Raw genomic sequence first — 72,089 nt, forward strand, 5'->3', positions numbered from 1 at the left:
CTAAATTGGGCACAATAAAATATTAGAACAACAATCCTGGCAAGAATAGAGAGCCAGACAATGCAACTTTATAATTGGGAAACTATTCTTACCTGACAAAGGTATCTTAGAATGCAGAGACCAAGATCATTGGGGATCTTGTGCCATCCAATCCCTCAGCTGAGAAAGACTTGGTGCTTTAGAGACCATCTGCATTTGGGCTTCTGGATGGGTGGGATGGGATTCTACAGCATCCCTAACTGCCCCATAAATAAACTAATCTCCCTAGTGTTGAATGGTTGTCAAATACTTCTGACAAAAATGCTGCTCCTCCAGGGCATCTGGGACATCTTGAGAGTCCATTCATTTTAATGCATGCTCTATAGAACTTCAGTCAGAACGGCTCTGCTCTTCACTGGCAGTGAGGGTATAATAGACTTGAATGGAACAACTACGGTCTGCAGCTGCAGTAGAGCCCTCAACAACAAAGATATGTAAAATAATCATGGCAATCACATAACAGAGAGGGACATCATCCACACTCACACTGTTGGGAGAGCCCAGTCCAGTGAATACAGATCTCTCCTGGGCTTCTTTGTGAATGTCTGAATTTTCTTCTGCAGCACAGTGACTGTACAGGACATTCAGGAGCACCTGTCCCAAGGTCATGTAGCCATTGTCCTGGTGAATGCAGTCTTGTTGCTGTGTGAACTTTGCTCAAGTCCCGTCAAATATTGCTGTTTCCTCCCTATTGGCCAGAAGTGCTTCTGCAGGAATCCTGACTACCAGGGCCATTTCATTGTGTTGTGTGGCTACAACAAAGCCTCAGGGAGTGTCTACTATAACAACCCTGCCTATGCTGACCGTGAGTAGCTCTGAACTTTGCTTCATTCTGTGTGGATTCTCCATCTCCTCATTACTAACATGTGCATAATGCAAAACCAGCTGGAGTTTCCCTGATACCAGGCATCTGAGTCAGGCAGCACCAGCTGATTGGTCCATGATTGTTCTTACAGAATTCAATGATTTCATTTTCTGAGCTACGATTCAGATGAAGCATTGGAAATACATTCTAACAGGTTCTTCTATGGCTTCCGTACCTCTGATTGCAGAAGCCTTATGATTATTAAGAGGGACACAGTTTAGGAGAGCTAAACTATACACATTTAGTATCTTGAAGAAAGAACAACATGGTGTGTAATTATACAGAGCCCACTTCTGCAGTTGTTATGCAAATAAGCATTCCCCTTGACATCAGTGGGACTACTCAAGCGAGTAAGGGCTGCAAGATCAAGCCCATGAGATCTAGTTCTCTGTTTACCCAAAGGCAGACTAAGAGCTGTTCATGAGCAAATTCTTCCCTGGCTCAGCTTGACTAACACTCTGCTCCTGTCCCACAGGAACATGCAGCACCAGTATCAGTAACTTTGAGGAAGCCAGGACAAGTTATGGCACAGATGAGGATATCCTGTTTATCTACACGGACAGCTGACATCCAAGCTTGCTGCTTTGTCATTTCTGGCGCAGTCTGCCTAGCACCTGCATGGCAGCTGGCTGCTTGTCTCAGGACTCTTACTGCAGAGACTTAGCTCCTGAATTGCAGTGGGATCTTAAACAAGGGATGATTTATAGACACTCATACATTTATACTGCAGTGTTGTCTTCATCTTTTTTTTCCTGATGATGAAATATCTGATGTTGCAATATCTAACATAACACATTTTAATTTGAACGTTGCACATTTGAGAGCAGTTTCAAAATGCAATCCCCTCAGAGTCCAACTATTACAGTTGGCTGTGAGGTTGTTTCTGAATTAAAGACTTGAAATAAAACACACCAAGTACACAAATTTAGTCTACACTTGGGAATTTGTGCACAGGTTCAGCTACATGAAGCAAGAAAAGAAAAAGAGGAAATACACGTTGGTATGCCTTCAAAACTGCCAGAGCTGATCTTCACTCTAGATTTAGTTATGTAATGGTCAGAAAGGTGTAGATAGGATAAATGATTAACTTGGCCCAGGATTTTTTTTTTTTCAAGGAAAAAAATGACTTGTCAGCTGTTGACATACTGTGGCAGATTCTATCAGCGTTGCCTGCATAATGGGAATGAAATACCATTTACAAAGCAAGCTTCTTGTGTAAATCCAGCTTGACTGCTCTCACCACTTGTACCTGGGAGCTGAGTTTACAGTTTGATCTTATTGTCAGCGGAGGACCAGTCTTCCTGCTAAGGGCTATAGGCTACTCCTTCCAAGTAGTAAGCACCTAGTGTCATTTTGCCTACAGAGTTATCTTGCATGAGTTAAAACGTCTCTAGGAATGGCTTGACCAAAGTTCAGTGGTGCCCCAAAAGGCTGACTGGTGACATTTTATTTGGGCCTAAGAAATTTTTAAGTCTGTGTGCAAAGGCTTGGAAACATCTTTCTACCCACTACATCACACACAACATTCTGAAGTATCTGGGGATCGAGTCTAGGTACAGTTTTTAAACTGTTGATTAAAAAAATGCACTAAGTAGCCACCTAAGCACTGAGGGTTTATGCCTTGTGTGCAGGGGGTTGTTTTAAATGTCTGGCAGGAGAGAGAGAACAGATTTTGCGCAAAGCCTGTATTGTAATTTGAGGTTAAACATTTGTTGTTGAGATTTAATGAGGGATTTCCCAGGAACAGATACTGCCAGTAGCCTGACTCTGAACTCTGCTTCTAATTGAAGAGGCAGGGAGAACAATCTACTCTTGGCTGAAGTCCAAAGATGTTATACAAGGAGCCCAGACTTTCTACCTCTTCTCACTCTACAGCTGTGTTTTGGAATAAGCAGCAGGGTCCTCACTGCATTCTGATGCTTTAAGCTAAACTGTAAGATTGCAGCAGGCTGCGTGCAGCCCCTTTAACATATTATCTGGGATCACCTGCCTGGCAGAGAAGCACTGAAGTGCAGGACATAATTCAGCTTTGACCGTACACTTCCTACAAATTTTGACTCCCAGTTTCATCGCCTCTTGAAATTTAGCTTTATGACTTTAACTACAATATAAATGTGCTTGGTTTTATACTTAGCCTTTTCAGCTGAGGATTCAGATAATGTACAGTTGACTTAAAGACATGCTGGCAAATACTTTGGGCCCAAAATCTGGTCTACTCTAAAATTATAACAGGCTGGAATTCACCTCCAAATTCTAAATGATTTTAAAAACAAAAGAAAAAATGTTGCTATTGATGTAAGCACTATAACATATGTTTTGTACCTAGACAACCAGCTGAGGAGACACATCTTAAACCCATTGCCTAAAGCTGTAATCCCTGATGGTGCAGATAGTAAAGAAAAGGCACCCTTTCTGGTGAAAACAGTGTACAAGGAGTCAGTGTTTAGCAACACGCTAAAGGATAAAAGTTGTAAGGAAAAACATTTTCTAATCTAGGTGGCTTGCAAACACTGGAGAGTACCCAAAAAGTACTTGATCTAGAGTGCTCCTTTCTTCAGTGCCTGAAATACAGTGGCAGGTGAGTAGAAATGCAGTTCCTTTGCAAAATCTGAAAAACGAGTTTGATGGAAACATGTTTTCAATCAGAACTCATTTACAGCAGGTGTGGCTGGAATGCACTTGGGCACCTGCTGCATGTGAAGATGACTGGGAATTAGGATACAAGTTATTGGCTGACAGAACAGAAACATCAGCAGTTCCATTACAATCACTGCAGAGGCCCTGTGGACAAAACCAGTAACAGGTTTTGCCTTATAATGCCTACAAAACTGGCTAAGCTACCAGCTGGCCACTGACTTAAAGAATTGTATGTCCAAGACCATTTGTGTGTAATGCTTCACTGTGAAGGATTTTTAGGTATGTTACTAATAACACGTCTGTAAACTAACTATTCAGTATCTTTTGTTAATCTGTGCTTTTTCCCCCCCATCATATAACTCCTCCAATATAATTTAAGCACCATGGAATTTATTTTCTGAAAGGGGTGTGTTCAGTCCAATGAAAATCGTTCTTACAGCGGGGTTAAGAGTAATGATATGTTGCCATATAGCTGGTTTGAGCTGGACTGTATTTGGTTCTGGTGTTCAGATCCTGGTCTTGAACCAACTTGAAAGCAGATATTAGACTGCATGTATTCAACTCAAAGGCAAAATGGAATCTTGTCTCATTGTGAGAATACCTAATGTAAATGATGGAAGCAGATATATGGGTGTAATCATTTTTACTGCTGTTGGGTTAATAAGTATTTGGGTGGCTGGGTTTTAAATAGTTAAATGGAATGTAAAGATTAAATTACAGCTGATTAAATGACAAAGAAGAAAACAGGAGCCCCTCACTGCCACAGGATCTCCTACAGGCAGGGAAAACAAGTGAAGACTGCCCTGGAAGATGAGCCTAGAGAGAAGAGGTGAAGGCCATATTTGAGTAGAGCTGATATTGAGTAGGCACGAGTCAAACTTTAGGTTAAGAAAGCAGTTAATTGGGCAAAAATAAAGAATGTCCATCATTTTTCTGTTAGAAGTTTGCTTATCAAAAAGCTCACCCTGAAAATGTTTCTGTGTAATACCTTGTTTTATTCATATTGTCCACAGCAAAGAAAGGGATATTTTACATGCAGAGAAATTTTATACATAAATATATTTTGTCTGTAATTGAGCCATTCTCAATAAAGGTTTTAAGTGAACCCTATAGCATAGTGTAGCAGCTGTATTTGTCAACCAGTTTATTATGCAAAAAAGTGTGAAGATCTTTAAAAGCAGTATGTATTAAACTAGAAATGATACAATTAGCTGAAACTGCCATTTTGAAACTCTTAAGAGACAAATATTTACTTCGGCTGTGGGTACGCTGTCATTAGGATTTAGGTTCGTACTTTTCCCAGACAAATCACTACATGTGATCACTACATTTGTTTGCCCAGACTATACTGGGCAAACAAAAAGGGATGCAAAACTGGTTACATTCCAAGCTCAAAGCATTCCATGTACCATTGCTATCCGCACACTACAGTTGTCTTAGGCATCACACAACCAGTGGGTATCCTAGCTGACTGCAACTCTTTGGTTGAGATCTTCAGCGCTGCACTGGTGCAATCTACACCAATTTCTCTGCATTGTTTGAAAAAAGCCACAAGAATGGCAACTGCTGCACCAATTCAGCTGCTCTTTCTAATTCCATTTCACGTCATGCTGGGCTTTTGGAGGTTCCTTAAAAGCCTCTGTACCTCTAGCCCCATTACTGGGTACTGCAGGAGTACCCAAAGGCATTTGTTCAACTATGGTGGTATGGTATGGGGTGGGTATATGTGTTAAACTGCTGGAAGGTCAAACTAAGTGATAAACTGTAACATCCTGTCAATCATCCTTGCAATAGTTTCCTTTGTTAGTGTTTACATACTTTTAATGGGATCAATACACAGAAGCCTTATCTGCACCAATGATTCCCAACTAATAGGTCACGTCCTGTTTGGGGGCCACTATCTGGTTCTAGGAAGGCTGTATTAAATGCTTTATAATACAAAACAATAGAGGAAAGGAATTAAATCCCAGACTCTACAGTTAAATTGTATAAAAAATAAATATGGCTAAATCTCAACCTGGAGGTGGTGGTATACAGAGAGATAACAGAAGATAGGCAAAAATACCCCCCTGGAGAGAGAGAACCAGTCCTGCTGCTTACAAGCATTTGAGGCAGTTTGTTTTGTCACAGAGCTGAGGTTCCCTGTTTTCTTGTGCTGCTTGGATTAAGTGCTTAATGTGGGTGTGACATGGGTAGAGATAGGAAAGTAAAAGTGAGCAGACAGATCCAATGCATGTCCGAACAAAGCTTAAAAATATTACATTTCTTTCTCTGTACTGACCCCCCCCCCCTTTTTCCCCACTCACATCACATGGTCTGTTCCTGCATGTGATACTGAATGAATTCCACTATCATTTGTTATACCCAATGGGTCATGCAATGGTTGTATTTCCGGTGGGACAGTCACCAGACTGAAGGTTGGAAGCTACTCGCCTGTACTACAGAAAAAGCTTCCTAGGCCACCTTCTTAATTTTTGTTGTTGTTGTTGATGTAATTTGGGGCCCTGCTTAGAAGCTTTAGTTTCCTGTATTTAAAAACTGGCTACAGGACAATAACACAACAAAATCCTGAAGTGCTATGAAAGTCTGCAATAGTAATACATCCCATTACCAAGTACTGAACACAATTAGAGTTCTTTTTGGCTTGGCTGTAATTTAAAAAGATGTCTCGCTACAAAGCTGTCTGTCCTTCACAGCCAAACTAATCAATGCTCTAGAAGGCAACATTCATAATAGCTTTATGGAGTTTAAATTAAAGCCCTAATAGAATGTGTAGCATTTAATCCTGCTTGACTGAGGTTTTTTTAAATTGTAGAGCTTTAAGATGATTAAGATACAAACTGGATATTAGGGTTAGATTCTGAACTAAAATTTATTAGTATAAAACAGAATAATGCCTTTGATTTCAATGGAGTTACTCTGGCATTACAGACAAGTTTGGTTTTAGCACTGGAAAAGGTCTACAAAGTACCCAGTGCTACCCCCTGCTGTTGTAGGATTACTTTCGCACACTGTTTACTGATCACTTGTCATAAGTGTCCCAAACAAGGGAACTTCCACCAATTCTCTTAAGAAAATTCTACCATTAAATTTTTTTATTGGGAATTCTACAAACAAATCTTTTCCTTATTTTTATTCCATCCTATATACTTTTAGACCCTTGGCTCACTTTAAACAATTATCCTTCAAAGGTTTTTCAATATCCCCCAGGCCCCTTTCATCTTCACTAAGTCAAGCCAAACCATACACATTTCATTTTAAATCTTTTTTCACAAGACAGAGGCCAAGACTTTTAAAAATGGTTGCCAAAAATTAGGCTCCTAAATTCTTATTTGAGCACCGACATAAGAACCTAACTTCAGCCACTCCGTTTTTGGCCAGACCTTTTCCTTCTGTATTTTCCCCTGTAAAACTAGTACATGGGACATGCAGTTCATTTTTTTAAACTACCAATTTAGATACACGAATGCTCTTAAGGCAGTGGTGCCCAACCTTATTATACTAGAAGGCCAAATAAACCTAAGCACAACCTAGTGTGGGCCAAACAGATTCTACATATTTTAATAAGATTTCAGCTGACAGCAGGAGTCCCGAAACCCAGGGCTGACAACCCAAGCCCTGCTGCGGGCCTTATGAATGCTCTGGTGGGCTGTGTAGGATTACGGGCCATATGCTGCACTCCAGCTCTAAGGATTCAGATGGCGGAACAGCAATGCTAAGGGCATTACCTCTCCGGCAAGATAAATAACCTAAGAGGTACAATGTCCACAAGCTGAAATATGTAGTGTGGCAGCATCCATATAGTAAGATTCTAGGAATGGCACTCTGAAGCCTAAGATGTCTGTTGAGTCAGTGTGAAGCAATGGAAACAGGTCCAAGCATGGCTTGAAAGCTCTGTTTGTTTAGAATATCATCAGGTTCCATCATCACTGGGCTTCATTGCCTACTACCATCCAATTTTTAAGTTCTCAGCCATTTTGACCTTATGTATTACATCTATAGTAAGGCATGCATCTCTATGCTATGCCAAGAGTTCTAGACCATTGTGAGATCAGAGGTAACGACTACCAACCAACCTTACTCTACAGCTAATTTGCATGCAATAATTTCATTGGTTGTACTAGGGAAACTGCACAGATGCTGGATTACCTGGCCCAACTGCCACAGCCACAAAAATCAACATAAATCTCCCAGCACAACATAACCCCCACACACAGTCCCTCACTGTAGCCACCCTCCTCATTCCCAACCTGGAGAAATCTACACAGCTCTCCCAGCACAACACCACCCACGCACAAATAGACACAACCAGCACACACCACTAACCACAAACACCACTCTGAAGCTTAGAACGTCTGCGTCAATGTGAAGCAATGGAAACAGCTACAAGAATAGCTGATGACAGTTTTTGTTTAGAGACATTTTTGGCTTTTTCATAAACATGACTTAACAAATTACACCCGCGTGACAGCACGGGCGTTCAGCTACTTGTGACAACATAAAGTTATCATGTGAAGTGAGAGGAAATACAGTCAGTTCCTTATCTAGCACTTCCTTTTGGGAAGTACCAAGAGTCAATGCTTGTATTCCTGATACTCTTCTGAACCATATGACTGATTCGGCATCCAAAGAAAAGGAGACTACATGTGTCAAAAGGTCTCAGACAAAGCCTTTAAGTGTTGACATTTTTATCCCACTGAAACAAAGCATATAGGGAAAGCGCATTAGCATTTCCTCAGGGCCAGATTGGTTTTGTATATGCTATATCACCTTTTCACCAACACTCATACAGTATAATGCACATTTCAGAATTTAAGCTAAATCTGACCAGGTGAGTTCCTCACCCAGCCCTCTATCATTTGCTCATCACTTTGTAGTAAGTGCTTTATAAAAATGTATAGTAAGTTTTGACTCACTGCCAAGTTTCAGTTGCAGTATCAACTGTCAGATGATAGAAGATGGAGACTTTTGCAGACTAACATACATAGATCACTTTTGTTTTGTAAAGGGGATGCTATTACCTTGGTGTGAGAGCTCTCCTACCAGAGGACACCGCCACAGCTACTCTTTAATAATATTGGGTGCAAAGTTAAGCTGGACAGCCTTCATGAGTTCCTCTGCATACATCTCGTATCTACCAGTCATCTGGAAAAGGAAAGCAGAGCTGTAGTCTATTTCAGTAACTTCCCATTAGCTGCTCCTTCTCCTCCCCACTGCCAGGGAGGATTACAGATGAACAGTTGAAGGAATTTTAATAGAAAATATTGATTTACATCACTTTTTAAAAAAGAAACATTAACTACCAAGAATGGTAAGGTCTTAATTCCATCAATCTTCAAAAAATTACCAATGCCCTGGCATAAGCAGTCTCTTGCAAAAGCTAAACTCTCATTTAAAAACAAATTACAAATGGAGTTCTATGCTGCAAAGTGATTATGTAAAATTGGCACCGTCTTGCTCAGCACATGTACTCCGTGTTTGTGTGTTCAGAGTCACATTTGCTGATGAGTGACAAAAATAAATTCTTACAGCTTTTTTTTAAACCTGTGTTACCTTTTCAGGCCTAACACAGGTAAGTGTGAGAGCTGGAGTCTCTTTGCTGTGCACTGACAGAATTATATACTGAATTCCAGTTACACCAACGTATACCCAGTGAAGGCAGTGGAACTACACAAGTGAGAAGTCTTCACACGATGCTCCCAGTAACACCTGAAAACCCCACTGCTTTCAATGGGTTTGCACAGGTGTCACTGTAGCATTTGGTCTGCAGAACCTGTATCTATGTAGGAACTTATACAGCTCCCATTGTGGTAGCATGATCACCTGGTGATGATGCACAGTAAGGGAAGAACCCGTCTTGACTTTCAGATCCCAGGCAGAATTTTCAGGGATGATAGTTAGAAAGAACATTATTATTATATTGTTATGTGTGTGTGAAAAAAATATCCATATAAAACATGAATTCCATGCTGCTCTTTCTACAGTCACTTTTCACACTAAGTTTATAGCCATTATACTTGTGAAGAAAGCTTTCTAAATGTGACTTGATACTGCTGTCTTCCTGAGTGTGCAAGAAGCCTGAAACATTAGCTTTGAGGGGAGTGAACTTGCTCCTCTCACAGCAATAGAGTGAATTCTGAAATGTAATGAGGACAATGGTTAATTATTTCACTGCTGATAATTTTAGAAGAAACATACAGTTAATGTCCTTATCCGTTGCTTCTGGATGCAGTGGCAGATCCTGGAGCAAGTTATGGGATATGTGGTTGCTGTCAAGGGTTGTCTGGGTGGGGAGCAAGAAGGTCATGCCCATCACCCCCAAATGTCAAGCCACCTCTGGCTGCTCACAAGTAGGAAGGGGATATTGAATCTCCATCAAATTACAAAAATTTAAACTACTTCCTACTCCTTTCTGGTTGTCAAAAGCCCCAGCTGTCCTCTACTCAGCTTCCAAAACTTCCAGCAATGCCAGTTTGCACTGACAATACAAAACTGCAGCACACTGGAAACAGAAGACATGGGGGCAGCACAAAATAAACAACCAAATAAAAAACAGCACAAGGGATATTGTACTACTCATTTTCATACAGCAATAAAAATGTCCATATTTGAATGCATCTAAAATGTGCCGTTACAGTTGAGGGGCCCTTGTGTATTCTCTGATTACCAAGATCTACGTTCTGCTGAAAAGACCCCTCATTTTACTGAGGATGTAAAATTCAGTACCAGTATACCACAGCCACCAAGAGTTCTTTCCACAGATGTTAGGTCCAGTGTTTCACAGAATACATAAGACCATATGGCACAGGCGTATGCAAGAGCAAAACGCAAGGAAGCTGGATGTATTTTTGTACAGATAAAGACCTAAAATTCTATGTTACCATGTCTGAGTTTAGACACTGGAATACAGTATCACTGAAGAACTCAAGCAGGAGGAGGATGACAGATTGTAAAGGTCACTAGCTAGAGGATTTATCCCACTTGTTGCCAGGAGTCAAAGTGCATATTGGATTCAGGAGGAAAGGTTGATCGAAATTCCACACCTATAGTGGTTCTGAGGACTAAAACGAAGTGCTTGACTACATGTGGACTTTCTGGGTATGTCTACACAGCGAAAAAACCCATGGCTGGCCCCGGTCAGCTGACTTGGACTCACGGGGCTTGAGCTCCAGGGCTGAAAAATTGCTGTGTAGACATTCAGGCTCAGGCTAGAGCCCGGGCTCTAGGACTCTGTGAGGTGGGAGGGTCCCAGAGCTTGGGCTGCAGCCTGAGACCGAACATCTACACTGCAATTAAACAGATCCTTAGCCTGAGCCCCATGAGCCCAAGTCAGCTGGCATGGGCCACCTGCGAGTTTTTAATGGCAGTAGAGCCATACCCTCAGGAAAGTTCATCTAAATTAACTAAAGGTGTGTTAGATTAGTTAAACCACAGTAAACCCCTGTGTGGATGCTCTCATTCAGAATTAAAGTGGCCTAAATTCCATTTAGCTTACTTCACTTCCAAAGTGAAACAGAACAAGAGGCTTCAGAGGTGAATGGAGGCAGTTTTCATGTCTGGCTTCAGGCTGTCTGCAGGCTCAGGAAGTGAGCAATCCATCACTTAACCTTCTGAGTGTGATCTTCAGAATCATAAGGACAAGAAGGTTTCATTTTTTAGCAATAGCTTAAATTCCACAAAAACTAACATGTAAGGCCCATTCAATGTCATATAAAAGTTAGCAGACTGTTCTTAGAGAACTGGCCAGGTTTCTTTAGGGAATAAGGACTTACCTTAAAACTCCATTTGTCACCGACTTGCCTGCAAAGGTTTAGATCCACCTCAGCCACCAAAAGCCCATCCTGTGTGCGGGACAGTCCAGGTGTCCGACTGCCATCTGGCGCAGCCACATAACTCGAGCCATAAAAATATCCCAAGTCATGGTGGGCTTAATAAATAAAAAATATAATAAATAATAATAATAATAATCAACATAGAATGCCATGGGCAAATAAGTATGCAACCGCACATGTTGTTTCCTGTGAGAAACTCAGGATAACTTCCTCTATTTTTTCACCCAGCTGTGCTCTCATTTAACTCAATAAGCCACAGTGAAGCCGCAGGAAAACTGTAGTTCTAACCATTAGTTACCTTTCCCACAGAGGAGAGCTTTCACATAGACAAACAGGAATCCATGCAACTTTCATAGGCTTTTCATAATGGACTATTGTGCTTGCTAATTATTAAAACTATTTGCATTTAAATAAGGGCTTTGTTTCCTTCTCCCATCTAGCCTACAATCAAGTAAATGCTAACTGTGACATCGCAATGTGTTTCAAAGCAACTGACAGAGTTCACAGCATTAGCTCTTCAGTACAGGACCAAAGTATAAAACATTGAGATAGGAGGAAGAAAAATCGTATTAAAAATGCAAATATCTTCAACAGGATCAAATGATTGGCCACAAGATCAAGAGCACCAGACACCTAGGAAGTTCTGCACTGCTCAGGGGGGACAATCAAAGTGAGTGATGGCAACCACTGGCTACCTTCATGCAGCAGCTGCTAATACTGAGCTCCAATGTCAGGCCAACACAAGGATCTGTAGCAAATGAGTTGGCTGAGACTCAGACTGAGGCCAGAAAATAAACAGAGAAGATGGTGGTTCCCATAGGACAAATGCTGAGGTTACAATTGAATATTTGGTGGGTTACATCTACCCCAAGAGAAAGCAGTTCAGAATCTCAGACTTCTTTTGGATTTCTGAATAGATGATCAGGGAATCTGACAGAGTACAAGTTTATTTGATTTTTATAACTTATCCTTTTGTTCAAGCCTGTAGTGAACATGACAATGCATTAGGTTATTCTTTTCTTTCTTTTCTTATTTCTGAATTATGATTAGTGTTTGCTTTTGCCTGTCATGTTCTCACCATTTATAATGATATAAATTAAAGAACAGAATAAAACTGGCCAAGTATATTTTGGTTTGCTCCTGTGAAACCCCTCTAAGGTATGTCTTCACTGCAGTTAATTTGGGCTCTTACTCAGGTGTTGCCCCTCACCCCATTTCCATTCACACAAAAGCCTCTCCCCTGGGTCTGGTGGTGCTTTACATTCAGGCTGGCTGGCTGTTTAGGCAAGAGCTCTTGTGCTGCTTCCACTTGGGCTGGCAACTCATCCACTTTGCAGTAAAGATGCAGGCTAAATCACTCATGCACTGACACACCCCCAATGGTTTCCCACAATTTCTCCCATGTGCCCAAGACAGACAAGTTCTATCACGATTCACTGGGAAAGAATCATAGGATGTCTCAGCTTACTGCAGCACAAAGAACGATGGGATATACCCTCAAAAGTCATAGCAAAATAGTGAATGCAGCATCAGTGAGGATACAGTCACACAGGTATTGCACTCCCCCTGCTGGGGCTAGATTAATCCAGGTGCTGATCACTCATCTTAACTCTGCAGTGAAGACATATCTGTTGGGAATTGCACATTTGTCTATTTATAGAATAGGCATTACAACAGGAGTAATCTGACAGCCTAAAGGAAGGTTCTAGGAGTCTGCTATAACCACATCAGACTCAGACAATTGTTATAAGGAGGAAATGTTTTATAAAGCAGTAAAATGGAGAAGTCCAGTGAGAGAGTCTCCTGTATGTCTTAGCTCTGCACTCCATCTTCAGCATCATGTGGCTCGGCATGCCAGAACCTATAACTTTATGTAAACCATTCATGAGACTCAATAGATCACCTGTGTGTCTGGATATGGACTATATGAAGCTAATCATTTTTCACATTAACTTGTGTATGTAGCAACAGTACTTGGTAAGAGAAGTCCTGGCTTTTACGGATTTAAAGTCAGAACATGAAGGTTAATGCATCATCATAAACCACACTGACAACATAGGGCAAATTTATGGGGTTTTGCCTTGCAAGCTTCCAGGGATCAGACAGACTGGAGTCCTTAGGAAGGATATAGCAGCCCTATATAAGCACCTCCAATGACCATATGCCACTGTACTTTGGATATCTTTCCTACTAGTTGCCTGTAGGTTCTAAGACTGTGTCATTTCTGGGAAATAAAGCTGCTCTTAGATACTACCATTGTCATGGAAACTACAGACAGATAGCCGGAAAGATAACTCTTCATGATTCAAAATCAACTATTAGCAACCCATGAAGGTATTTGCTGAACGTACCTTTCCCACCATCTCCAGATGTAAATGCATTCACGTAGTATTCCTGTGAAACAAAGGCCAGTTTGAAATGAGGCTGTAGATGGCACTGTAATCTCATTTCATGCAAGAGAATCTTGCTGCAATACAATGTTTGATATACTAACATTAATTAAAACTTGGCATACATCTGTTAAGACGTGTCTGGCTTACCGTCAACACTGCCTGTAGAAGAGAATCTTCAGTGTCACCTCGTTTCTAGATTCAAGGTAGTGACTGTCTTGCTAGAATTTTAGGATGGACTAGCCTGGAAGACAGGCATTTGCTTGGGTGACAGCCTTGTATTCACAGCACTTTGGGGAATATGAGTAGTAATACTAGGGTGTCACAACTCTGGTCATGGCAGAGGCCTATGCGTGAAATCTTTTAATGTGGGGGAGCTGGTGCGCAGGCAGCAACCTCATGAAATTTGACAGGAAGGAGCCCTGGACCTGGTGGCAGGGGAGTCTGAGACAACTGGAGGTTTCCGTCCTGCTGCAGCCCTCATCCGCCCTCACAGCCGCAGAGAACTGACAAGTCCTCAAATACACCTGTTCCACCACTGGGCTTTTGAGAAGTCTGGACCGTGCTTCATCTGGAACCTCACCTCAGAACTGTTTGCAAGGGTGATCCTACCAGGAGTACAAGACTCCAGACGACATAGTTCTGAGGGTCATTGGGACACACAAGCCCCTGCAACACAACAAGTTAACGATCCAAGGAGAGGACAGCTCTGGTATGGAGGTGGGAGAAGAGAGATTTAAATGAGGTAGTCTTTGCAAATAATAGAAAGGAAGAACATATGGTCTAACCAGGTGGACACAAAGCCAGATTAATGGAGAGCAGCTTACAAAAATATACACACTAAGGTGCCCAGCAAAGAATCTGTATGTGCATTAGCTCTGAATGTTGCAGTGTTGATGTTGTCATGTTGGTCCCAGGATAATAGAGAAACAACTTTGGTGAGGTATAATCTTTAATTGGACCAACTTCTGTTGGTGAAAGAGACCAGCTTTTGAGCTACACAGAGCTCTTCTTCAGGTCTGGGAAAGGTACTCAGAGTGTTGCAGCTAAATACAAGATTGTTTAGTAACTAACACATGTTTTAAGGAACCATTCACGTTGAAGTGGCCCATTAACACTCCTCCAGTCACAGGACAAAAAAGGGGGTTAATGGGTTGCAGATTATTGTAATAAACCATAAATCCACTGTCTTTATTAAAACCATGATTTTTAATGTCCAGCAAAATTATGAATTTAAACTCCTAGGCTCATCTTTTGAAGGAATTGTGCTAGTTTCCTTGAGGATGAGGACTGATAGGTCAGATATAGAGTGGAGTGATCGTTTTGTGAAAAGTATTTGCCCATGGATGATATGGTATTTTTGTCTTTTATCATTTTTCTGTGAGTTCATTCAAGAACATAATGACTAACTGGCTTCAGCCACACAGTTGTTACTGGAGCATTTAGTGCACTGGAGGAGGTACATCACATGTTGTGATAGGCATACGTAGGACCCATACATCTTGAAACGTGTGTTGTGGGAGATATTGACCATTGTAGCGGTAGCAATACGTCGGCAGGTTTTGCATCTGTTTTTATGGCTGGGTCTCGATGGGTACTGGTCTGTGGGGAGCTTGCTTCTGACAATAAGCCTGGAGACATTAGTGGGTTGTTTGAAGGCCAGAAGAGGAGGGTTGGATAGACTTCTTCAGGAGGTGCTCCCCATTGAGTATGGGTTGTAACTGTTTAAAGATACCCCATACTGGTTCCAGTATGGCGTGGTAGGTGACAACTTGGGGGGTGTGGTCGGAGGATTCCCCCCCCTCCCCGTAGTGAAGTAGGGTCTCTTAGGATTTTGGGGTGGCTCATTCCATGATGTGATCTACTTCTCTGGTGGAGTATCCTTGTCTGGTAAAGGTGGTTTTACATGTGTTAAAGTGTGTATCCCAGACTTTCTCCTAGGAGCATATTCTGTGGTAGCTGAGGGCCTCGCTGTAGATAACAGATTTCTTGGGGTGGTTACTAGATCTGTGAAGGTAAGTGCGGTCATCCATGGGGTTTCTTGTATACAGTTGTCTGTAAGGTTCCACTGTTGAAGCTAATCATGGCCAGGAAGTTGTTGCTGCTGTGAGAGTGTTCTTGGGAGAGTTTGATGGATGGGTGGTGGGTTGTTGAAGTAGTGGTGGAAATCCAGAAGGAAGTTAGGTCATCTGTCCAGAGGATGAATATAATATCAATGTATCTTAGGTACATTGGTTTCATGGTGCATTTGTCCAGAAATTCTTCCTCAAGGTGGCCCACAAAGAGGTTGATATTGGTATTATTTTCATCCTGTGGACAAATGATCGAAACCTCCCTACAGGTTTCCACCACAACTTCCCTTAAATGGTCCCTTAAAATATGTGTTAACTACTTATGCTAAGTAGTTCCACCTTGTATTTAGTTGCACCACTCTGAGTACCTTTCCCAGATCTGAAGAAGAGCTTGGCATAGCTCAAAAGCTTTTCACCATCACCAACAGAAATTGGTTCAATACAATATATTATACCTCATCCACCTTGTGTCACTAGGTCTGAAGACAGGCCTCACCTACTGCACATGACAGTAGAATTGGTTCCATGATCTCAACTGTTAAGGACAGAAGGTGTCTGACTAGTAGGAACTAGCTCTGTTACAGAAGTGCAAGGATACATTTCATTTTCAATAATCCTAGTGAAGGAGACACTGAGTTCTACATAGGAGCTAGGAGAATTAGCAAGAAGGGGAGGAGCATTCATCTTAGGCCCTGTCTACACTAAAGGGAAAAGTCGATCTAAGCTACGCAATTTGAGTTACGTGAATAGCGTAACTCAAATCGACATCGCTTAGATCTACTTACCGCAGGGTCCACACTATGCGATGTCGACGAGAGACGCTCTCCTATTGACTCCCCTTACTCTTCTCAATCCGGTGGAGCACAGGAGTCGACAGGAGAGCAATCTACGGTTGATTTAGTGGGTCTTCACTAGACCCGCTAAATCAACGCCGATGCATGTATTGCCACTCGTTGATCCCCCAGTAAGGATAAACAAGCCCTTAGTTAAATCCTTCACCACAGAGAAAGAACAAGTCAAGAATAGGAAGGAGCCGCAGCAGAATGCAGGCTGCCAGCAGCAGGGCAGGTGGCTCACACTCTCCCTGCTTACTAGGTATCATAGCAACACTTTCAATCTTCAAAGCACATTGCAAATGTTCATGAGAGAGGAGGTCTCATGCTATACAGAGGCAGGGCCGCCCAGAGGGGGGGGCAAAGGGGGCAATTTGCCCCGGGCCCCGGGCTCCGCAGGGGCCCCCAAGAGAAGAGCGGAGGCTCCCGCCTCCGCCCCTCTCCTGGAGCCTCAGCGCATCAAGCGCCGAGTCTCCGGCCGAGCCCCTGAGCCCCGCCCCGATCCGAGCCGCGTGGTGAGGGGGCGGGGCAGCTGCCTCCGCTCGGCGTGGAGCTCCCAGCCCCGCCCCCTCACCACGCGGCTCTGAGCGGGACGGAGCTCAGGCCCCGCCGGAGACGCGCTCGGGTAAGAGGCTGAGGCCGGGGCGGGGGGGGGGGAAGCGGGACCTGCCGCCGCCGCCGAAGCGCAGCCCGGGGTCTTTGGCGGCGGGGGGCCCCTTCTGTTCCGGGACCCGCCGCCGAAGTGCCCCGAAGGCCCGCGGCGGGGACCCCCCCCCGCCACCGAATTACCGCCGAAGACCGGGCTGCGCTTCGGCGGCGGGTCCCACTTCGGCGGTAATTCGGCGGCGGGGGGCTCCCGCCGCGGGTCTTCGGGGCACTTTGGCGGTGGGTCCCGGAACAGAAGGGCCCTCCGCCGCCGAAGACCCCGGGCCCCCGGAATCCTCTGGGCGGCCCTGTACAGAGGAATACAGGAGTTAGCACTATACAATTCATTAGCTAGGATTAAAGTGTGCTCAAATGCATAGATTCTGAAACTCAGGCTACAAAGCAAAGTGTTCAAATACTTACCGTTCCAACTCGGTTTATGGCACATGTAAAACAGTGATTAGCAATAGCTGCATTTCTTGCTTCAATTGGCCACAGTGACTCGCTGCAAAATAGTAACAAAAAGGTGGTGATTATTGTTTATTTGCATGGCTCATAGATAAATTTGGATATTTCATGGGCTATGGACACCTGTAATTTTGAGCCTCTCGATCAGGGAAACCAAAGCTAACTACAGCCAACTGCTGTCAATTATCTTGGATCACAAAGAGTGGCCACCATTAATAGTCAGCATTTTACACCAGATTCAGCATAGTTACCAACATTATTTCCATTCCACATATAGGGAGAGGCTATTTTATCTGGTAACTTGACAAAGCTGACTTTTAATGGTGACCACCATGATGAGAGTTTTAAATGCCTGGCTTGAGATTTCCAAGCAGTCCAGGGAATTTAGATATGCACCTTCCATTAAAGTTATTGGGAGAAAAAATTTTCAACACAGTCTGGAAGACTTATACGTTAATTTTCAGGAATCCAAATAATATTTTGCAGCGGTGTAGAAAGTTTCTCGCTCTCATTGCCCCCCTCCCCCTTTCTCCAGGAGCAGTTTCTGAGGCAGGCAATGGGAAACCAGATTGTCTGAAAGCTAGAAAAAAATTCCACCCCTTTTGCTCACCTTGTTCTACTTGCAGGTTTCATAGAAATTTTCAACCAGTCATTCCCCTATGTTGGGCTGACAGAACAAAAGAGCAAGCTTGACAAAAGCAGCCCTGTAACATTTCGATCATTATCCGTTAAACCAGTCTCCACACTGTATAGAAAACCAAGAACCGAGAAATGGGAAAGAATTCCTTCTCCTCCACCTTAACCCCTCAGTCTTTTTCCAAACTGGGATTCAATTTTGGAGACACTGAAAACTCAGTGTAGTTTTAGCCATGTCAGTCCCAGGATATTAGAGAGACAAGGTGTGTGAGGTAATATCTTTTATTAGACTAACTTTTGAAGAAGAGCTCTGTGTGGCTCGAAAACCTCTCTCTCTCATCAACAGCAGTTGGGCCCATAAAAGATATTACTTCACTCCCCTTGTCTCACTGAAAACACAGGAAGCCTTCCTTTCATTAAGCATATTGAGACACAGGGATCAGATCAGTCGAGAAGATATGGTTTGACAGTACCTACAGCACTGAAAAACAAGAGTGACTGGGTGTACACTCCTCTACAAAATCACCCTCATAACAGCAGGTAGCTGCCCAATATTGAGCTCCAAGGGGAGAGTGTGGGTGGATGACTGTCATAAGTAAATCTCAAGAAGACTCAGGCACCTACAAGATGCTCATTGGTTTGATTGAAAGGACTTGGTTTATTATTCCCCCTCTTCCGCCCCCACCCTCATCCCCAACTGCTGAGCCAACCTGCCAGCACTTCTAAGAAAAAAGGGACTTCGTTGAAAGGCTCCTGCAAATTACAATTTCACAGAAGGAAAGAGAAATACTGAGGGAAAAGAGACTATAGCCAAGAGGTTACTACAGAACAGCGTTCTTCCATTTTCCTAGAGACTCTTTTCTGCATGGGACTCAAGAGTCCTCTTCCTGCAATAAAAATTATACCCTCAAAAAGCAACCAAGAGAAGAAAGCCAATAATCAGGAGAGCCTGGAGCACCCAGAAAAGCAATGAAGTGCCTCAGGAAGGCAGTGTAATTTCTGTTTGCTCTCCTCCTAATGGGCTGTAAATGGACCAACATCACAAACATTATTTTAATGGTGATATTTGTAAAGCCCACTACACGTGACTCTGTATTTACTAAACTCTTTTCTAAGGACATTTTCCAATATTAAACAACCTAAATCAGCAGCTATCAGCTCTTATCGGGAAACAGAATTGCCTTAGGCAGTCTGAGTGACAGGATGCTGTACACTTACTGATTCAAAATTATAGTTCCCTTCCACACCACTCCAAATATACAATTCCCTGTACTGGGCTTGGTTGTGGGTGCGTGATTTATGTATTCACTATGCACTTATTTATCCATAATCACACTTCTCTGGCTACTGCAATCTCCCTACTCTGAGCAGCTCACGTATTCAGAATGTTCAAGCTGTTTGCCAGCAACAAAGATTGGCCTCACTGCTTCAATCCCTTCGGCTGATGCAGAAAAATTCCAAATGTACATGAAAGAGAAGAGGAGCCATGGGAGAACACAGAAAATGGGGCTGTCAAAACTTTTTAAAAAATCAATCCCTTCTCCATGATTTAAAACTTTTCTGTTCTCTCCTGTTCCGTTCAGCAGGGCTCTTGTTCCCAGAATAACTCATACATTTATGTTTACACAGTTTACACTGGGAAAGGCCCCTCCCATCTCTTTGTTTTTAAAGACAATGAAAGCGAAGATATATTGCAATTATTCTGGACAGACAAGCCCTGCTGAGTCAAAGGAAGGGAAAGCAGGGGCCTAAAGGGGGTGCAGTTAGTTTGGAGAGGTTGATTCCTTTTGTAAGATTTTCTTCCTTCACTTTCAATTTGAATATTACATTTAAAATTTCAATAGCTTAAAACAACAGAACGGGCTTCCTGTTACCGTGATAAAAGCCATATCTTGGGGCTGACTGACTCAAAGGCAGAGTTTATTCAGCCCAGGAAGTGGTTATTACCTCAAATAGGAAGCACTATGGTCTCAGTTCTGCCAGGAGCTCTGAACCCCTATAGAGTTCCTTGCATTACTGGGGCCTAAGTTATTAGAGTCCTCTAACACTACCTACAAATGTTCTATTGAACAGCTCCTCACCTAGGGAAGGAGTGAGCGTCTGAAACAGGCTTAGCATTACTAAATATATTAATATCATTGTTATGCTGGAGGTTGGGCAATCACCCCACTTTGATGAAGTTGTTATGCATGTTATACTAGTTGCCTTCCATTCAGGCTAACTGAGGGGAAAACTAAATGGCCCTTTGTTGGTGATGGCTGAAGCAATGGAAACCACTGCCCAAGGACTAGACCCCGGGCCAAGGGGTTTCATGGGGGTCTTATGAACACAAACACAGGAATGGGATACTGATTTGATTGCAGGGTGTGGGAAGGGGGCAGAGAGGCAGTACAAACAACAGAAGCACACAGGAAAGGTAGCAAGGAAGCCTACCAGCCAGCCAGAGAAGCACTTGTAGTGTGACTCTGAGAAAAAGCTGAGAAAGAGCACATTTGGGTAGAGTGCTGGCTGGAAAGAGGCTTGGAACTGTGAGTAAATAACTGCCTCCTGCTGTTTGATTCCCAGTGCATTCAGGAAAAAAGTATTTTATGTACGTTCTTTGTAAATAAACAGGATTGCACCTGACTCCATCATCAGTTTCTCCTAACGGAAACAAGTGCTTAGGCCAACAAGGGTAATGTTATTATTTCTTATTGGTACTACATTAGCACCTAGATACCAAGTGAAATTGGGGCCCCACTATGCAAGACACTCTATAAACAAAGTGTGAGAGACAGTTCCTGCCCCAGAAATATATATGTTTGAACTCAGCTTTTACTTAGCTTAACCCATTTGACTCCTAGCATCAAAACAGAGCTAATTAAGAACCTGATGTAGGGCAGGGAAGATGACTCAAGGAATCCACTAACGCTATTTGTCTACGTTATGTCAAAATAACTAATTTATATAACTTCCTCCTTGATAACTTGACTCCTGCTATAAAACTTAGTGAATTTCTCACTCAGAGGAGCATCTTTATAAAGAGAGCAACATTAAGGGAACAGAGAAAAGATAATATGGTATAAAATCCTAAAAAAATGCACATTTGAATACCTGCATTTATACCACAGAGCATAAAACAGTATCACAGCATCTGTAGCCAATAGATAAGGCATAGGTCTAAGTTAAGATAGTATTGCAATGAGCCCACAAACCTCAAGGCCTGTAAGAGAAAAGCTTAGTTAAACTAATCAACGTACAAGGCTCAAAAAGCCTTAGCACAAGCAGCTAACCAAGAGTATCCCTAGATCACAAGATATCCCAAGATAGAATGCTGTAATATGCAAGAATGACTAAACTGCTGACAAGCTAACCACAAGATGCTAATTTATACCAGCCTGGAATATTTAAAATTTAAAAATTACGAACATCAACAGATGGCTGACCACCAAAGTGCCACAGTAATTAACTGATGTATATGCTAATAAACTTGAGGTAAAAGGATTAGTAACTATAGGAGAAGGGCACCCCAACATTAGTAGGGTGAGGAAATACAAATAAGGAAAAGAGAATGAAACCCCTACTGAATATACTTTTGGCATAGTGGTTTCAGTGTAACACATTATCAAAGTTGTATCCCAGCCTACATACCGTGGGGAGATGTGACTCTTGGGAGATGCCAGGATGGTAACCACTGGTGATAGTGAATCTGACGGTAAGGATGATGAGTAACATTTTGGATCCTTTTGCAAAGAATGGTGCGAGTATATGGATGTTCAGACGCACGTTCTGTATTCTCTCTATCTACCTTGCTGGGTTGGAGTGTTTGTGATTTTACTAATTGTGTTAATAAAACTATTACATATACAAAAGGTTTTCCTAAGTGAGAGTGTTGGAACCATGCATGTCGGGGCTCCCAACTGGATAGTAATTTTAATAAAACTGGGCCTGATCTTGGGATGAGAACCTACTAATCCTCTGAGTGTAAGCAATATAATTAATACATAATCAACAGGTCAGGCAACACTGCTTACTAGTAGAGGAGTGTACATCCTACAGAACTGGATTTCTTTCAGACTCCACTGTCATTTGGATAAATGAAAAAGTACATGTACTATACTGCGTGTCAAGATGATACATTAACACTTTCTGGAATACTGGACCTTAGCTAATAGATGCACTTGTGATACTGGCAGACTATGTGCCAGCTCATGCCAATGCCCAGGCCTCAATGAATGCTTACAAATGCATAGCTGGAAGCCAGGCCAATTCACTTGTGTAGCAGTATAGAGCAAAGTGACTGCTAAATGTATGAGAGTGTATTTGGTGTTTAAACATCATAAAAAGTAATGGGATGTTACATGCACTATTTTAACTTATCTGTATCCCATTGTAATAGCAAATATTTACATTGTTTATACCCCTGTGACTAAATAACCCATCAATCTGAGAAAGAAGCCTTATGGAATGCAAATGAAGAACTTTAACAGCAAAGTGCTAATTTCAAATCAAGTGGTCATTTTGTGTGGTGATTGGAGAGCAATGACTCTAAATGCATTCCTCACTCTCCGTCCCCAAAGAGCCCACGTGGGTAGTGACCCTGTCAGCTTGTTTCCTATGAGAAGAAGCTAGAAGTATGGATTCAGGGAAAGATCCCTCATCTCTGGAGTGTTTGGACTCTTACAGGGAAGGATACCAGACGCAAAGTGGAGATCCCTAGAGACAATCTGGGTACCTTGAAAAGACTTTTGGGAAACTGGAAATTTATTACATTACTACCACCATTTGGAATTACAAACTGTCTCTCACCTGTACATATATTTTACTTGCTTTAACCTCTCAATAACTCTTACTTCCTTTTCTTAGCTAATAAGACTTTAGTTAGTTTACTCTAGAATTGGCCACCAGTGTTGCCTTTCGTGTAAGATCTAGGATACCAATTGATTTGGGGTAAGTGATGGTTCTCTTGGGACTGGGAGCAACCTGAATCTGGTGTGATTTTGGGGTAAGTGACTTTTTATCAGAAAGTCCAGTTTGTCTGGGTGGCAAAATAGGCTAGAGAGTCTAAGGGGACTGTCTGTGACTCTATGGTAAGACTGATATGGTGATCCAGGAGTTCACATTTGTTACTGGGTTGGTGAAATCTAATTATAGAACACACCACCAGTTTGGGGTGTCTGCCCTGCTTTTGACAGTCTGCCGTGTTGTAGGCACTCACAGTTGTGAACCACTCCAAACTGATATCACCCCCTCCCAAAAAAATTAAGTGTAATTCAAAACATTTTTAAAATGTTGCTGTCCAAAAGAAACATTTAGGAAAAACAAGTATGGTTTTCCTCTTTCAGGAAACATGGGACGTGCAGGTATTTCACTCCACAATACAGCTCATCCCAAGCAATGGACAGCCTACAAGTTGTTTGTACTTTACCTGAGTTCTCCAGTAGTAGCTGAAGGGTTAAAGATAATCTCTGCTCCATTTAGATTGTACATGAGCCAGTTCAGGGGGTGATGGCGCCCAAAACAGATATTCACAGCAATCCTTCCAAACTGAGTCTGGAACACAGGATGCCCTGTGTTGCCCTCCATATAGTAAGTAGACTAGGAAAAGAAAAACACAAAGAGGTGTCTTCAGGTATTTTTCCAAGTTCACCCACGCCCCAGTACCATCCTTTAAAATCCACTAGATCTCTGAGGCACAACGGTATGTGAAAAGACAACACTCCTCAGCCTCTAAATACCTGCACTGTATGTACAGATCCAACAGAAATGACTCTCTTTAGCTGTAGAGATCAAATTCCAGTTCCATTTCTACTTCTCTTTACTCACTGCTGGACATAAGTGCTGTGCCACCTGGCTTTTTCACATGTTCCTGTAGCAATACTGCATTCTCTACGGATTTTATAACCTGGTCACCCTACCCTCCATGCCAAAATGGTAAGAGCAAAAATTACAGCTGCTGCAATTGAAAGCAAGTTGTGACACATGGCCAGAAAGGGTTAAACATCCTGCAAAATAAATAACCCTCAAAAGGTGGGGAGATAATGTTTGTGTTTTTGTGTATTTACGTATGTATGAGTAGGGTCAACAATGTAATCAATAGTCCCTGTCTATGCTGTATTCCGAAAATGCAGAGATCAGAAGGAGAGAGCTGGGCAGTACAAGACATACAATTCTGGGGGAAGGTCTGAGACTGGGAAATTGCTGGTGTCACCCTAACTGTAATTCGTAAGTGGCTGACCAGAGTATTCATGTAATTCAGCTGCAATTGATTTTGCATGCTAGAGCCTGTGTGAGAGCAGGACCAGGAATGGTTCCTCTCACAGCAAGGTAGTGTAAAAGGCACCCTAGGTTGGAGATTTAAGGGGGCACAGCTGTTCAGCAGTCCAGATTTTACCATAGGGAGTGTCACAGAAGGGCCTGGAATTACTTTGTATTAATCTATGAATACTGATGTGTAATAGTTTTGACTGCGACCTGGTCAGTGAGGTAAAATTACTGTATAATTATGGTGGGTTACTAGAATTTCCTATAAGACTGTATTTCTCTAACTTAATATGGAGCTGTGGGAAGAGCAAACAGGAAAGCCACACAATAGATCTAGTTAAGAATACCCAAGCACACACTTGAAAAACTGAGAGCTTCAGTGTCTGCAGCAAGCTGCAAACCTTGTTTTGCAAGAGCTGGGAGATACCAGATCAAAAGACTATGAACAGTTTAAAAGTGTTTTGATTCCTGCGGGGAGGAGGTCACCTGTCAGCAGCTGTCTATGGAGACAGGCTGAGACAGAAAGAGATGGACTCTGTGGAGGGAGTCTAAAGAAGCAAGCCATCCCACATCCAGGGAATGGTATGTCTTAAGGAAAAATCAGATATGCATACAGTGTGTTTTATTGTTTTTAAGATAAACATTTAAGAGAAAAGCCTTGTTCTAAATAAATAAAATTTTGCTTTAAGGAGGCTGTTTGATCACTGCATTTACCTCTGTCATTGCTCTCAGAGGGAACAGAACAGTATGGTCTGAGCCTTGGCCAGACCAGCTGAGATAATCATTGGTAGCACCTGGTCTGAGAGTGGAAGAATTACACAATCCCACCTCAAGTGTGATCCTAAGAGCCCCTCAGTGCCAACTGGCAGAAGGCCCAGTGTTCTGCCCACCAGTCATTAATGTCATTGTGTGATGTATGTACAGATGATGTGTATAGAGTTGTGTGTGTGCTGGAAATATGGAATACAAAGGTCATAATTCTTTGCATCTATGAACAGCGGGTCCCAACTATATGGGTTGGTGATTCTGAGAAGCAGCTGTGAGAAAACCACTTTAGACAAAGGTTGGAGCCTACTGAGGTTGTGTGTAATCTCTTAGAAGTGTATTATACTTTTGTTTTCGTTGTAACCATTTTCTGTTTTATTTCTTGGTATCACTTAAATCTCTGTTTTTTATTAATAAAAATACTCTTGTTTTATTATAAACTCCCTTCAAAGGTGTTATAGTGAGGTGTTCATTCTCATGCTCAGAGATACCAGGAGGGGTTACAGGTGCAGGTCCCAGTAACTGTGGCAATCTCCTGTCTAATCTGTACTGTCAATGTCTTCTTAAATTGCGAACTCCCATGGCAATTGACCATATCTCCTCCTTTTATGTCTATACAGCGCGTACCACACTGAGGCTTAGGGTGACCAGATGTCCCAGTTTTTATAGGGACAGTCCCAATTGTTAGGTCTTTTTCTTGTATAGGCTCCTATTACCCCCCACCCCCATCCCGATTTTTCACACTTGCTGTCTGGTCACCCTACTGAGGCTGCTCAATTAAGAATCTGAGAAGCAACTTATTGTTAGTTTGTGTGTCTCTAGCAAGACATTTTTTAAGTCCATCAGAAGCAGGATGCCTGCCAAACAAGAAGTAGGGCCATTAGATGACCAAGATGTTAAAAAGGGAACTCAAGGATGACAAGGCCATTGCAGAGAAGCTAAATTAATTCTTTGCATTGGTCTTCACTGTAGAGGATGTACGGGAGATACCCACATCAGAGCTATTATTTTTGGTCGACAAATCTGAAGTACAGTCCCACACTGATGTGTAAACAGAGGACGTGCTAAAACAAATTGGTAAATTAAACAGTAATAAGTCACCAGGACCAAATGGAATTCACCCAGGAGTTCTGAAAGAACTCAAATATGAAACTCCAGAACTACTAACTGCAGTATTTAACCTATTGCTGAAATCAGCCTCTGTACCAGATGACTGGAAGGTAACTAAGGTAACACGGATATTTAAAAAGGGCTCCAGAGGCAACCTTGGCAACTACAGGCCACTGAGCCTAATTTCAGTACCAGGCAAATTGTACAGAACAGAATTATCAGACACATAGTAAACACGATTTGTGGGGGAAGAGTCAACATGGCTTTTGTTAAGGAAAATCAGGCCTCAGCAATCCATCAGAATTCTTTGTGGGTGTGTGGATAAGGTGATCCAGTCCATATAGCATACCTGGATCTTCAGAAAGCCTTTGACCAGGTTCCTCACCATAGGCTCGTAAGGAAACGAATTAGTAAGGCTACAATTTAGGCATGGGTATTTTTAGTAGAAGTCATGAACAGGTCATGGCCAATAAACAAAAATTCATGGCCCATGACCTGTTCATGACTTCTACTATAAATAACCCTCACTAAATCTGCGGGGCGGGCTGCTGCTGTGGGGAGTGAGCTAGGGGGCCACTGCTGGGAGGGAGTACTGGGGGAGCCGCTGCTGGGAGGGGCAGCGGCACCAGCTGCTGAGGGCCAACAGAGCAGCAGCTGCTTCAGCCACCCTGGGAACACTTCCAGGTGCCGCTGAGCAGCGGCTGCTCCAGCCACCAGAGGGAGCGCTGCCTGGGCAGTCCCAGGACTGGCCACCCCAGGAACTGCTGCCTGGGCAGTCCCCGGGGCCAGCCACACCGGCCGCTGCCCGGGTGGTCCCTGGAGCCAGCTGCGCGAGGCTGCCTGAGCAGTGGCCAGTGTAGCTGGCTACAGGGCCACCTAAGTGGCTGGCTGCAGAGCCACTCTAGCAGCAGCCAATGTGGCTGTCCCTGGGGCTACCTGAGCAGCTGGCCCCGGAGCCAACTGCTTGGGCGCCCCAGGAGTCAGCCACAGTGGCTGCTGCAGAAGTCACGGAAAATTACGGAATCCGTGACTTCCGCAACCTCCAGGACAGATACAGAGCCCTACTAATTAATCACGGGATAAGAGGGAAGGTCCTCTCATGGCTCAGTAACTGGTTAAAAGATAGCAAAAAAGAGTACGAATCAATGGTCAATTTTCACAATAGAAAGCGGTCAATAGGGGTGTGCCTTAAGGATCTGTATTGGCACCAGTGCTGTTCAACATTCATAAGTTATCTGGAAAAGGGAGTGAACAGTGAAGTGGCAACATCTGCGGATGATATAAAATTATTCAAGACAGTTAAGTCCAAAGCTGACTGCAAAGAGTTAGGTTAGGTCTACACTTAAAACACTATAATGGCACAGCTGCAGCTGCGCTGCTGTACCACTTCAGTGTAGACACTACAGCGACGGGAGGGATTCTCTGTAGGTAATTCACCTGCAGGTGGTAAATAGGTTGACAGAAGAATTCTTCCATTACCCTAGCACTGTCTACACTGGAGGTTAGGTCAACTTAATGATGTCTCTCAGATATATGGATTTTTCACACCCCTTTTCAGTGTAGACCAGTCCTTACAAGGGGAATCTCACAAAACTGAGTGACTGAGCAACAACATGGCAGATGAAATTCAACATTGATAAGTGCAAAGTAATGCACATTAGAAAAAATAATCCCAACTATACATACATAATGATGGGTTCTAAATTAGCTGTTACCACTCAAGAAACAGATCTTGGAGTCACCGTGGATAGTTCTCTGAAAACTTCAGCTCAATGCACAGCAGTGGTCAAAAAGGCTAAAAGAATATTAGGAACTATTAGGAAAGGAATAGAAAGAAGACAGAAAATATTATAATGCCGCTACATAAATCCAAGGTTTGCCCACACTTTGAATACTATGTCCAGTTCTGGTCACCCAGTGTCAAAAAGGGTCTAGTGGAACTGGCAAAGGTACAAAGAATGGCAACAAAGGGAAGAGCTTCCATATGAGGAGAGACTGAAAGGATTAGGGCTGGTCTGTTTATAAAAGATTTGACTAAAGAGAGATATGATAGAGGTCTATAAAATCATGAATGGTGTCAAGAATGGTGTATTTACCTCTTCACATAACACACAAACCAGGTATCACCCAATAAAATTAATAGGCAGCAGGTTTAAAAACAAACATAAGTACTTCTTCACACAATGCACCGTCAACCTGTGGAACTCATTGCCAGGGGATGTTGTGAAGACAAAAAAAGATAACTGGGTTCAAAAAAGAATTAGATAAATTCCTGGAGGATAGGTCCATCAATGGCTATTAGCCAAGATGGGCAGAGATGAAACCTCATGCTCCAGGCAACCCTTAACCTTTGACTGCCAGAAGCCAGGAGTGGAAGACAAGGTGAATCATTCCCAAATTCCCCTTGAAGCTCTAGTACTAGCCACTGTCAGAGACAGGATACTGGGCTAGATGGACCACTGGTCTGATCCAGCATGACAGTTATGTTCTAATAAATAATTCTATTTCAAAACAGATCTGCCTATATTGTATCTTTTAAATTTATTTTTATTTCTCAGTCCTATGTTTTTTCTACTATGATAGGAGAAGAAAAACAAGATTGTTATTGCTTGGGGGAATTCATCAGCTCTTGCTCTTTATTCCTCACCAGAGGTCATAATCATCTCCACAGCAACTAATTGATGTCTCAAGGAAGATTGATTTTTGTTTATTTATACACTCTCCCACACAGGGCTGAAAAGGTTAGAGACCAACCTTTTTCCCCTTTACATTTAGTTCTCATTGATTTGCCATGGATGATTGCAAGCTGGCATGTTTCCCAACCTGCTCCACAAAGACAGTCCACCCAGTCTGAGAAATCCAACTTACTGCCCTCCTCAGGTTTGGGTTTTGTTACTTTATAGTTGTTTTCTCTGTTAATAAAGATCGGAATAATCCTTCCCCCTAGTCTGAGCTGCTCAGCCCTCACCCAAGGTCTGTCTGTCTCTCTCTTTTCAGAAAGCCAGGACCACCTCTGTAATATCCAGGCAGAGTAACAAGTCACCAGCAGAATATCCTTAACCCCTTCCAAGCAGGATCAACACTTTTTAACAAGGTGGGGTGTTTTAGGCAAACACTACTTACCCATTACACTGAAGCTGATAGAGCAGGAATTGTCAAATTGTTTAAATATGTTAATCGATTGTTTTGATGCTTCCCCTGGCACTCATGATCACATGGACCACCTCCCATTGGTGATCACATAACATCCCTGTGGCAACTGCAGCAATTGCATGCATAGAAAAGTGAAAGTACTCATATATATAGTTTAGCTGCCTTTCATTGCAGTTTCACAGCTGGAAATGAAGAGAAACATGCAACCAGCAAGTGCTGCACAGAGGACAGTTGGGAACCTCTGAGACAGAGTGTTCTAGGCCCATACAGTATGAATATGGTATTTATTATGTATGGATTTAACTGTTAAATAAGGTGTGAAGAACATGGAAGGTATGTGTATTAATTTTTATGAATATTTATGTGTGTGTGTAGGGAAGGGGGAGGATTTGGTGGTTACTGTAGTGCTGGCTAAAAGGCAGCTAAGGGTTAAATCTTTCAGGAACCTGAAACAACTGCTGAAGACAGAAGTCAGTTGCCTGGTGCTCAGTCAATACTATGAATCCACTGTATGAAGGCTACCTCCAACCCGCTCTGGAGAAATGTATACACCAGTTTCGTCAGCTCCAGGGGCTTGGCTTGAAACATCAGGAGATCTCTGGGTGGGAAATTTCAAACAAAGGAACTTTGAAATGGATAAAAGGCAGCTTGGATCTTGAGGGACACAGCACGCTGACGGGATGGTGGGGGAGGGCTGCCTATGAGAGAGGCAATAGTTGCAGGGGTGCAGCCTGCTTCATGCAACCCAATGCTTTGGGGCTGCCTGGGTTAAGCAGAATCTATTTAAACTAGCAAGGAAAGGTTAGGTTTAGGTAAAATATGCATTTAGGCATTTGTTATTTTTAACCCTTTTCTCTCTGCTTGTGATGTTCCTACAGATAAATAAATTATACTCTGTTTTGAACAAGCTGCTCTCTGTCATTGCATTTACAGCTCCCTGAGAGAATTCTGGATCAGGTCAAACCCAGTTGGCTCTGCTGGAGGTAATATGGTTTGTAAATAAAGGTGCTGTAAACTCATGGTCCAGTCAAAAGTGGGATGAATTGCAGGATTAGAGAAGTGCAGGTATAGGCCTGTCACCTGAAAAAAGTGCCCATGGAGAGATACAAAGAAATCACAGGTACAGTTCATCCCTGAACCATATAATACAAGGCTCGTCAGCTTACAAGAAATTCGCCAGAAGTATGACTTCATCAGTGCCCCACAACTGACACACCATGGCTATGAATTACACAATTTTTATAAAGCTCCTCAATATTTTTGTGAAGTTGCTTTTAGAAAAACCCATTGGGATGATAACCTGTAGAGAGGAACAGATTATTTTGGGGAAATATTATAAAACAAAGAAAATAACTTAAAATAAATCAAAGCTACAATAGCATCTTGAGGATTCTGGTGGCATCATATTCCATGCTTATGATTTATGAGCGCACCAGAAACCCCGCAGTGGCATCATCACAGCCACACAATTCTACCTTGACAAAATGGATAGGACAGTTATGCAGCTACACTTTCCAACACTCTACCATATAGAAACAAGCAAGAGCTACAAAGTGAGGACAGTTTATTATAAACAATGCTACATCTCACCTCATTGAAATCTCCAATCCTTGGAATGTGATTTTTCCTGCTCTTCCCAAGGACAGATCCAGAGTTTGAAATCACCACTGCAGTGTTCCACAAAGTTCCTCCATGTACATCATCTCTCTCCAGAATTGGAGACACCACAACCATATTGTGCTTCTTTGCCAGCTATAGAAATGAATAGAAAATCTCTATTACAGCAAAGCCTGTTATGATTAACTCTGTTTTCATCTTTTCCCCCTCAAAGTAGAATACAGGAGAGGTTTTCATTCTGTGCATTATTCTGACCTCAGCTAAGCACTAGTGATGAATATATGATGTACTGAAACTCTAGTGTTACAACATTTTTCTTGTTCAGAGAGGGATACCTCAGTGAAAACTTGTCAGTCTGAATCCTTCTAGAAGAAGCATCAAGTTCCAGTTAGATGAGTTCTGCTGTAGCAGCAGTTTTTAACCTGTAGGCCAGATCCACCCGCACCCAAAAGGGGCATAAGGAACTGCTGAGAAATAAGCACAGGGGGAGGGTGTAATCCTGCTCGCATTCCTTCATTCTGATACACTGCTTAGTGGATTTGTGTAACAAGAGCTGGTCAAAAAAGGTTAAAAAAAAAGGGACATGCTTAAAAGAACATTTTTTATTTTCTGAAAAATAATAAATCAGTTTAAAAAAAAACATAAAACTGAATTTTTTTTCAATTTTTGTTTTACCTTCATTCTCCAGTGACAATTTTTCAAAAAAATTCTCGTTTCATTCAAATAGCCATTTTCCACTGAAAAAATGTTTCTACTCAGAATTTTTGACCAGCTCTACTTAACAACTCGCATCTGAGCCTCAGATTCTAACGCTTCCCATAAACTCTGGTACTGATTCCTGATGCCTTCTACAAAGAACCAGAGCAAAGGATTAATGAATACACTTGCTAAGGCTTTCCTGTGAATGCCTGACAGGTGAAGTCACAGTATGGAAAGTGGACAACTCTATGCAGACATTTATTAAATCGGTCTGGACCTACTAGTCATTTTGATTCTCTTTGCAAAGCATCTCATGTTTGGCTTCTAGCTATGGGATAAAGCATTCAGGTTCTCTTCAGCACCAATTCAGTGGTATATGAAACTGAATTCCAACAGTTGGGAACAAAAGGATTCAGGCAAGGCAGAGTCTTCAACGGATGTCTCAGGAATGACTCTCTAGAACTAAGTCCTGGATTCTACTGGCTGCTCATCATTTAAGCATTATTTGTCCTTGTATTCTTCCTTCCATTAAATTTAGTGTTAGTAACATAACAGAAAGACATTACACAATTTGATGATCCCCAATTATGCTAGGTATAGAACCGTGGCACTGTGCACCAATAGCAAATCCTTTTTTGAGTAGGATTTTAAATTAGTCATCGAGTCATAGACTAAGGTCAGAAGGGATCATTATGATCATCTAGTCTGACCTCCTGCACAACGCACCCACGCACTCCTGTAATAAACCCCTAACCTATGTCTGAGTTATTGAAGTCCTCAAATCATGGTTTAAAAACTTCAAGGTGCAGTGAATCTTCCAGCAAGTGACCCGTGCCACACGCTGCAGAGGAAGGCAAAAAAACCTCTGCCAATCTGCCCTGGAGGAAAATTCCTTCCCGACCCCAAATATGGCAATCAGCTAAACCCTGAGCATGTGGGCAAGACTCACCAGCCAGACACCCAGGAAACAATTCTCTGTAGTAACTCAGATCCCACCCGATCTAACATCCCATCACAGGCCATTGGGCATATTTACCGCTAATAGTCAAAGATCAATTAATTGCCAAAATTAGGCTATCCCATCATATCATCCCTTCCATAAACTTATCAAGCTTAGTCTTGAAGCCAGAGATGTCTCTTGCCCCCATTGCTCCCCTTGGAAGGCTGTTCCAGAACTTCACTCTGATGGTTAGAAACCTTTGTCTAATTTCAAGTCTAAACTTCCTGATGGCCAGTTTGTATCCATTTGTTCTTGTGTCCACATTGGTACTGAGCTTAAATAATTCCTCTCCCTCCCTGGTATTTATCCCTCTGATATATTTGTAGAAAGCAATCATATCTCCCCTCAGCCTTCTTTTGATTAGGCTAAACAAGCCAAGCTCTTTGAGTCTCCTTTCATAAGACAGGTTTTCCATTCCTCGGATCATCCTAGTTGCCCTTTTCTGTACCTGTTCCAGTTTGAATTCATCCTTCTTAAACATGGGAGACCAGAACTGCACGCAGTATTCCAGATGATGTCTCACCAGTGCCTTGTATAACAATACTAACACCTCCTTATCTCTACTGGAAATACCTCGCCTGATGCATCCCAAGACCACATTAGCTTTTTTCACGGCGATATCACATTGGTGGCTCATAGTCATCTTGTGATCAACCAATACTCCGAGGTCCTTCTCCTCCACTGTTACTTTCAACTGACGAGTCCTCAGCTTGTAACAAATATTCTTGTTATTAATCCCAAACGCATGACCTTGCACTTTTCACTATTAAATTTCATCCTATTACTATTACTCCAGTTTACAAGGTCATCCAGACCTTCCTGTATGATATCCCAGTCCTTCTCTGTACTGGCAATACCTCCCAGCTTTGTGTCATCCGCAAACTTTATTAGCACACTCCTGCTTTTTGTGCCAAAGTCAGTAATAAAAAGATTAAATAAGATTGGTCCCAAAACCGATCCCTGAGGAACTCCACTAGTAACCTTCCTCCAGCCTGACAGTTCATCTTTCAGTATGACCTGTTGTAGTCTCCCCTTTAACCAGTTCCTTATCCACCTTTCAATTTTCATACTGATCCCCATCTTTTCCAATTTAACTAATAATTCCCCATGTGGAACCATATCAAATGCCTTACTGAAATCGAGGTAAATTAGATCCACTGCATTTCCTTTGTTTAAAAAAATCTGTTACCTTCTCAAAGAAGGAGATCAGGTTGGTTTGGCACGATCTACCTTTTGTAAAACCATGTTGTATTTTGTCCCAATTACCACTTATCTCAATGTCCTTAACTACTTTCTCCTTTAAATTTTTTTCTAAGACCTTGCATACTACAGATGTCAAACTAACAGGCCTGTAGTTACCCGGATCACTTTTTTTCCTTTCTTAAACATAGGAACTATGTTAGCAATTCTCCAGACATATGGTACAACCCGAGGTTACAGATTCATTAAAAATTCTTGCTAATGGGCTTGCAATTTCATGTGCCAGTTCCTTTAACATTCTTAATGAAGATTATCTGGGCCCTCCAATTTAGTCCCATTAAGCTGTTTGAGTTTGGCTTCTACGTCGGATGTGGTAATATCTACCTCCATATCCTCATTCCCATTTGTCATCCTGCCATTATCCCTAAGCTCCTCATTAAAGACTGAGGCAAAGTATTTGTTTAGCTATTGGGCCATGCTTAAATTATCCTTAACCGCCTCTCCATCCTCAGCGTTTAGTGGTCCCACTTCTTCTTTCTTTGTTTTCCTCTTATTTATATGACTATAGAACCTTTTACTATTGGTTTTAATTCCCTCTGCAAGGTCCAACTCTATATGGCTTTTGGCCTTTCTCACTTAATCCCTACATGTTCTGACCTCAATAAGGTAGCTTTCCTTGCTGATCCCTCCCATCTCCCACTCCTTGTAGGTTTTCTGCTTTTTCTTAATCACCTCTCTGAGATGCTTGCTCATCCAGCTTGGTCTACAACTCCTGTCTATGAATTTTTTTCCCTTTCTTGTTATGCAGGCTTCTGATAGTTTCTGCATCTTTGACTTGAAGTAGTTCCAGGCCTCCTCCACCTTTAGATCCACAAGTTCTTCAGTCCAATCCACTTCCCAAACTAATTTCCTTAATTTTTTAAAGTTAGCCCTTTTGAAAAACCCTAGACACAGATCTATTTTTGTTTATCCTTCCATTTAGTTTGAACTGAATTAGCTCATGATCGCTGGAACCAAGGTTGTCCCCTACAACCATTTCTTCTATGAGGTCTTCACTACTCACCAAAACCAAATCTAAAATGGCATCCCCTCTTGTTGATTCAGCAACTACTTGGTGGAGGAATCCATCAGCTGTCGCATGCAGGAAAAGCTGAGCCCTATTATTATTACTAGCACTTGTCCTCCAGTCTATATCTGGGAAGTTAAAGTCTCCCATGATCACAATATTCCCATTAGTATTTACTTCATTAAAAACATTAAAGAGGTCTCTATCCATATCCAAATCAGATCCCAGTGGTCTATAGCACACCCCAAGCACTATCCCAGGAGAGGCTCTAGTAGCTTTCTTCCCCCGATGTGATTTCTGCCCAGAGAGACTCTAACTCATCCATTCCATCACTTCTTATTTCTTTACAGTTAACCTCATCATTGATATACAATGCTACTCCACCACCTTTGCCTTTATTTCTGTCTTTCCTAAACAGCACATACCCTTCAATACTTGTATTCCAGTCATGACTACGATTCCACCATGTTTCTGTTATCCCTATAATATCTGGTTTCACTTCCTGCACCAGTAACTCTAGTTCCTCCATTTTGTTACCTAGGCTCCTTGCATTGGTGTACAAACATCTTAATTTTTGCTGTTTCGCTTCACTCACATTCTTTACCCGATTAGGCACAGACATTCTATCGCCAGTATCACCTATTAGACTGGTATCTACACTACCCTTCCTCCTTATGGCCATTCTCCTGCCCACGGCTGTCTCCTTTCTTACTTCATTTTCTTCCCTCTCAATGTTAAAATCTGGCGTGGAGATTATTTGGACATCTCCCAATCATCTCCCCCAAATTCCTAGTTTAAAGCTCTCTTAATCAGTTGTGCCAGCCTCCATCCTAGAAGCCTATTTCCCTCCCTACTCAGGTGAAGTCCATCCCGAGAGAACAGTCCTCTGTCCATGAATGCCTCCCAGCAGCCATACATCCCAAAGCCCTCCTTATAGCACCCTGCCTGAACCATCTGTTGATCATCATAATCTTGTCACACCTTTGTTGCCCTTCTCTAGGAACAGGCAGAATCCCACTGAAGATCACCTGAGCCTCTATTTCCTTAAGCGTCTTCCCCAGCCTGGCATAGTTTCCCTTGATATGTTCCAGCGAGAATCTAGCCATATCATTTGTTCCCACATGAAGGACAATCAGTGGATTCTTTCCCGATCCCGTTAGGATCCTCTTCAGCCTCAGGTCCACATCCTGTATCTTAGCACCCAACAGAAAGCGTACCCTTCCATTCTCTGGATCAGGTCTGGTTACAGGACTGTCTATTCTTCTCAGTAAGGAGTCCCCAGACATGTAGACCTGGTGATGGTGCGATTCTCTGGTCTATCCCCTGTTCCCTCTGGCTGCAAGTCCTCTCGATTCCTATTCTCCCTTGCAATCCTCTGTAACCCATCCTGTATCCTCCTGGGGCTCATATTTGGTGTTATCTCCATTGACTCTTCCCCTCTTCCTATAGAACTAGCTGCTCCTTTCTTCTTCCTTGCCCTCCCACCTTCAGTGACCACCTGCTGTGCCCCTTCTTCATTTTCCAACTCCACAAACCTGTTCCTGAGCTCTATTTCTCCTTCACTAGCCCATCTTTTCCTCTGCCTGGTTCTCTTAGTCACATGCTTCCACTGTCCACTTTCCTCACCCAGCAGTCTCCCCTCAGAGTTCTTTGGTCCTGCTTCCATCTGCAAGTCTGAGCTTTTCCCTTCAGCCTCCTCATGTCTTTGCTCCATCATCTGCTTGAACTCCCTTCTAAACTCAACCAGAGTTTCCACGTGCATCTCCAATCCTCTGATCTTTTCTTTCATCAGCTATATCAAGCGACACTTCATGCAGACAAAACTCTTTACATGATCCTGGAAGGGGTACCAGAAGATACCGCAACTTCCACATCCAGTCATCTTCATTGTGTCTTCCACTGCTTGGGTCACTACCACTGCTGCATCTGTATCTGTCATAGCCTTCCCACCTAAGTCCTGTTAGTCTGGGAAACACAAACCAAAACAAAACACCACCACCCACAGCAAAACAAACCCCCCCATGAGCACCACAACACTGCCAGAACACCACACACTCCCTTCACTAGCCTGTCTATTCCTCTGCCTGGTTTTCCTAGTCTTACCCCCCAAACTCCCCTTAAGAACTCCCACTCAAACTCCCCTGTTTACAGCTCTGTTTGCTGGCTCCTGTGCCTAAATTGTTCTTTATTGCAATAGATCAAATATAAGAAAACCTTTGATCAACGAGTTACTGTAGTTATACAGTAGGCAGTGGATCCACACATGTAAATGTATTAATGTTAAAAAGTATAGGTGCTGCCTTGTCCACAGGAATCATAGCATCACAGTACCTTTTAATAGTCTAGCAAGAATATTTTGCACTAAATTTTAGTACTGATAAGTTATTTAACCTTTGGTTAAATGACATTTTCTCTTCTTTCCCCTCATGTCATTTTACTTTTCCATAAGTTTGAATATTTCTTGCAGCATCTGCCCTTAGGTCATTAACCCCACATTGAGAAGTGCCCCACACTTGGCCTAGGTCAGACTGAAGCTGTAAAGTCATTACACATACATGCTTAGTAGGTCAGATCACATCTGGATAGATTCAGGCCCACAACAAACCTGATCATGTCAGTGAATCATTTAATAAAGAAAAATACAACGTCCCTTATAAAACAAGAGAGCTGTAGACTATTTAAGATGGCAGAAGGTGAAAATTATCCTACAATCACTCTTTCACTTAGTGATCCCTGGCCAAATGACTGCCAGCTATTAAAAGGTCACCTCTGTTGCACAGAAAGCTGCATTCTGTGTTACATGTCAGAGAAAGGATGTAGAAGAATCATATGAAAGTGTTTCCTTTTCAGAACATTAGTTAACTCATCAGTTAATATTCTTTGTGTAATGCTTTGCTAATGCATAGTCAGTTCCATTCAAAAGGAATTTCTTGACTAGAAGTTAAAGGTGACTGATTGTGAAGCTTATTCTTCTTGTAAAAATATGGGAAAAATCAGGATAGGAAGTCTCACATATCCTACAGGGAAAAAGGCACTATATAAATGTAAAGTAAGATTTTTTTAAACACTGTTTCATATTGTACGTGTTGTTGTCCATTTGCACTTTCACTAGCTCTCACAATACATGCTTTGAATGTGCTGGAAAATTATTTTTGGTTCTTTAATTCTTACAACTTATAAGACTGATATACAAAAAGTGATCACTGCACAATGGTATGAATTCAGCTTTTTACCTTCTGGCAGAACCTTGTTGTCAGACCATCCTCTGCTGACTCAGCAAATTCAGTCCATGGAAGCTTCTCTCTTGTACAGAATGCAAAGGGCATAGCTAATAAAATAACAACATGAGGAGTCACTACAAAGGCTTCAGATCACTGAGCTGGTATGGGGTGGGTTCTGCTTTACTCATCTAAAACAGGTCAATGAAATGTGTTCAGAAGTTGCTTTTGTGAAAACTGAGAAATAATTACCACATCTGAGTATGGTACTACTATCTCCTTCTCCCTGCACAAAGGAGTTTGATTCTTGAGAATGTATCATTTAGGGGTCTCCAATCTTTAGATTTTCTAGGCTGCAGTCTCACAGAGACACCATGACAGGACCAGCCACGTATAGTTCCAGTGCTCTGTATGCAACAGACCAGGATCTAATTTCCTCTTACTCCACAGCCCAGGAAGGACAAGAAGTGTTGCAGAATCACTCAACACTATGGAGCAAAGACAGCACCTTGTAATCAGCCAACATTTGTTCAATTAAGAAGCCACGCTGAGTCCCTACTAATTTGAAATGGGAGGCCTAGCTGGCCAGAAGAGAAGTAGTTATGATTAGAGACCTGGAGAGTGAAGTTAATATAGGTGAAATGAGAGGGGAAGATTACCCACTATCTCACACTGGGCAGAGGATCCCCTGAAAGAGTGTCTGAGGAAGAAACCTACAAATTAATGACTAAGACATATTTCCCCCAACAGTCACACAAGAGGTCCTTCAATTTTGGTTTTGGCCAGTCTTAATCCCACACATCCTTCATTTTCATTTAAATATTATTTTTCTGTTATTGAGAATCTTCATAAATGAAACAAAACTTCCAAGGAAGAAAAGGGGAAGAGCAGGTGAAAGAACACACAGTAAGCATAACTAAAAGCATCGCCGAGATGCAGTCCCTGCCTTTGCAGACCTACATAGGACCTGCACAAAGCTCTGTTAACAAGGATTCTTTTAAGTTTCTTTCAGAAAATAACGATTAGGATCAGTGGATTGTATCCTGGAATCTCTGTTTCACAGTAGCGGTGGAACATTTTTTAAATATAGGGTACCTGTTAAATGGAGAGGAATTGGCTATTTTCAGAAAATTAAGCATTTTAAAGGCAAAGAATCTGGCCTTGGGGAGGCTACAGAAAATACTCACTCCAAGCCTCTTGAAAGCAGATCACATTGACCCCGCACATTGCAGCCACCTCCACGATCTCCTCTATTCGCCTGTGCAGGGCAGCCACCTGGTTGTAAGAAATTTGACCCTATAAAAACTCATAAATCATAATTCACTTGTAACATTAAGGTTTTGGTTCTGCCACCTTTGTTCACACTAAGTAGTACCTTGCTTGGCACTTCACCCCATTAATTTCAGTGAGAATACTTGTGGGGTAAGTTACTGCTCAACACAAGCAATGGTTGCAGAATTGGCCCTAAAGAGTTAGGGTAATTTTAAAGGTATTTAGGTGCCTAAACCTTCAGATAGGTGCCTAATGGGATTTTCAAAAGCACATATCTGCATCTCTAGGCATTCTATTCTAGATACATTTAAAAAACTGGCCTTTAGTCCCTATATGTGCATTAGAGATCTATAAACCTTAAAAGAGCCACACACAAAAAACCTTTCTGATGCTGTTTTGAGATGTGACATTTAGTAAGGTGAATGAGTAAGCATAATACCACCAGAGGTTAGACCACTCTCTTGAATTGATAGCTGTACATCCTGCAAGCCCATGTAGATTCCAGAACGTCCCCTAAAATACCAGCCCTGGAGCTAGCAAAGTTGTGAACTGACAAAATGCTTGTTGGAGCAGTACGTTGCTTCACTCTTGAGCCCCATACATCTGACAACTTTGACCAGAAGTTCTTTGACTAGAAGTTAGGAGGCCATGGTTATCTGTGAGACAGTTGCTTATGTTTGGATAAAGGAGAAATGGGATGATTGGGGACAGGAATTGCCATGGACTGGCTACTTCTGAAATGCAGACAAGCTCCTCCTTTTGGCATATGTTCTGGGTCTAATGAGAGAAGCTCATTCTCTGAGGCTTGAAATGCATGTGCGCGCACACACAGAGTTAGTAAACATGCTTCAATCAGTAATATACAAGTTATTACCCTCAAAGCATGTTTTAGTGCATCCCTAAGAAGAACCAAGCAGTGCACCAGTGATGGACTGCTTGTATTTTTCTTTAATTAAAAATCTTTACACAGGAACTCTTCTCACTGGAGAACTCTAGTTACAAGGAGGCATAGGAGCAGTGGCAATGAGATTTGGAGCCATTCATATATCTCCATCTCAAATCCAATCCAGACTGATACCGACCAAACAGATATAACAGCTGTGTAGCGCTTTGCAAAATGACTTGGTGGTCTTGGGCCAGTTCCTAGTGGAGAGGCATCCACATAACAAATGGCAGCAACTGGCACTCTTTTTGGCAGACCACACAGATAAAGCAAGAACTTGACTAAGGGTATGTCTACACTATGGGATTATTCCAATTTTACATAAACCAGTTTTGTAAAACAGATTGTATAAAGTCGAGTGCACGCGGCCATACTAAGCACATTAATTCAGTGGTGTGCGTCCATGTACCGAGGCTAGCGTTGATTTCCGGAGCGTTGCACTGTGGGTAGCTATCCCATAGTTCCCGCAGTCTCCCCCACCCATTGGAATTCTGGGTTGAGATCACAATGCAAAAACAGTGTCACGGGTGATTCTGGGTAAATGTCATCACTCAATCCTTCCTCCGTGAAAGCAACGGCAGACAATCATTTTGCGCCCTTTTTCCCTGGATTGCCCTGGCAGACGCCATAGCATGGCAACCATGGAGCCCGTTTTGCCTTGTCACTGTCACCATATGTGTACTGGATGCTGCTGACAGACGTGGTACTGCAGTGCTACACAGCAGCATTCATTTGCCTTTGCAAGGTAGCAGAGACGGTTACCATCCCTATTGCACCGTCTGCCATTGTAAATTGGCAATGAGATGACAGCTGTCAGTCATTTTGTACCATCTGCTGCTGTCATGAGTGCTCCTGGCTGGCCTCGCTGAGGTCGGCGGGGGGCGCATGGACAAAAATGGGAATGACTCCCCGGATCATTCCCTTCTTTATGTTTTGTCTAAAAATAGAGTCAGTCCTACTTAGAATATGGGGCAAGTGTACCAGAGAACCAGAGAGCACAGCCGCTCCATGTCAGAGCCCCAGAGATCCCGCAGAAATGATGAGCCTGCATGCCATTCTAGGGGGTGCCCCTGCAACAACCCCACCCGTTGCTTCCCTCCTCCCCCAACCCTCCTGGGCTACCGTGGCAGTGTCCCTCCATTTGTGTGATGAAGTAATAAAGAATGCAGGAATAAGAAACACTGACCTTTTAGTGAGATAAAATGAGAGGGAGGAAGCCTCCAGCTGCTATGATAGTCCAAGCAGGACATTAAAGGGTGGGGGGGGGGTGAGAGGAGCACAGCCTCCCGCTGCTATGATAGTCCAGACAGTACAGAATCTTTTCTTTAGACATGAAGGGGGGGGGGGCTGATGGAGCTCAGCCTCCAGTTGCTATGATGAGGACGGTTACCAGCCATTTTGTACCATCTGCCGGGAATGACCGGGAGTCATTCCCATTTTTACCCAGGCGCCCCCGGCCAACCTCACCGAGGCCAGCCAGGAGCACTCACGGGCTGATGATGAAGACGGATATCAGTCATATTGTACCATCTGCCACCGGGAAGGGGATGCTGGTGTTCAGCGCTGCAGCATCCCATCTACCAGCAGCATGCAGTAGACATAGGGTGACACTGAAAAAAGGCGAGAAACTTTTTTTTCCCTTTTCTTTCGGGGGGGGGGAGAAGGGTGTAAATTGACGACATATACCCTGAAACACCCGAGAAAATGTTTTTGACCCTTCAGGCATTGGGAGCTCAGCCAAGAATGCAAATGCTTTTCGGAGACTGCGGGGACTGTGGGATAGCTGGAGTCCTCAGTACCCCCTCCCTCCCTCCTTGAGCGTCCATTTGATTCTTTGGCTTTCCGTTACGCTTGTCACACAGCACTGTGCTGTGGACTCTGTATCATAGCCTGGAGATTTTTTCAAATGCTTTCTCATTTCGTCTTCTGTAACGGAGCTCTGATAGAACAGATTTGTCTTCCCACACAGCGATCAGATTCAGTATCTCCCGTACGGTCCATGCTGGAACTCTTTTTGGATTTGGGACTGCATCACCACCAGTGCTGATCAGAGCTCCACGCTGGGCAAACAGGAAATGAAATTCAAAAGTTCATGGGGTTTTTCCTGTCTACCTGGCCAGTGCATCCGAGTTCAGATTGCTTTCCAGAGCAGTCACAATGGTGCACTGTGGGATACCGCCCAGAGGCCAAAATCATCGATTTGCGGCCACACTAACCCTAATCCAAAATGGCAATAGCGATTTCAGCGCTACTCCTCTCGTCGGAGAGGAGTACAGAAATCGGTTTAAAGAGCCCTTTATATCGATATAAAGGGCTTCATTGTGTGGACGAGTGCAGGGTTAAATTGGTTTAACGCTGCTAAATTTGGTTTAAACGTGTAGTGTAGACCAGGCCTAACACAGAGAATGAGCTACTCTCTCTCTCCAAAACACAGTGTCTGAGTGAACTTTCTGCCCTGTGGATAAATCGGACTATCAGTCCAGCATACTTCACAAATGTGAAATTCACCTTCATTTTGCTTTTAAAAAGACTATAGATTTACATAAAATTTGCACCTGAAGGAGTGCATCTTGTTAAACGGACACACTGGTGTTCATCTGGTGAAAGACTCAAGAAAACTATAAATAGCTTGGCTGAGTCAATAAGTAAACAATAGAAATGAGATTTTCTGATGAAGCTGCATGTTCTACTTTGAGTCACAAGACTTCTTGGCAATTTACCATTCAACAAGTCAAATCCAGGGCCATTAGGTAACGTAGGCCCTAAAACTGATAGCGGACAACACAAGAAATGCAGAACTGATAGTGTGACCTGTGAAAGACAAGGTGGGTGAGGTAATATCTTTTACTGGAACAACTTCTGTTGGTGAATGAGACAAGCTTTGAGATACACAGAGGTCTGGGAAAGGTACTCAGGGCTTGTTCTCACGTACAGTAATTCAGCTGTGCCACGGTAGTGTTTTAGTGAAGATGTTCCTACGCCGACAAGAGAGCAGCGTAGTAAATCCACCTCCTTGAGAAGCTCTCCCATCAACACAGTATTGTCTACATGGGGTGGGGGGGAATTGTAGATCAGTATCACTCAAGGGTATGGATTTTTCCACATAAGCAACGTAGTTATACTGATATAGGTCTGTAACCTAGGCTGTGGCTACACTTAGCACTTCAAAGCGCTGCCGCGGTAGCGCTGCCGCGGCAGCGCTTTGAAGCGTTAAGCGTAGTCAAAGCGCCAGCGCTGGGAGAAAGCTCTCCCAGCGCTGTCCGTACTCCACCTCCCTGTGGGGAATAACGGACAACGCTGGGAGCGCGGCTCCCAGCGCTGGGGCTTTGACTACACTGGCGCTTTGCAGCGCCGCAATTTGCAGCGCTGGAGAGGGTGTGTTTTCACACCCTGCTGCAGCGCTGCAAATTTGTAAGTGTAGCCAAGCCTCTAGACTTTGGGCTCAGAGTGTCACAGCTCAGTACAAAGTGGAACAGACTGATAAATATGAGGAGTTAACACATGTTGCAAGAGACCATTCGGGATGATGTGCACAATTATCACCTCTGCAATCACTGGACAAAGAAGTGTTAAGGGGTTACATACCGTTGTAATGAGACACAAGACCAGCCTCTCAGTCTAACAGCTTGTTTACATTACCACTTTTTACAGTCATAAATTACATCGCTCAGGGGTGTAATGCTCTTCTCTAGGGTTGCCAACACTCCAAGGTTGTCCTGGAGTCTCCAGGAATTAAAGATTAATCTTTAATTAAAAGATTATGTTACGTGACAAAACCCCCAGGAACAGGGACAACCAAAGTTGGCAACCCTATCTCCTGCAGACATAGCTTCCGCTTCTCATTGCGGTGGAGTAATTACCTCCATGGGAGAGCGCTCTCCTGTCGACATAGTGTGTCTTTACGGGACGTGCTACATCCATGCGGCTGTGCCAATGTGGGGCGGTAGTGAAGACAGGCCCTAAAGCGTGAGTCCCTGATTTCAGTGTCAGAGTTTTAGGAATTTAAGCTGCCAGGCTCATGTGACAGGTGCTGATCCAACCGAAGAGCGGCAGCCGGCTGACCCAGAGCCCCCTTTCCAGGTGACTGTACCTGCTCCGCCACGGGTGTGTCTGTGGGCAGGGGGATTTTATTCTGAACCAGCCCCACTCGAACCACACGGGTCTGCCTCAGCTGCTCGGGCGCAGCTCCAAATCCACAGCCCTGCAGCTCAAACGCCCTCTGGCTCGCGGCCGACAGAGCCGCAGCCGGCAAGGCCAGTTCTCTGAAACGGCAAAGGACGGGAATGAAGGGCGCGCGCGCGAGCGGACAGGGCGCGCGCCCCTCGCGCGCGCGCCTCCCCCCTGCGGGCAGCCCGAGCGCCCCGCGCTTGCCAACCGCCAAGGCGGGCAACAGCAGCGGGACACCGCAAGGGCGCGCGGCGGCTGCGCGGCCACCACGCCTCGGGCGAACCTGCGCCCCAAAAGCCTCCAGCAAAGGCCACGGCCCCTCCCCCCCCGGCTAGGTTACCCCCCGCAAAGGCCGCCCGAGCTAAGACGCCCCCCACCGTCTTCTCCCCCACCCCGGCCTCAGTCCCACAGCAAGGCCGGCAGCCGGCGCAGGGGCTGCTGGGAGCTGTAGTCCTCCCGCACCTGCTCAGGCTGCCGTAAAGGATCCGCTTCACTTCGCCGAGCTCCTCGGGCGGGAGGTGCCGCTCCAGGCATTTCTCCAGCGAATCTAGACCCCCCGCCATGGCGGCTCCGAGGACGAGGGAGGCAGCGGTGGCCGACAGCTGAGCGGACTGCACGGGACCGGGCAGGCTAAGTGTTACCCCCGCGGCGGCCAGCCCGGACACGCCCCCCAAATGGGACCTCTGGCCCGCGAGACATGCCCCCGCCTCTTCCCCCCCAGAGGGGTTTTGGCGCGTTCCCCTGCTAGGGAGGGGCCTGCTGTGGGGCTGGACATGTGAGGCCGGGTGGGGTCACGGGGACGTTCGCCCACTGGCTGCAGCCTGGGCAGGAGCAGTGCCAGCTTGGCCCCCAGGGCCCCTCCAACAGCGCCCTGGGAGTAGCACCACCATAGGGGTGGGGTGGGGGCACCATCCATCTCCATGGCCTGCGCACCCCTTTGTGGCCGCCCACCAAGGGCTGGTTGGGATGTGCCCCTCTGGCCGAGCCTGTCGCTGAGTAGAAAGCAGCCTGCGCTGGATTGGAACCAGCCCCCAGCGCTGAACAGCTGCATCTTCTACCAGCCCCCCAGAGCCAGGCAGGCCCTACACTTACCCCCTCTTCCTGTTAGAGTCAGTAAGGGGCAGGGGGCCCTGCCACGGCCAGGATGTTCGTCTAAAAGATCTGCTCGGGGCACTATTTTGGGGGAAGTTCTATAGCCTGTGTTATACAAGAGGTCAGACGAGATGGTCACAAAGGTTCCAGTTGGCCCCCTCAGCCTCTAATCCCTGGCTAACCTAGAACCAGAACACAGGCACAACATACACTTAAGAACTTTTAAGATGCCCAGTAAGCAAATCCACAATATGAGCAGGGGAGGAAAAGAGGGAGTATCATAGTTTACACAAAATGTCATGCATCTCATTATGTGTATAATTTTTAGTAGCAAAAAGACACCACACAGCAGCTAGAAACAATAATGGTTAACCTAGTTCTCAACTTGGCTTTGAGTCCCAGGTTATCACTGGAAAATCATCCCAGAGCCAGAATCAATCTACCACACAAAGGACAGCTCAGACACAATAAGGAGGCAATGTACCAGCCTCTATTTAAACACCAATCTGGGACAAGGAACAGTGGGTATGAATAAAGGATAGTTCCTTTAGTAAGTACCAAGAGGCCATCCTGTTTAAACCTCATTATTCCCACCAGAGTCAATAACTACTGGCCATATTTTGTGCTTCAAGGTGTTACTGTGAAATGAATAATGTGTAAGCATTTTGTTCCCATGAGAAGACTGATTACAGAGTCCAGTGACTGTTACAAATGTCTTAATAGATCAAAACTATGACTTTTAGAGTCTTTTCTTTAAGTCTCCTACAAGACAAGGTGTAACGAAGTGGGGGATTTTCTTGGTTTGCATGCAGAGGGGGTGGGACTCGGTTTCCCTGGGTGTTACTGGTTTAATGAGGTGATGGGAGAGGGAGTTCGTTGTTACAGAGGCCCAGCGATGGAACTTGGGACCCCGGCCAATGGCCAGGAAAATGGATACCTCAGTGACTGGTGACCTAGTGACCAGGAGGCCCAGCTTGGCTGACACAGCCAGTTCTGGCCAGTGGGAGGACAATGGGCTGCGGAGAGAGGACCCGTGACCTGACCAGCTGGTTCCAGCCAGTGGGAAACAAAGGATGGCTGAGAGGAGAGGAGGCCCAGGCGACCCTGTTTACCTGGACAGAAGACAAAGGACAGAGGCGGCGCTTGGGGGCAGGTGATATCGGATGCCCCGTTGGAAAGCAGGAGGTCTCTGGACTGGAGAGGGAGAGAATGATGTAGGAGAGATTTAGATGTACTATGCTGAGGGAGGCCAGGCCTGAGGGCCCTGAGAGTTTCCTATGCTGTGTTCAGACGCTCAGTAAACCTTCCTGGTTTATGCTGGATGAGAGTCGCTCCGGTCTAGAGAACAGGGTTGCATTATTCCCTCTGAGAGTGGCGGCCCCAGGGTTCCAGAGCGAGTGGACTCCCTGAAGGGGCCCATGGCAAGAGACAGGTGTGCTAAAGGCTCAGAGAGGTGTGGTTCCAAGAGGTGGAGGGGCTTAACCCCCAAGAGAGAGTGGACCCCTGAAAAGGGCGGTCACACTGAAGGGGGTTCCCTTCAGGGACTGTACGGGGCACTTGAAAACCCTAATAATAGCAAACGTTAACTAAGTTAAATATTAAGCCTCTTAAATATTTGCAAGGGAAGAGTGACTTATATATTAACTTTTAATGTAAACAAAAAGAATCCAGGGGTCATCTGCATTTGGAAATGCCAGCCTTTGCAGATCCCCCCATATGCTCTCCTGTGATGGTACCCAGGGTTGTGAGGCACCTCACCAGTGCCTGCCCTTAGCACAAAATAGTTTTGTCTGCGCCTGTTGTGGGTCTGTGCCCTGAAACCACCAGCCTCTAGCAGCAAAACACTACCTTCCAGGCCTTGCTCTCTCTGTACAGGTAGCGATAGGCACACACCAACCCCCTGAATACTCAGAGCATTCTCTGCAGCATCCAGCCCCTTATCCAGTGAACACTCACACAATCATCAGGCCTGCTGTTCCCAAAGGAACAGTACACTCAAGCTTGTAAGATTCAGTTTAGGACTATCACTTTGCTTAGTTAAATTTATTCTTGTTTTCACTATAACTATATTATCATAGCAGAGATTCAAGTAATAGTGAGTAAGAATATTGGAAACGGCTACATATAAAGCAAAATCATAACTTGCTTTCTAGAGACTAAACTTAACTAACAGTTTAACCTCTAAAGAAGTTTCTCTCACCCAAAGTTCTCTTCAGCATTTCCACCAAAGCTGGTTGAGACCCCTTTTTCACGAAGCAAAACTGCTGTCCTCCTCTTACTTCCTTAGTGAAGGCTGCCTGAGGCCTGGTCTACACTACAAGTTTAGATCAAATTTAGCAGTGCTAAATCGAATTAACCCTGCACCCGTCCACACAACGAAGCGATTTACTTCGACAAAGTGCTCTTAAAATTGATTTCTGTACTCCTCCCCGACGAGGGGAGTAGCACTGAAATCGACATTGTCGGTTCGAATTAGGGTTAGTGTGGACGCAATTCGACGGTATTGGCCACAATCCCACAGTGCACCATTGTGACCGCTCTGGACAGTAATCTGAACTTAGATGCGCTGGCCAGGTGGACAGGAAAAGCCCCAGGAACTTTTGAATTTTATTTCCTGTTTGCCCAGCCTGGAGAGCTGATCAGCACAGGTGACCATGCAGAGCTCATCAGCACAGGTAACCATGCAGTCCGAGAATCGAAAAAGAGCTTCTGCATGGACCGTACTGGAGCTGATCGCTGTATGGGGAGAGGATTCCGTGCTAGCAGAACTACATTCCAAAAGACGGAATGCCAAAACATTTGAAAAAGTCTCCAAGGGCATGATGGAGAGAGGACACAATAGGAACTCACTACAGTGCCTTGTGAAAGTTAAGGAGCTCAGACAAGCGTACCAGAAAACCAAAGAAGCAAACGGACGGTCCGGTGCAGAGCCGCAGACATGCCACTTCTGCACTGAGCTGCATGCAATTCTAGGGGGCGCCACGACCACTACCCCACCCCTGACCATGGATTCGGAGGAGGGGGTACTCTCAGCCATGCCTGAGGATTTTGCGGACAGGGAAGATGAGGAGGAGGATGACGACGATGAGCTTGCAGAGAGCACACAGCACACCGTTCTCCCCAACAGCCCGGATCTTTTCCTCAGCCTGACTGAAGTAGCCTCCCAACCCTCCCAAGGCAGTGTCCCGGACCATGAAGCCAGAGAAGGGACCTCTGGTGAGTGTAAGTTTAGTAACACTAGAAAGCAGCTTTGTAACTTTAAAACATGGTTTAAAAGCAAACATTTTTTAATGACTAATTTGCCCTGAGGACTTGGGATGCATTCGCGGCCAGTACAGCTGCTGGAAAAGACTGTTAACGTGTCTGGGGATGGAGCAGAAATCCTCCAGGGACATCTCCATGAAGCTCTCCTGCAGAAGGTTTCTGGGCAGGGCAGCCTTATTCCGTCCTCCATGGTAGGACACTTTACCACGCCATGCTAGTAGCAAGTAATCTGGTATCATTGCATGGCAGCGTATGGTCACGGTGTTTGCTGGCATTCAAGCAACATCCGTTCTTTATCTCACTGTGTTATCCTCAGGCGAGTGATATCGTTCATGGTAACCTGGTTGAAATATGGGAATTTAAATAAGGGGACAGAGGTGGCCGTTCCTATGGAGCTGTTTGCCTGTGGCCGAAAAGAAATCCCTCCCTGCAGTTAGCCAAGCGGTTGGGGGCATTGGCACTGAGCCATTCGCGTTTGGCTAGCAGGGAACTTCCCTGATACCAGCCACGTGGTGCGGGGAGGGGTAAAGTGATCATCCCAGAGAATTGGATGGGGTGGGAATAGTTGGTTTCTGCTGCTGCACATTAACACGAAAACCGGAACACTCAACGGGCTTTGCTTGGTATGGGAAAGGAGAGCGCTGCTTTTATGAAGGTTGCAGAAGCCGAAAGACAATGGCTTACCATGGCCGCATGCAAGCCAAATTCTGTTGCCCGGCCCTGCGTCTGTGATCTCTAACACCAAAGCCGCAGGAACTCAATATTAAAATGCAAAGTGCAACCTTGTACCGAAATCATATGTGCTATGTAATGTGACTAGTGTTGTTCACTGTGAAAGAGTATACTCATTGTTCTGTAAAACGTATCTTTTTAAATACTTCTCTCCCTTTTTTCCCTCCTGCAGCTGCAAATTTTTCAAGCCTCCCTCCCGAAGGCTATCTCAGATAAGGCAGCGAAAAAAACGTACGTGAGATGAAATGTTCTCTGAGATCATGCAGTCGACCCACAGTGAAAGAGCTCATTTGAATGAGTGGAAGGACACAGTATCACAGTACAGGAAAGCGACCAACGAACATAAGGACAGGAGGGATGAATGTGAGGACAGGAGGGACAAACGTGAGGACAGGAGGGATGCTCAAGATGAGAGGTGGCAAGATGCAACGCTGGAGCTACTGCAGGATCAAATGGATGTGCTCCGGCGTCTGGTGGAGCTTCAAGAACAGCAGCAGGATCACAGAGTGCCGCTGCAGCCCTGTATAACTGCCCTCCCCATGTTCCATAGCCGCCTCTCCCAGATGCCCAAAGACGTGCGGGGGGAGGATCCATGCACCCTGCCACTCCACCCCAGTGGACAGCCCAAGCAAAAGGTTGTCATTCAACAAGTTTTGAAGTAGCCTTTTCCTTCCTTCCCTCCTCCCACACCTCACCCGGGCTACTTTGTCAGTTCTCTCCCTATTTTTATAATCAATTAATAAAGAATACATGGTTTCTAAATGATAGTGACTTTATTTCCTTTTAAAGCAAGCTGTGATCGAAGGAGGGAGGGAGGGTGGCTTACAGAGAATGAGTCAATCAAGGGGGCAGGTTTTCATCAAGGAGAAACAAACAGAACTGTCACACCATAGCCTGGCCAGTCATGAAACTGGTTTTCAAAGTTTCTTTGATGCGCAGCATTTCCTGGTGCGCTCTTCTAATCGCCCTGGTGTCTGGCTCCGCGTATTCAGCAGCCAGGCGATTTGCCTCAACCTCCCACCCGCCATAAATGTCTTCCCTTTACTCTCACACAGATTGTGGAGCACACAGCAAGCAGCAATAACAATGGGAATATTCATTTGGCTGAGGTCTGAGCACGTCAGTAAAGTGCACCAGCGACCCTTTAAACATCCAAATGCACATTCTACCACCATTCTGCACTTGCTCAGCCTATAGTTGAACAGCTCCTGACTACTGTCCAGGCTGCCTGTGTATGGCTTCATGAGCCACGGCATTAAGGGGTAGGCTGGGTCCCCAAGGATAACTATAGGCATTTCAACATCCCCAACGGTTATTTTCTGGTCTGGGAAGTAAATCCCTTGCTGCAGCCGTTTAAACAGATTAGTGTTTCTGAAGACACGAGCGTCATGAACCCTTCCCGGCCATCCCACATTGATGTTGGTGAAACGTCCCTTGTGATCCACCAGTGCTTGCAGCACCATTGAAAAGTACCCCTTGCGGTTTAGGTACTGGCTGCCCTGATGCTTGGGTGCCAGGATAGGGATATGGGTTCCATCTGTCGCCCCACCAGAGTTAGGGAATCCCATTGCAGCAAAGCCATCCAATATGACCTGCACATGTCCCAGAGTCACTGCCTTTGGTAGCAGCAGCTCAGTGATTGCTTTGGCTACTTGCATCACAGCAGCCTCCACAGTAGATTTGCCCACTCCAAATTGATTCCCGACTGACCGGTAGCTGTCTGGCGTTGCAAGCTTCCACAGGGCTATCACCACTTGCTTCTCAACGGTGAGGGCTGATCTCATCTTGGTATTCTGGCGCTTCAGGGCAGGGGAAAGCAAGTCACGAAGTTCCGTGAAAGTGGCCCTACACATACGAAAGTTTCGCATCCACTGGGAATCGTCCCACACCTGCAACACTATGTGGTCCCACCAGTCTGTACTTGTTTCCTGGGCCCAGAATCGGCATTCCACGGCATGAACCTGCCCCATTAACACCATGATCTCCAAAGCACCGGGGCCCGCGGTTTGAGAGAATTCTGTGTCCATGTCCTCATCACTCTCGTTGCCGCACTGCCGCCTCCTCCTCGCCTGGTTTCGCAGGTTCTGGTTCAGCATAAACTGCACCATAATGCGTGAGGTGTTTACAATGTTCATGACTGCTGCATTGTGCTGAGCGGGCTCCGTGCTTGCCATGGTATGGTGTCTGCACAGGTAACCCAGGAAAAAAGGCGCAAAACGGTTGGCTGCCGTTGCTTTCACGGAGGGAAGGGGAGGTGAGGGGGTCTGACAACATGTACCCAGAACCACTCGCAACAATGTTTTTTCCCCCATCAGGCATTGGGATCTCAACTCAGAATTCCAATGGGTGGGGAGACTGCGGGAACTATGAGATAGCTACCCACAGTGCAACGCTCCGGAAGTCGCGCTAGCCTCAGTACTATGGACACACACTGCTGAATTAATGTGCTTAGTGTGGCCGCATGCACTCGACTTTATATAATCTGTTTCCAAAAATCGAATTCTGTAAAATCGGAGTAATCCCAGAGCATAGACATACCCTGAGTGTCTTCTCTATTGCCCAGATATACTCAGCCAGATCTTTGATCTGTACCACCAGAAAAGATTCTCTCCCCCAAGCTGTTTTTCTCTGTTAGTTTCTTTCTGATGTCCCCACAACCCTTTATTTGCATTCAGTTCAGACTAGTGTTGGGAGACCCATTGTGAACAAGACAATACTCATTTCACATGTAAACAGGTAGATAGATATACAGCTCTTCTCTGACAGGAAACCTGTTTTTCACCTTTGCTGGCGACCAGAGCCAGGATGGACCAGGGCAACAGCCCCGGGCCCCACGCTTTGGGGGGCCCTGTGCTTTGGGACGTGGGGTCCAGGGCAGCCTGGGGGCTTAGCAGGGGGCCTGGCGCTGGCAGCAGCAAGCAACCCAGCCCCAGCCTGCCCCGCCGGCTCCTGGTGTCGCTCGAGGGAGGAGGCAGAAGCTGGAAAGAGGTGGGATGGGGGCTTGGGGGAAGGGGTGGAATGGGGGTGGAGCAGGGGCGGGAAGAGGCGGGGCAGGGGCGGGAATGGGCTGCATGTCCCTCCAGCTCTTAGGGGGAGGGAAGGCCAGGGGGGCTCCATGCACTGCCCCTGCCACAAGCTCCTGCTCTGCAGCTCCCATTGCCCAGGAACCTCAGCCAATGGGAGCTGCAGAGGCGATGCCTGTGGGCATGGGCAGCGCACAGAGCTCCCTGGCCCCTCTGCCCAGGAGCTGCAGGGACTTGCTGGACACTTTCAGGGAGCACCCCACCCCAAGTAAGCACCACCCTGCACCCCAACCCCCTCCCACACCCAAACTGGCCCAGCAGCGGCCGATGCGGCTTGCCCAGGAGCTGCCTGATCTGCTCGGGCAGCCCTGGAGCCAGCCACACCAACTGCTCCATAAATCACGGAGGTCATGGAAAGTCACGCAATCTGTGACCTCCATGACAGACACACAGCCTTACTTATGTGCAAATTGTAGAGGAGGAAAGGCACTGGTTTGATGTTTGTGTGAGTAGAGGAGGGGGTGTGGAAGTAGGACACAGGAAATTAGTTAAACAATTTTCTAGTCTTTTGGGGCATTTTCAAGATTAGTTAATAGTTGGGATGCTGTGACACAAAAGGTGGCAAATACAAATTGCAAATGGAAAAGGGGAACAGTTTGGGAAGGGAGTAACTCCTTTAGACAGAGGGTAGTTAGCATATTATTTTATTTACGCCTTCCTACTAGATACATCACCATAGTTCTGCCTGAATGTCCAGGGCTATGAGCCTGGAGAATTGTTTTTTGAGGAAATATTTGTGTCCCCAGTGCTTTCCTGCAATGCGATGATAATAATGACTGATATTTATATAGAAGCTTTCATCTGAAGATCTTAAAGTGCTCTACTAGCTGATTTTAAAGCTATATATAAAGAATCATTTCATCCTCCTCTTGGGTGGAAGGTGGCAGGTATTTAACAGTGCGCAACAACACCGCACAACAGAAAATCAATGCTGTATCCAGCTGAAACTACAGGGGGATTTTTAAAGGATCGACACATAGCTCATTTTTATGTCAATACCCAGCATGGCTGTGAGCTGGGAAAGCATTTCCTAGCTGTGCTATTGCTGGAGCCCATCCTGGGAACAAACTGATTAGGGTCTTGCCTTGTTTTGGGATTGACCAAGTTTTTTTCTGTGTGCATTGCAAACGATAGAGAACAACATAGCAGCAAGTCTGTTCGGTGTCCAACTCCTGAATAAGGTCACATAGCTGAACTGTTCTCCAAGTGTCTTTTCTAATCTTAGCATGAACTCACAGTGACTTCTCTTTTGGTGGCTTGTTTGTTTGTAATTTAGCCTTGTTTAAACTGTACTACGTGTAGGAAATTGACTTCAGAGCAATAAAGTTGAAGCCTCTGAAAAGAATACTTGTGTAGGGAAGAGACCTGAAAAAACAATACATTTCCTGTGTACTAGACTAACCACCCTGCATCTATATGACCAAGGCCTAGGCTGTGTCTACACTGCCACTTTCAGCGCTAAAACTTTAGTCGTTTGGGGTGTGAAAAAACACACCTGAGCAACAAAAGTTTTAGTGCTGAAAAGTGCCAGTATAGACAGTGCTTTATTGCCGGGAGCCATGCTCCCAGCAATAAAGCTACCACCCCTTGTTCAGGGTGGGTTTTTTATTGCCAGGAAAGCTCTCCCCCGGCAATAAAGCGTGTCGACACTGCCGATGTCACAGCATTGCTGCAGCTGCGCTGTAACATGGGCAATGTAGACATTCCTATTCATTGCTACTAAGGGTAATGACAGAACTAGAAGTAGTAATAGGGACGGAGGGAGACCAGACTATTTCTCTGGAACTGTGTATGGATAAAGGAATAGAATGACCAACAAATTTCCAAAGCACCAAATATTAAAATTCAGCAGGAAGATAACCTAATAAAGGAATATGATTTCTGTTCCCCCAGATGATGGCATATCAAATACAGAGAGAGCCTGGATCCAAATCTGAACATTCTGACTCAATCCCTTACAAAGATAGATCAGAATTATGATGCTTGAATCCAGCTCTGAATGCTGACTCAGAACTTCCCCAAAATTCTGAAAGAGGTTTGCATCCAATGTTCTGGATTACCTGGACCATCTAATATTCTGTGAAATAATGGAACCCTCTGATATGAATGGAGGTTGCTCTGGTAATCAGCTCAGATGGAGATAGTTGACCAAGGGGATCATTTTAAATGGTTGACAACTCCCTCAAAACAAATTCTAAAGGGTGCACACACTTCCTTTCTGTCAACATGATCTTTTTACTAAATAGTTGGATGTCAGAGATGCCTGGGACAGGACTGGTCCAGAAGTAAATGCCCAGTGATGCCAGGTTCCAGAGTAAAAAACTGGGTACAACCTGGATGCCATCTGTACAGCAAGCAGTTCTTCACCTGCATGCCCCAGTTTGAAATCCCAGTTTGGGCAGACAGCATTCCAGTGCTAAAACTGAAGTCTGATTAAAATGGTCCAGATTCTTTGCTGCAAGATTCTCCTCCCAGAAGCTTCCTATAGCCAGGAGTCATCAGCTATGCTTATTATTCCGCACAAGCTCTAGGATAGTGTCCCTAGCATAACTGAGAGACACTCAGAGCCCTGAGGCACCAAGTGGAATTAAGGGCCAAGCAAACCCAAAAGTCAGGCCGAGGCTGGGAAAAAAAACAAGAACTGATTCAAACAATCTTTCCACTGTAACTTAAGTCATAAGCAAAGGTGAGCATGGCTGCAGGTCAGAACCAGCAGACAGGATTGTATTTATAAAGTAGAATCTCTGTCTTCCCTCCTGCATAATTAGTATGTACATTCCTGTCCTCCTCAGAATGCCTATGTTCCTCCCAAGACTCTGTTGCTTTTTCCTAGAACACGTTTCCTAACAATTTCTCTCACCATCATTCCCTGAAACAAGACACAAAGATCTCTCCAAAGAGACTAGAATGCTAACAACTGGCACCCGTGACCCAGCAACACCCTCTTACCTTGCAAAGGGTTATGGTGCTTTTTATCAATATCAGCAAAGGGTTTTCACTGCATGTGGGGGCAGCGGAAACTAGTGGTCACGTACTCATGTTTAACTTCACCTCTGCTTTCTATGATAAGGTGCCATTGCCCTTTTCACCTGAAAAAAAAATAAAGTACTGTGCTGCAATGTGGAATGTGCCACTGAAATGGATTTTGATAGCAGATATGCTGGCAGGATCCACTCCTTCTAATGCAGATATGAAAAAAATCCCTCACACAGTATTTCTGATCACAGTAATCCCATATGTTTAAAAAGAGATGGTGGGCAGGCAGCAAATGAGCAATGGAAAAAATCAGCGAGATGACAGCTATAAAATAACATGGGGAGGAGAAAAGGATTAGCTGTATTAGATTAGTCAAAGTGTAACTAACACTAACTAGCTTCTTTCCTGCCCCTCTTTGGTTCACAAACTAATCTAGGGGACTTCTCTGGGGCAGCTGTGGTGTGAAAAGATTCCCTTTAGCTCTGTTTTAAACTGTCCCCTTTACAACATGGCTTCTTGTTGATATCGTGGATTTTTTTTTATACAATACAGTTGAATGAGTCACTTTCTAATTCTGCTTTATTCAGATGTGAGAAGTATTTGTGTCAGATTTAGAGATGGGCCCAATTTGGGGCAGGGCCAAAATTGGGTTTATGATGGTGGTTTAAAAATCTGAACCCAGATCAGAATTTTCCAGATAGCCCTTATCTTTATAATGGACCACAGTAAAGCCCGAGATTCAATCACTCTTGGGTTGGGGGAAGCCCTGTATATTAGAAACCTGACATAGTTGGCTTTATCCCATCTACTTGGTCTCCTGCCAGAGTAGGCAGCATGTTGGAGATCAGAAGAGGAGTGGCTGAATCCCCTTGGAAACCGTTACTGTTGGCATAAAATGTAGGCTGTTCTAAAGCATGCCAAGGACCAAACCAACTCCCAGCCAGCCCCTGGATTGGGAAGTGAAAAGTGACTTCAAGCCATCTTCCCCCTCTTCCACAGGCCCTGCAGATTAGCCAGGTGTAAGAATCCTACCCACAGTCTTCATGGTGGGTAGTGGGCCCCAATTTGTGCCAATCTAGCTTCTGAGGGGTCCTTCTGTACACTGCATTGGCTTGTCTCTATCTAGAAAAACACTTCTGTTTAACTGGAGTGAGAGGTTCCATGGGATAGCAGTCTAAGCACATGATTGGAGCCAGAAACTAGTTGTAATTGCATTTCTCACATTGACTCGCTGTGTGACCTTGGTTTGGTCACAAGTTAATTTCTATTTCAGTTTCCCCATCAATAAAATGGGGCTAATATTACAGTCCACAGGGGTTCTATGACAATTAATTAGCTCATGTTTGTAAAGCGCTGTGAAAATGAGGAATGCTAGTAATTATTTATCTGCTGCAGCATTGTACATGTTTAGCACTCAGGATAAAGTTCTTTTCTTCTGTACTTAACCCAAATATTTAGAGAGTAACAGTTTTCAGCTGGCTAACGCCGTAAGTAAAATATTTTACAAGCTGATGTTTTCAGCAATGTGGCCACCAGCAGAGGGCTCTCAAATACCCATTTTAATTAACTGCAATTTCACATTCAGTTGAGCAGAGTTTAGAAAGCTGCTTTCAGTAATATGGGTGCTGGCTTCTTTTTAACATCCTCCATGAGTGAGAAAGACCAAGACGTTCAAGTCCTGGGGTTATCCTGTATACTACTGACCTTTCTGGAGATGGTCAGTAGCCAATATAAATTGTGAGTTTGATTCCTCAGCCCTCACTTGCTCTTCAGTTCTATGGCATAGTGCTAAGCATATGGCTGCATATATTTGTTGAGCAGTAATTTGAAATTAAGGGTCAAATCTAGCTACATAACTATTAGACAAAAGGGTCTGGGGATTTCCTCCTGTGCTCTCCAGTCCCATTCTCAATCCAGCTCAGCAGTCCACCAGAATCCCTGGCTGTGTTATTTCTTCCTCCAAAAGGGTGTCAGTCATCTGCTGCAGGCACCCCGAGCTCTTAAATGTGGCCCAAATCCTGTGATGCTGCAAAGGAGATTAGAGGTAGCCCGCAATCCCAGCAGTTTTTCTGACATTTTCTCATTGCTTAGTTCAAAGGGGAAGCTCTTGTTTGATCTCTAGTCTAGACCTCTGCTGGCAAGATTGTCAATGGGCATATGGCATGGAACTGCTCAAAGGAGAATGCCGACTTTCACTGTTACTTGCAGGGCTTTGGAGCGGAGCTGGAGCGTGGAGCAGCTCCGGAGCAGTGGAGCTGCAGGTTTTTGCCTGGAGCTGGAGCGGAGCCGGAACACAGCTCCAAAGCCCTGGTTACTTGATATTACTGCGATTAGATCATAGTATAACAGATTGGATGTCAGTATACAGTGTGGTGGTCTAACAAGATAAACTGCAGGACCCACTGAATTCTGAAGATCCTCCACATCCCATGGCAACCATTTGGACCATGGTATATGGCAACCATGGAATTTTGACCTAGCCTGAGAACCATTCTGGGGAGCTTGTATAACTTCTGTGAAGAGGCACTGTCAGGTCAAGCAGAGACTCCAGAGCTGTGGGGGATCTTTACATCTAACCTACAGGCATTTCTAAGGCACTACACCAGCACCAGTTCTATTTTAACTCCATCCCACATACTGAACATGTATTAGACTTGGATTTGGGTGGGAGGATTACGTTTAATATCAACTGTCTCTAACATGACAACACTGCCTCCTCAATCACCATGCTGAACTGAGTACCCTCTGCATGACATCTGAGCTACCATGACACTGCAGCAGCATCCAACCAGGTTGCAGTTGCAACATCAGACGCCTTATCCATAATCAAATCATGGACTATGTTAACCTCGTTAGCCCCTGATCTTCCACTGAACAGCATGAAATGGAGAGCAGAGTCTTTATCAGCTGACACCCAGAACTGTTGAGTAGACACTTCAGCTGGGACCAAAGGAATCAGTAAAAAAACATCTTGGGCCTCTTCAACTCCCAAAGAACAATGTGTTCCTACTCCTACCTACAACTGGAACGGACAGAGTCAAACTGCAGTAACTAGTCCCCCTTGAACCTTTATATCTCCAAGCCACAGCAGTGGCCCTCAACCCTCTCAGATATAGTAAGGTGTCCAGTAAAAGGTCACAGTACTACAAATGGGTTCTCAGATGTAGACCTCCATGGCAGATTGCATGGACCTGCAGGAAGATGCAACATTTTGCAGACTCCTCTCAATCACTTAGATTAAAAAACCTCCCCAGAGTCATCCACTCTCAACTGTTCAACTCTCATGAATCTCTCAAACTCCATGGAGTTGACGTCCAAAACTGCAGGAGCCCTGACTCTTAATTTTCTGGCTATTACCACTAGACCATACCTTCTCTCTTACGTTAGGAGACGTGGAAGAAACACTGAGCGTGATAGCTTTTTTAAAAGCAATTCTCATGTGAGGGATGTTCGCTAATCCCAGTGAGGTTTTCCTTCAGTTTCTTAAGGCTAATATTGCTGGCTCCACAGTAACACGTGGAATTGAACAGACGGACTGAATTCTGAAAACAAACAGTAGTAACCTAAGCTTGACATTGTAAATGATGCTTATTGAACCCATGTCCTGATGAAAAGGCTAGGGGCTGGCAACATGGTACAAGGAAGACAAAATATAAGCTTAATTAACTTAACAGGAAAGCAAAAAGCTTTTAGATAAAAGGGAGAGGGCCAATTCTCAGCCAAAAGTTTAGAGGCTTCTCAGAACCTTCCAAGGCCAAACATGTGTGTAATGCTGACTTCCTTCCAGCTCTCTTAGTGACAGAAATAACTTCAACAGAGCGAATTCCATCAACGTACCTTTTACCCAAAGCCGGTTCCTCAAATGAAAGCCACACATGTTGCTAAATTGAAAGGTAAATGAGGAACAGGAAAGGAAACTCCATTTGTGAAAGTGTGACTCTCCCCACGCTTATGCCCCAGCACATGAGAACGGCTGCCAGCTTGTAAGGACATGAGCTAACCAGGGGGAAATGAGACCCAGGAGAATGAGCCTATAGCCAACAAGCAGCACGGAAAGGGGAAAAGGGTGAGATTGGCCTCTCTGTGGTCCTGGGCTGGGACATGGCATCTTATATCATTGGTGTTGTCGCTAATTTCTTGTCATTGTTCCAGATTGTGGTCTCAACTACAGAGGTGTAAATTTAGAGTTATTTAATATGTATGCCATGCAGCTGAGATTGGAATCTGGCCAGTTAGAGCAGTAAGCTAAAAGCAATTACAGTCACCACCCAAGAGCCGGCATGTTATCTGAAGGAACTATACATGGGGCCCTGGGCTGATAAAACCATGAGAGACTCATATTGCCCAGAGGGTAAAGCATTCAGACACCAGTTGTATCTATGTGACCTCCAGGACCTCAGCTTTCATTTAAAGAGAAAAGTTTCTAGCCCTCAGGGTTCCAAAGACAACCTTCCAAACGTGACCCAAGTGTAACTAATGCAGTGTTGTCTGCCTGAGTCAGTCGACAACCTGAAACAAATCCACTGGGAGGAGTGAATTCCCCAACCCAGAAATCTCACCAGGGTGCTAACTCTAAAAGCTGATGATGACACTTTCAAATGCCAGCATTAATTGCTTCATTTTTGGAAGGAGGCCTATGGGGACAGGAACTGGAACTAGCTGCAGAGGGAATAAAAGGAGACACAAAAAGATGAAGGGAAATAGAAGCACAGAAAAGAGAATGGGGACAGAGAGAAACACAAGCCAGAGATCCTCCTCTTTAGGCCCAGGGCTATTTTCGAATGATACTTAAGGTGCCAGTAAGGTTCTGAATAAATGATTAAGGATGATAATAACTAAAGGTTTAGTTGCTAACTAGATTCTACCCTAGATCTTTGTGCAGACTTCCCATTGCCATCAGTGGGAATTCTGCTGTGGGTCCAGAGGGGAATATAGCCCTAAATTTATAGCCTGCAGCTGAGATCATCATTAAAGATGGAATTTGGTCTTCTCCACAGAATGAGTTTGACATTCCTGATATGGCTGAATAGAATGGGTTTTGTTCTTTATATACAAATCACACACACACACACTGCGCTGCTTCCTGAGACATATAAATTTGTTTTCCTTTGGTTATTTATGGTTGTAGCCACCAGCTGGCCTGTCTCAATGCTGAAATGCTCTGCATATTATTCCATTATCCCATTAGGTTGAACATGTCCTTCCTCCCTCAAGAGCTGTTAAGACATCAATCGTACTGGAAAGAGACAGCCCTAGTCACAGGCAAAGAAAGCCCAGCATCCAACAGGCACTGCCACTCCTTCCCCTTCTCCTTGGGGAAGATCCTCTGCCTATAGACAACAAGCTGGGTGATCTTGTATCTCAAGGTGCACAGGTGACTTCTCACACCATGCAATGTTTTGTGCTCGTGCCTTAAGAGGCGATACTCTGGTCATTCGATGCCAAGCTCTCTGACTAAGTAGGTCACATTTATGTTATTTCTCATGTATGTATAAAATCTTATGAATAATACTAGTTGGCTCGAAGCCTCTGGAAGAACATTTCCTGCTGCTTTATCTTTTCAGATGGCCATTTGCTAACGCTGCATTATTTCAAGGTCTCGCCCTATCCCTCCCATCGGGATTGGAAACTATATTCCAGAACTGCCGCCTCAATTGCACAGAATCTTGGAAAATGACCCTGACTCAGGGCAATGACTTTTAAATTGGGGTAATGGTCACCTTTATTTTCCCTGTGAACACACAGTGTCCCCCTGGGTGGTGTGAGAGAACACATTCCTGGCTGGCTTCCCTGACCCTGAAGCTGGGCTTGACGAATCATTCCTTGTTTGTGGAATTCTCTTTGCCCCTGCACCAAATGACAATGATGCAGCTGGTGTCAGAAGAGATCATTCAGACAAAGCCACTTAAACTCATAAGTGGGTCTGTCCACTTTGCCACACTTTCCTATCCTGCCTTCCACATTAGGGAACTGGCAGTTGACCATGTCTTCACCCACAAACACATTGACATTAAATTAAACTCTTCCTAGCCCCAGCATAATGAGAACTAGCAGCATCAGCTCAGCTCCAGCCACTGAGTAACATAAATCATCTTCCTCATGCTCCCATGAAGCCAGCCTGGGCTCAGGCAGGGGTGGAGGGGAGCCTTCTTCTGACATAATTAGACAGTCATTGAAGGACAAAAACAACCCCTCTCCACACAAGTCCAGTTCTCCCACCTCACCCCAACACATCACTTCACTGGCAGAGCACCAGCTGATGCTCAGAGCCAGAGGGTGGGGGTGGAGAAGCAGACACATGCACACACACAGCTTCTGCCAGGAGGACCAAGAGGCTGGAATGTCCCAGGAGGACAGAGCTGCTGGTCTCTGCTGCTGGACTCACTCCAGATGGAATTTTTCATGGCCCTGACAGGCAGAGGATCACATGGTTCCCCCAGAGAGTGGGATGTGATGGGTAAAAGTTAACAAACGTGCATCTAACGGGTGAGCATGGGAAGTTAATGAATTAGCAGAAACCAGTGGCAAGGGAAACAGTTTACTATTGGCAGCTCCCAGTGCAGGGATAGTAGTGAAGAGAGAGGCTAATGGATTATCATTTACAGATGATCCCGTAGCTGGCTGTGTCTGGGAATCCAGCTTTGGGACAGCCAACATGTTTTACACTGAATAGCCGCTGCCCACAAGCAACAATTCCTAAGAGAGCAAATCAGCAACGTTGGTGGTGGTGGTGTTAGGGGATGCCAGAATGCATCTTGCAGTGCTCTGCAACTCAGCTCATGCCCAGCCTCAGTTCTTATACACGGTACTATTTTTCCTCTCCATCACTGTTCGGCTCCCTTCATTACTGTACATCCAGATACAGGCCTTGGGAAAAAAATTATAACAATTATAATCCAGCCATCTATTTGCAGTGTTCGTTCACCCCCTTCATGTTTTGATGTAGGCCCACATTTTCTAGTCTTCTGTAGAATATTTTTCATAACAAAGGGCTGGTCAATACTAGAAAATTACATCATGTTGATCATGAGGAACTTTGGCAACTAAAATAAGGTGAAATATGATTTAGTCCTCAGTTTAGGCAGAAACTCATATTTAACAACATGTCAGCTGGTCATAGTTAACCCTATTGTCTTAGTCTATTCTGAGTGTTTAACATGTTATCAGAGTTCCTCAAGACTGCTTTCTAACACAATTGAATTTTCCAGTGTAAACAAGCCCTCTATGGTAGTACAGTAATCTCAAAAAACTATACAGAATAGTTTTCTTTGCATGATACTTCAGTTTTGAATTAGAAATGTTGTGCCCTACTGAGGCTTGAAGCAAAAAAAGTCTTAGATCATTGAAAGGGGTGAATTCCTGGCTAAGGGTATAAAAAGCACATTTCTACCCCTGATGAATCACAAGATATCAGACTTTGAATTAGTGGACCAAGACTGAAAGACCCATCCTGCACCGCAGCCCTGTGCAATGCTTTAGATAAGGGAGAGAAGTAGAGATGGGGGTAGAAATTCACTGCTGGGAGAGAAAGAAGGAACCCTTTAATTCATTTTAAAATAGCATCTGTTTGAATCTGGTCAGAGAGTTTTGGAATGCTAGAATAAATTCCAGGGGAGATGGAATAGAGGTCAGTGCCTAGGGGAGGAAATCAAAGGTGCCTGTAAATGCTGTGTATCACGTGCCAGTGTAATTCATCACAACTGTCAGCACCATGTACATGAATATAATGTTGCACACAGCTTACTGATTGCATCAAACACATTGACTATTTATGTAGTATTCAGCCTTGGGGGTGAGGGACATTTTTTTTTAAATCCAATGATAAATATACCCACATGGCCTTTCTACAGGATCTCTCCATTTGTCAAAGCTGCAGCTCATACATCCTCAGGATGTCAGAGCCACTCAGTGTTAGGTTTCTGACGCATTAGAAGCCCATGAAATCCTCCTGGCAGAGCAATTCAGAGGAGCGGTCAGTGATGGATGTACAAGTTCTTTAAAGGTGGGATTTTCAAAAGTGCTCACTGTTGGCCTAACTCTGCTCCCATTGAAATCAACGCATGTTTTACTATGGACGTCAGTGGGACTTGAGTTAGGCCAAGGATGAGCCCTTTTGATAACCCTACCCTAAGTCCCTTCATTGGCTCCCTTTCTTCTAGTGCATCAAACACAAACTTCTTGTCCAGACTTTCAGTGCCGTCCACAGTTTAGCCCTGCCCTATCTTCCCATCCCACCACAAGGCTAACGCCTGCCTTTGCTCTGCCAGCTTCAAATCACTTCTTTGGCTGCTTCACCCACAATTCCCTTTATATTTGCTCCCACATTCCCAGTCAAAATCCACAAAGCCTCCACCTTATCTTCCCCCAAGTCCCTCCTCAGAGCTCACACCTTCCGTAATGCATACAGGGAATTACTGCTTCTGACTGGGTATGAACTGTACACATCCCAGCACTTGTTACTTGTACTCCTGCATCCCTCCTGCTGCTTGTCTATCTCAGCGACCGTGTCTGGTCTCTATACTGTAAGCTCTTTTACTGTGCGTTTATGCCACACCTGGCACTATGGGAACCGAGACTGTTGAGGCCTTGAGGTACTACCACAATATAAGTGGTTAATACATTTCCTTCCCTTCCCCACACACAGCTTGGATTAACCAGTAAAGACTCCCTCTATTAGCTCAGCAACAATCAGCCACATGAAAGAACCCAGGGCATTTTTCTCAGACCCATTTACAGGACTGGAATCTGGCGTTTTCTATTTATGTATCAGACTGTCCTGCAGTGACACCTTATTGTCCAGTCCATGACAAAAGATGGGGAAAGGCCCTGAAAACCATCCAGTGCCAGACCTATTAGGGTGATTTACCCTATTTAATAATCAGCCCTTTGAGTCTGTTGAGCCTCCAGGTAAAAATAGCACAACCTGTGCATGTTGTGACATGTTAGCAACTGTACTGAGGTGAAGAAAATGGCACCTTTATGAGCTGCAAGGTAAGTGAGCAGAGTCACAGCAGGTGTCAGGAAGCTGTGGCGAAGGCCCTTTTGATCTCAGACCTACTTAGACTGCAGAGGCCCAGCCTAAGTGAGAGAGATTTGAATGTGTTATAGGAGAGATTGGAAACTTCTCACTGATCATGCCCCAGAGTGCTGCCTTGCCAGAGAAAGATCTGGAAAAACTGCCCACGACTGAGACTAGAATGAAGGGGGAAGCTCTCATTGAGGTAGCTGCATGTTTACCTTGCCACCTTCCTCTTTGGGAGAAAGGATGCACTGGCCTTCCAAAGGCAAAGGGGGAGAACAGCTCACCCCTTAGGATATTGTAAGTGCCACTGGGAGAGGCTGACCAGTTGAATTAGAGGGAACATTTTCTAAATTTTCAGTTAAACTCAGACAAGTGAGGCCACAATGGCTAGGAATCTCAAAGGGCCCGATGTTCAGAGCAAAGTGGGGGCATTAGGTTTTCAAAAGTGCCTATGTCAATGGGATTTGTGCTCCTAAATCACGTAGGGATTTTTGAAAATCCCCCGCAGGAAAAGCCAGGGCAGGTTCAGACAGCTCTTTTCCGCTGTTCCTGACAATGCACATCAAACAGGCACATCAAAGCAGTGGCAGACTCACTGCTGCTGATGGAAGGATGATTGGTAAGTATCCAAATGAGAGCATCCTCTAGCAAGTTAAGAGTCTGTTTCATGGCTCTGTTTACATAAGGAAAAGATTCCTGAAGATAACTTAAAATAAGAGTCAGGACCAGGGGAATGCAGCTTTGTGCAGACCAGTAGTTCTCCTCCTTCAGGACTCAGAGAGAAGCAGGCTGAGCCCAGGAGAGTCTGGGGTGGAGGGTTCCTGGTGGCAGGCGTTGGTCAGAGGGAATGTTCCACTAACACCACTCCTGACCTTTTGTGAAATCCTACAAGACATTTCTATCTGAAGGAGCCTTGCCAAAAGGACATGGAATTTGCCCTCACTGAACAGACGCATAGTTCTCTAGTCTGACATTCTGACTCCGGCACCACGTGGTATACTGGAGGCTTCAGAGAAAGGAGCTAACGGTGGTTTTAAACTGTTCAGAAATAAGGCATTAAACAGAGGAACAGAGTAACCTGCACAGGAGTGATGAGCTGATCTCCCTCTGTCTCAGGTCCCCCCCACGACCAACTTTTTTACCATGATTCATGTTCCTTTGAAAAAAGAAGTCTTGGGGGTTTTAAATACACAAACTCTACTTGGGCTGGATTTTGTGCACTAGTGTCTGTGTCTTAGTCTATACAAGTATGATCTGGGGCGTGTTTCTGTGTGGCCTATGGATTCTTCACAGGTTAAACCCAACTGGGTGTGTAAGAAGGAAAATGAATTAAACATTTATATTGTGGTAGCACATAGAGGCCTCATGGGAGTAAGTCTCATTCTTGTCTCATGTTCCTGATCATTCATGTTCAGGATCAAATTTTCAAACAAGGTTCCATTGATGCTGTCATGTGCTGACAGGACAGGCACAGCTGTGGTTTGAGCAGCTGGAAGGAAGGCAGAGATGACAACTGGAAAAAAATCCTGAAGGAGCAAGTGAGAATGATGCTGTGCAGAGGAGAGGGCATGGCGGTGGGCATGTAAAAAAGGAACTTGTAAGCAGCGACTGACAAGCTATAAAAAGTGTCAGAGGAGAAGATCTTCAGGGTGGAATGCAAGAAAGATGGGGGGGCAGAGGGGAAGGTGACAAGGGTATGGCTACACTTGCGAGTTGCAGCGCTGGTGGAGGCTTTCCAGCGCTGCAATTAGTAAGCGTCCACACTTGCAGGGCACATCCAGCGCTGCAACTCTCTGGCTGCAGCGCTGGCCGTACACCTGGCTCAGCATGGGGAATAAAGATTGCAGCGCTGGTGCTGCAGCGCTGGTCATCAAGTGTGGCCACACACCAGCGCTGTTATTGGCCTCCAGGGTATTAGCAGATATCCCAGAATGCTTTTATAAATTACTCTCTTTGTTTTGTTATGCTGCCTCTCTTTGTTTTGTTATTAACTTGGAGCTCCGTAGCTCCCTTGATCCGTTGATCCCGGAGCTGCTTATCTACAAACACAGCTCCTGTTTGCTGTGATCAATCTGTGAACAATCAAATGAGATAATGAGGCAGGCAGGGAGTGAGTGTTTGCTTGACAGAAACGGGGCAGAGGGAGTCCGTTGGCTGCAGGCTGTTTGCAGTTAAGAGTTAAGGGTAAGGGATCGGGAACATGTTCTGATTTTTCAAGGCAGGAAGGTAACACACAGTGTTGGCTCCAAAAATCCACTCTCTCTCTCTCTCTCTCGCCCGCTCCCTGTCACACTACGCCCCACCCCACCCCCCTCTTTTGAAAAGCACATTGCTGCCACTTGAACGCTGGGATAGCTGCCCATAATGCATCACTCCCAACAGCGCTGCAAATGCTGCAAATGTGGCCACACACCAGCGCTGGTAGCTGAGAGTGTGGCCACACACCAGCGCTGGCCCTGCACAGCTGGACGACCAGCGCTGCAACTACCAACGCTGCAGATTTGTAAGTGTAGCCATACCCCAAGGAAGTGGAAGGGACAGGAGAGCAGACCTGTGAATACAGAGAATGTGGGTGGGGTGTTGGGGACTATCAGACCTTGTACATTAAAGAGTTAACAGGAACACAACTATCATTGCTGTGCTTAAAGCACAAGAGTGAGAATCAGGCACTCTGGGTTCTATGTTCATCTCTGCCACAACGGGGGGTAGTTCTCTCTCCTGGGAGCATCAGCAAGGCTTAGTTGCTATCTGTGAAACACACTGAGCTCTTTGGACGGAAGGCGCCATTCTAGTACAAAGCAAACGGTGGTGACCAAGTCAAACCTTGACATTTGACCTCAGCTGGGATGAATTAGGAAGCTCAAAGCACCAAGAGGAGCACCAAACAAGTAGAAACGTACCCAGACCAGCCTGACTCAAAGATGACATCCTCCATGTCTGTGCTCCCTGTTCTCATTCTCTCTGCTTTCCGTTCAGGTCCGTCTGTGACCCCATTTCTCTCCATTCAGGTCTTCTCTCTCCACTGGGAGTAGACTGGAACAGCATGGGAGGGGAAGTTGCAGGCTCCCTGATCCAGCCCTACATACGCATGCTCACTCACTGCAAACATGCTGCTGAATCTGCAGGTAAAACCATGCATCTTCCCACTCTGCTCCCACTATGATCCTTAAGAAAAGCAGCTGTGGAGTCAGCTCACATGTCCAGGTGTGCAGGCTCCAGCAGCACCCAGCTAGCTCAAGCTTCTCTCCTCTGCTCAGCCCAGCCTTGGGCAACTTCCACAGACACCCTCATCTCCCATAGCATGAAGCTTTCTGGGAAGTGGGAGAATGGGGAGAGGGAAGAGGACAAAAGGCGGCAAAACACAATGTAAACAGGGGAAAGAAGAAGAAAACAGAAAAAACAAGAGAGGAAAAGGACAGAAAAAAAGAGTGACAGCAGCCACTGTCAAGATCTGGTATAAGGGGACAACACACACCTGTCCACTAATTTATGCCAAAATTTAGTTCTCTATCCCCCTCTCTCCTTTATGCAGATCTGCCCAGCTCTCTACTTTCCCTGCCATCCCCTCCCTGCCTTCACATTCAATTACCTTCAGGAAGATTTGCTACAGGAAGATGCTCAGAATGTATCAAATTAACGCATTATGAAAATACAGTCAGGAAATGTCCATCTGATCCTTATTCAGTTAACCGGAGATGATAGAGTGTGGATGCCAAGCTAGAAGCAGGGGACACTGTTCTACCTAAACATATGCTTTCTGGGCCACGGTGTCATCTCATCTTCCAAATGCTGCCAATCTCCATCACCTCTTTCTGCTTTCACCCTTGTTTATACCCTCAGAGAGGGAATAGGAGGGAGATAAGAGGAAGTGAAAGTACCCCTCCCTATTACTCTTAAAGAACATGCTTGTTCTTGGCTACTTTAAGTCTGTATTTGGTGGCCACGTGACAAGGCCAGCATAGACCAATGACATTTTTTTTCTCCAGGATAGCTACACATGGTCTGTGGCTCCTATTACATCACTTTCCTTTCCCAGATGTTTTCATAGTGACCCCTTCCTTTGCTGACACTTTTCTACTATCTGAGACCTTACTGGGATCCCAAGGAGAAAGGTTGAAAGTCACTATTATTAGAAGGGTGGATTAGTTACTGTGAATTAAGGGCTAGATTTTCAAAACTGACTAATGATTTTGAGTGCCCTACCTGAGAAATCTCAAAAGGGCCTGATTTCCAGAGGGTGTGTGGCTCTGGGCCCTCAAAAATCCAGGAACCTGAAACGAGTAGTCACTTTTGAAAATGTAGGCTTTAGCCCTTGTTTCTGTTCATGAACAGATCCTAAGCTCCAAGAACACAGTAGTTATTTGTAAATATTCCCCAGATCATTTGGAGGAACAATTTTCAGCTCACTAACTCCATTTGCTAATCTTTATTCATGTACTATTATTTCTGTTCCTTGATTAGATGACAAACTCTTTAAACTTGAGAACAACAAATTACTGCACTTTCTGCAATTAAGTTTTTAAAGAACAGCTTGTGCTAAAACTCAAGAAACGTTGAGGATTTGTGAACATTTTCACCAGTCCCCACTGCTTTTCCCAGATATGTTTAAATAATGAACACTGATTCTAATTTAACGGTCTAAAACTGTGCCCATGTTGTGGCTGAAAGCACACTAGCATCAACGGTCTTTAGCAGGGAACTAACACTGTTTTCCTAACTGTTGTGCATTAAGTTATCATCCTGAGATCCATGCTGCCGTCTAACCCCACTGCCACACAGGTAGGATATAGCACAGTTTAGTAATGGAGTCTCTGGGGGAAAACCACCACAGCTGTCCATGCTGCACCGGGGAAGCTGAGCTGGAATGTGCTCACAGCAGCTGTGAGCACACAGGATTGTTCAATGTGTCAGCTGTGGTGTGGACAGGCCCCTTACAGAGATGGCGTCCCTGAGTCCAACAAGGGCTGAATGTGCTTCAGATAGCGAGCTGCACACCACCCAGCTCTCCACTTTGCTCATTTAAGCAGAGAACCTCTGAGATTCCACTTTGAGCAAGCGAGGAAAAGTAGCTGAGTGAGCCTGCTTAGATCTATTTTTATATTCCTTCTCCATCTGTTATTCTCCACAGCTGGCAGAGCCTGGGACTGCAGTGTTAGATCTTCATAACAAAAGCTTCCTTATGACACATGGGGCACTCCTCTCTCACCATCCCGTTTGAGGCAATCTATTTTGGGAGAGACAGATGGCATGCCCATCTTCTCACTGAGCACCAGAGAAGAACAAGCAAACGCTAGCCAGTGATAAATGCTCTGCCAAATACAACATTGGCGTCACATCAAGGGTCTGAAAAACCCAAAAGCCTGGGGAGGGAGTTCATAGCTTGGGCTGACACACAGGTCCCAACAAGGGGAATGGGGTTCATGGGTGAGTCTGAGTTACTGGACAGTTTTCACTAGTATAAAGGCTTTTGAGAGGCATAAAGACATAGCAGAGAGCTCCCTGCCATGGTATGTTCATAGCACAGAGCTGTATGTCCCAGCTCTGTGTTGTTTGATTGTGCTGAGGCTATGTCCTGTGTTCATTTTTCTTGTGCAAATATCCAGGTGGGGAATGGGGGTGAGGGTGGGGGGTCAGATTTGACCTGCTGGAAAGCCATTGCATCCCTAACTGCAGCACTGCAAAGAAGTACATAAGGCAGCTTCTGTCTACCTTAGGATGCGTAGAAGCAAGGGGAAGTCAAAGGCTATGGATCTTGAAAGATGCACAGGAACCTGTTTCCTCATCTTGAAGGTGATGTCAGTGGCTGTGTCTATTCAGGAAGAAAAACAGGAACACACATTTTAACACTGAGATATCTGACACACACAGCACTGGACCAAATGGAAAAACAGCAAATGCATTGCTAAACACCTAGGGATCTCCATTCTGAGACAGGCAGAACATGGCTGTACTGAGGGCAGAGTAGCACTTCTATCAGGGCCTGATTCATAAAAAGCCCTTAATGTAAATGAGATCCAGGCCCTCAACATTTAGCCTCACTGGTTCTGAGCTATCTGCGTTTTACAGACCTGCAGGCCCAAAAGCCAGAGCAGCTTGACCCAGGGTTTGAAGGGAAGAGAAAGTTAATCTGTCATTGCAAGGGTTCCATGCTGAATACACCATTTTCCAGAGTGAAAGGTGAATTGAAGATCCCCGTGGGGGGAAATGAAACAGAAGGCGATATCAACATGCAGACATGGCATCTCACACTTGAGTGGTACAGTGAAATCTTACTGTGAGATTGTTTCTGATGATCATCAAGAAGGTTATGCAGCATTAATATCATGGGAGGTGCAATCATCCTGGGGATCTCTGATAACACAGGCTATGCTGTCTGGATCTCGTTTTATGGAAAGTGCTAAGTTTTGACATTATTTTAAAACACAGGAATTAGTATGGAAAGGAAACTCCTTGGGGAGCAGGCGTTAAGAGACAGCAGCCAGCTGAAAACTGCCTTTTAGACAACTGCTGCCCACAGAGTTGGGGCAGATTTAAAGAACACAAGACCCTGGTTTTTGATTACACACATGTATGCTGCATTGGTTAGTTCTGCAGCTTGAAAGGTTTTAGTGCAAATGAGAGATATTACTGTGTATTTCCTCTGGAAGGAAATCAAGATGTTGGGTCTGATGAATTCAGAAAGACACAGCTGTAGGACAAGCAGCTGGCCTTAGATTTTGTTTATGGTGTTGAGTTATTAGTGATGGGAGAAGAGAATTTTTTTATGCAACCTTTAGCATGGTCTTCTGTTGGAAGTAAAGGAGGGTAGAAGGGTCTCTGGGAGGGGTTGATGTTCTCCCCCTCCCCCCTTCTGTTAATGTCTTCAGAAGGGATTTAGAGAAAGGCAGGGAATACCTACAGTATTGTGCCAATCCCAAATGGTAAGCACCTTAGTAATGAAGGAGCGAAGAGTGTGTTGCTGCAAGATGTGAGCACCTCTCTGGCAGGCATGAAACACCCTCATCTCCCATCAAAATCAGTCTCTGATGCTGAGGGCACCTTACAGGAGAT

At 44.6% G+C, this 72,089-nt stretch overlaps 2 protein-coding genes across 5 annotated transcripts in view; one reads left to right on the plus strand and one right to left on the minus strand.

The window, feature by feature from the left end:
• GUCD1 (guanylyl cyclase domain containing 1) overlaps positions 1-1,828 on the plus strand; it is an 8,630-nt gene extending 6,802 nt beyond the window's left edge. For all 3 annotated transcript variants that reach the window (XM_044990336.1, XM_044990338.1, XM_044990337.1), the window contains 2 exons: positions 603-844; positions 1,380-1,828. In XM_044990336.1, coding sequence (XP_044846271.1) covers positions 603-844; positions 1,380-1,471 — 334 coding nt within the window. In that variant the 3' untranslated portion in view covers positions 1,472-1,828. The remainder of the gene's footprint in view (positions 1-602; positions 845-1,379) is intronic.
• Positions 1,829-4,515: 2,687 nt separating this feature from the next.
• UPB1 (beta-ureidopropionase 1) lies at positions 4,516-45,505 on the minus strand. 2 transcript variants are annotated; one of them, XM_044990333.1, is made up of 11 exons: positions 45,333-45,505; positions 44,794-44,965; positions 39,676-39,763; positions 38,504-38,598; positions 31,279-31,440; positions 23,825-23,994; positions 17,737-17,818; positions 13,725-13,767; positions 11,314-11,468; positions 8,563-8,686; positions 4,516-8,237 (listed from the first exon to the last, which is right to left on the minus strand). In XM_044990333.1, exons 1-10 carry the CDS (start codon positions 45,431-45,433, stop codon positions 8,603-8,605), a joined length of 1,152 nt encoding a protein of 383 aa, XP_044846268.1. In that variant the 5' UTR covers positions 45,434-45,505; the 3' UTR covers positions 4,516-8,237; positions 8,563-8,602. The 2 variants fall into 2 exon arrangements, with proteins under 2 accessions (XP_044846268.1, XP_044846269.1); XM_044990334.1 differs by lacking the exon at positions 44,794-44,965.
• Between the last annotated feature and the right edge of the window lie 26,584 nt (positions 45,506-72,089).

This window comes from Mauremys mutica, chromosome 16 (assembly GCF_020497125.1).
Source record: "Mauremys mutica isolate MM-2020 ecotype Southern chromosome 16, ASM2049712v1, whole genome shotgun sequence".
NCBI lineage: Eukaryota > Metazoa > Chordata > Testudines > Geoemydidae > Mauremys > Mauremys mutica.

Bases quoted from the DNA above. Each gene is read 5' to 3' on its own strand.
- UPB1 (XM_044990333.1), bottom strand. From the start codon at position 45,433: ATGGCGGGGGGTCTAGATTCGCTGGAGAAATGCCTGGAGCGGCACCTC. The intron at 17,819-23,824 runs GTAAAGTACAAA...ACTATTTTGCAG, and splicing joins GCTACTACTGGAGAACTCAG to CGAGTCACTGTGGCCAATTG. The intron at 8,687-11,313 runs GTAAGTCCTTAT...TTCCTTTTCCAG, and splicing joins GTGACAAATGGAGTTTTAAG to ATGACTGGTAGATACGAGAT.